At 40.3% G+C, this 71,365-nt stretch overlaps 8 protein-coding genes across 8 annotated transcripts; 2 read left to right on the forward strand and 6 right to left on the reverse strand.

The window, feature by feature from the left end:
- Positions 1–13,232: 13,232 nt before the first annotated feature.
- On the reverse strand, positions 13,233–14,051 carry MELLADRAFT_96094 (uncharacterized protein; the record flags this gene model as incomplete). Its single annotated transcript, XM_007418477.1, has 2 exons — positions 13,233–13,416; positions 13,468–14,051. 2 exons carry the CDS (start codon positions 14,049–14,051, stop codon positions 13,233–13,235), a joined length of 768 nt encoding a protein of 255 aa, XP_007418539.1.
- Positions 14,052–25,881: 11,830 nt separating this feature from the next.
- On the reverse strand, positions 25,882–26,855 carry MELLADRAFT_96095 (uncharacterized protein; the record flags this gene model as incomplete). The annotated part of the gene is made up of 3 exons (XM_007418478.1): positions 25,882–26,222; positions 26,291–26,338; positions 26,384–26,855. 3 exons carry the CDS (start codon positions 26,853–26,855, stop codon positions 25,882–25,884), a joined length of 861 nt encoding a protein of 286 aa, XP_007418540.1.
- A 7,882-nt stretch (positions 26,856–34,737) lies between these two features.
- On the reverse strand, positions 34,738–36,896 carry MELLADRAFT_79736 (uncharacterized protein; the record flags this gene model as incomplete). The annotated part of the gene is made up of 7 exons (XM_007418472.1): positions 34,738–35,254; positions 35,326–35,671; positions 35,758–35,854; positions 35,971–36,030; positions 36,102–36,247; positions 36,313–36,392; positions 36,490–36,896. The coding sequence occupies 7 exons, from the start codon at positions 36,894–36,896 to the stop codon at positions 35,131–35,133; spliced, it is 1,260 nt and encodes a 419-aa protein (XP_007418534.1).
- Positions 36,897–37,914: 1,018 nt separating this feature from the next.
- Positions 37,915–38,368, forward strand: MELLADRAFT_96097 (uncharacterized protein; the record flags this gene model as incomplete). The annotated part of the gene is made up of 2 exons (XM_007418479.1): positions 37,915–38,161; positions 38,256–38,368. The coding sequence occupies 2 exons, from the start codon at positions 37,915–37,917 to the stop codon at positions 38,366–38,368; spliced, it is 360 nt and encodes a 119-aa protein (XP_007418541.1).
- Positions 38,369–50,010: 11,642 nt separating this feature from the next.
- MELLADRAFT_113748 (uncharacterized protein) lies at positions 50,011–50,632 on the reverse strand (the record flags this gene model as incomplete). Its single annotated transcript, XM_007418490.1, has 2 exons — positions 50,011–50,207; positions 50,407–50,632. The coding sequence occupies 2 exons, from the start codon at positions 50,630–50,632 to the stop codon at positions 50,011–50,013; spliced, it is 423 nt and encodes a 140-aa protein (XP_007418552.1).
- Positions 50,633–50,948: 316 nt separating this feature from the next.
- Positions 50,949–52,219, forward strand: MELLADRAFT_124015 (uncharacterized protein; the record flags this gene model as incomplete). Its single annotated transcript, XM_007418484.1, has 6 exons — positions 50,949–50,988; positions 51,103–51,461; positions 51,528–51,618; positions 51,679–51,710; positions 51,791–51,830; positions 51,910–52,219. The coding sequence occupies 5 exons, from the start codon at positions 51,140–51,142 to the stop codon at positions 51,920–51,922; spliced, it is 498 nt and encodes a 165-aa protein (XP_007418546.1).
- A 775-nt stretch (positions 52,220–52,994) lies between these two features.
- On the reverse strand, positions 52,995–53,885 carry MELLADRAFT_113750 (Hypothetical protein; the record flags this gene model as incomplete). Its single annotated transcript, XM_007418489.1, has 4 exons — positions 52,995–53,050; positions 53,110–53,149; positions 53,210–53,446; positions 53,526–53,885. The coding sequence occupies 4 exons, from the start codon at positions 53,883–53,885 to the stop codon at positions 52,995–52,997; spliced, it is 693 nt and encodes a 230-aa protein (XP_007418551.1).
- A 1,642-nt stretch (positions 53,886–55,527) lies between these two features.
- MELLADRAFT_69496 (uncharacterized protein) lies at positions 55,528–58,005 on the reverse strand (the record flags this gene model as incomplete). Its single annotated transcript, XM_007418468.1, has 10 exons — positions 55,528–55,861; positions 55,924–56,114; positions 56,230–56,308; positions 56,376–56,405; positions 56,489–56,526; positions 56,551–56,646; positions 56,725–57,257; positions 57,314–57,804; positions 57,855–57,877; positions 58,000–58,005. 10 exons carry the CDS (start codon positions 58,003–58,005, stop codon positions 55,528–55,530), a joined length of 1,821 nt encoding a protein of 606 aa, XP_007418530.1.
- Positions 58,006–71,365: the final 13,360 nt, after the last annotated feature.

Genomic DNA, 71,365 nt, shown 5'->3' on the forward strand with positions numbered 1-71,365 from the left:
TTCAGTTATCAATTGGGAATAACACTATAGCAGTGTTGATAGTAATACAAAGTGTGCTTTTGAAGTTAAAATTACGTGTGAAGTTATATTTCTCTGGTGCCTTATCAGTACTCAATACAACAGAGCTCTTTCTGATTGTGTTGTTTTAGAAGAGCAGTCCTTAGACAACTTCTACTAGTCATTTTATTAGTAGATTATCCTCTTCCAGCTCTGTATAACCCTTGTTGGGTTATAAGTTCTACATATTGGTGACTCTGCCCGGGCTTGACAAATTAAAATCAACTTATAATTAAATCAATTTCTCTTTTAATCATTATCAACAAGCAAATTATATTATATTACATCAAGATTCAATAAAAATTATTCACGTGGTTATCAACAGAAGATCTTTAAAATTAAAATTATTCAAATCAATCATAAACATTATCTTTCATTCTCATTTAAAAATATATCAAAATTAGTTCTTATTTAAAGAATTTATTATATAAAGAAGCTATGTCTTCAGTTATTCAAATGCATAATCAAGATGTGGCGGATGATGGAGATGAGGAATTAGAATTACCACCAACATCTCATTATAAAAGAACTCCACAAATTTCTGGAAGCAGAGTTTATGTTCCAGATGTTTCTACTTCTATTAACATATTACCACCACCACCACCTCCAGGACCTTCCTCTGGATCAACTATTCATGGAAAACAACGTGAAGAACCACCTGCTTCTGAGGATCCAATTCCACCTTCAGCCTTTACTGGATTCAGGGAACAGGAACCATTATTACCCTCTGATCATGAGGAAGACGTGGATTGGCAACAACAATTCTATAATCAACAACAATATTATTTACAAAGAGAAAAAGAAGTGGCAGACATTATTACTAATAATAGAATTAAGGAAGAAAGAGAGAAGAAGGAGAAGGAAAAAGAAGTGGTAAAAGTCGTGAAAAAGAGTAAAGGCAAGAAGGTTATTAAGAAAATTATTAAAGAAGATGATGGAGGAGATTATTCAAGTTCTTCAAGTTCTTCAGATGATGATTCAACTAGTAATGGAGATGTTAGTAGTGAAGAAAGGAATGAGGAGGCTAGAAGTCATATTAAACCACGTAGAATTGATAATACTGATTCAAGTATTAGATTTGAAGTTGGAAGGAATGTTAAGAAGTTTATCATTAATTATCATAGTCAAGCTGAAGCAAATGGCGCCTCAGAACTTGATATGGTTAGACAAGTTACTAGCTTTGTTGTTGGAGAAGAATTGAAGGAGGAAATACGTGAAATGGATGGTTGGGGTACTGGTGAATGGAGTTGGAAGAAAGTTAAGGAACAATTAATTGAAAGGTATCAAACTACCACGGAGCAACCAAGATATTCAATTGATCATTTAAGAACTTTGTCAGAAAGAACTGCTATGACTGGTGGTGTTACAAATAAAGCTGAATATCAAACATTTAGAATTAATTTTGACAAAATTCATCAATATTTAACAAGACATGATTATATTGATTCAAATGATGAAGAAGTTGCACGCCATTTCTATGATGCTTTCTCTGATGAACTTCAAAAGAAATTCAAGAAAAGAATGATTAGAAAGAAGTTAATGAAGAAGGTGGATAGTGGAAGATATAGGTTACCTAATTTAAATAAATTAAAGAAGGTTGTGGATCATTATATTGAAGAAGAAGCTTTATTAATCTTTGAGGATATTGGAGAAGAGAAGTTTGCAATTAAGAATGAAATTGCTGGTGTTAGAAGTGAAGTAATTCAAAAGGATACTAGTAATAAAGTTGCTAAAATAGGAGGAATGCAAGCAAAAGCCACGCAGCAAATGGAGGTTTTATGTAGTGACTTGGGAAATTTACATATAAATCACGTGCAGGCTCCATTATTATTACCACCTGTAAATGCATTGCATCCTTATCTTCCTGTTTCAAATTCTTTACAAACTCAAATCCATCAACAAGCTGAACCTTTTAGAGCTCAACATCAACAAAATCCGTCAAATTATCAAAGAGTTAATCAACCTTATAATAATAATAACAATTTTAATAATCAGCCGCGTAATTTTCCAGCTCAGAATTATAAAGGACAACAGCCCAATTACAGCAGGCCTTATAATAATAATAATGTTAATAGACCTTATAATCCTCAAAATCCAAATACAAATAATCAAAATACTTATCAACCTCCACCACCTCCAAATGGAAATCAAGGAAGTACTGTCTTTTGCGTGTATTGTAATACTGAAGGACATACTGTAGGAAGATGTAGATGGGTAATTCAAGATAAGCAAGCTGGATTATTGCAAGATAGGATGGATGGTTTCTTCTTACCTTCAGGAAATGTAAGGATGTTTAAGCAAGGAGAAGATGGAATCAGGCAGCAAGTTATTAGATATTCTGAACAGCAAGCCAATGATGCTACACGTCAAAATATACAACAACAGCGTGTAACAACTCCTGCTGTACATGTTAATACACCTGTAGTACCACCTGTAACTCCTACAGCTATTATTACTAAAAATGACAGGAAAGATAAAATTCAAGAGCTTAAAACAAGTTGTGGTATTCTTGAAGGGAATTGGAGGATGCCTGAAATATTAAGAAGTAATGGGAATGAATTATTGGGAGGAGGTGGAACTAAAATATATGATATTACAGCAAATAGACGTAGTGGAAAGACTGTAACTCAAGCTGAACCTAAGAAGAAGAAGAAGGTTACTATTAATGAAGAAGCTGAGGATATTGATGATGGTATGGATTTAGATATAGAAAATAATATTGAAGAAGCTGGTATAAATGAAATGGAGGAAAGCTTAAGAAGAATTCATGCTGATGATGATAATAGAAACATTAAGGAAGGTTCAAATAAAACAATTAGACCTTCTTATATAATGCCAGGACACGGGGAACAGAAGAATAAATTGGAAAGGCCAGTCTTTGCAGACAATCCAAGAGTTGTAACAGACGTGGTTCAGAAATTAATGAAGAGTGTTATTGATATTCAAGTTAAGGAATTATGCGCCATTTCTCCTGTGGTATCTGAAGAAGTTAAGAAGTGGGTTTCAAAGAGAAGATTAAATATGAATCAAGAAACAATGGCTTCAGCAGTTAATAGTACAGTTTTATCTGACTTTGAATTTGATTCTGAAAGTAATTCATCTCTGGAAGTTAATTTACCTCAGTCTCCTTTATATTCCACGCCTTTGGGATATGTTACTATTACAATTGGTAAAATTAAATTGAAAGCATTGGTTGATTCAGGATCTCAAATTAGTATAATTCCTCAGAAGTTTATGCAATTGTTACCTGTTCAAACTATGGTTAATATTAAAGGAGCAGTAAGAGGAATTGGCGGACAGAAGACTGTTTTATGTGGGATTGCTGAGAAAGTGAAAGTTAGAATTGGTAGAAATATTGAAGGCTTGGTTCAATTCTACGTAACTGAGGAGAGTCAAACTCCAATAATATTGGGAAGATCTTTCTTATTTGATTATGCTGTTCAATTGGATTTCAAGAAAGATTTAGGGGAAATGATGACATTAAAAGATAATAGAGGAGTATGGATGAAGGTGAGGTTATGTGAACCTGATAAAGGAAATTGGGAAAGGGAATTAAATGTAGAAATTGAAGAAAGGCAAGGTTATGCAGCACGTGATTTATGTTTAGGAATTGATTATGATATAGTTGAAGATGAAGATGATGAAGAAGAAGTATTTGGGTTGCAATTTGAGAAGGAAAGTGTGGATTATGATTTAATAAATGAATTAAGCTTAATTATGTGCTTGGAAGATCAAGAAACATTTGGGAGAGGGCGTGAACTCAAGGATTTAAGGAGTTATAGTACCAAATATAAGACTGTAGATAAGAAGGTTAAACCTGTAAATGCGCCAATGCCACAGTATTTAAATCTTCCTTTACAAAGACCACCTTTATCAAGGGATCCTTATATTACTCCTTTAATTAAAAATCCTCCAGTCTTCAAAGAAACTGAGAAAGCCACGGTGGAAAGGCTTAAGCAATGCAACTTTGGTCCTGCAGAATGGTTAAGTGAGGAGGAATGGAAATTATTCTTATTAATATTGGTATTAAGGGAAGCAGCAATAGCTTATTGTGAAGAAGAAAGAGGATTATTGAAGCATTCATATGGACAACCTTATGCAATACCCGTGGTGGAACATGAGCCTTGGCAAATTAGACCTATTCCTATACCTGTAGCAATAAGGAATGATTTCATTGAATTAGTTAGACAAAGAATAAGAACAGGTCTTTATGAACAATCCACATCAAGTTATACTAGTCCTGTATTCTGTGTACTTAAAGGTGATGGAAAATTAAGGGTAGTACATGATTTACAAGTATTAAATAGAGTAACAATTAAGGACTCTGGGGTACCACCTGCTCCTGAAGATTTCGTGGAATCCTTTGCTGGAAGAGCTTGTTATGGACTTGGTGATATAATGGGAGGTTATGATGAAAGGGAATTAGCAGCATTTTCACGTCCTTTAACAACTTTTGAAACCCCTTTGGGAAGATTACAATTAACTAGATTACCTCAAGGAGCAACTAATTCAGTAGCTGTATATCAAGCTCAGATGATGTGGATATTGCAAGATGAAATTCCTCAACACGTGGGAATTTTTATTGATGATGGTGGTATTAAAGGACCTGAATCAGATTATAATAATGAAGTATTAAAAGAAAATAATGGTATAAGAAAATTTATTTGGGAATATGCCGTGGTTTTAGAAAGAATGTTGTTCAGGATTGAAGAAGCAGGACTTACTGTGTCTGGAAAGAAGTTTGCTGTGTGTGTACCTGCTTTGGAAATTGTTGGACATATTGTAAGCAAGAAAGGAAGGAGTATATCAATTAAAAAGAAGAATAAGATTCAAAGTTGGCCAACTCCAACAAATAAAACTCAAGTATTAGGATTTTTGGGCACGTGTATATATGTAAGAATGTTTATTCCTAATTTTGGTCATTTGGCAGCACCTTTAAGAAGGCTTACAAGATTAAAAGTGGAGTTTATATGGAGTCAAGAGTGTGAGGATGCTTTTAATTTATTGAAGAAGATTGTTGGGGAAGATATAATATTATCAGCTTTGGATTATAATGAAGAAGCAAGTCCAATTATTCTAGCCGTGGATTCAAGTCATATAGCAGCTGGAGGAGTATTAATGCAAGCGGATGGAAATGGGGAAGTCAGGCCAGTATTCTATGAATCAGAAGTATTTACTGAGGTGGAATCAAGGTATTCTCAACCCAAATTAGAGCTATGTGGCGTGGCAAAGATTCTTAAAAAGTTCAGAACAAAGTTATGGGGTCAACATTTTGAATTACAAGTGGATGCAAAGGCTTTAATTCAGATGATTAACACGCCAAGTTTACCTAATGCTGCTATGACAAGATGGGTAGCTTTCATTCAATTATTTTCATTTGATTTAGTTCATAAACATGCTAAAAGCTTTGGAATGCCAGATGGATTATCAAGAAGAATGCGTGGAAGTGATTCAGATTCAGCTGAGAGTTTTAATGAGGAGGATAAAGATATTAAAGTATATGAAAGTTTTAAATTGCAGAATGAGGATTTAACATCAGAAAAAGAGGAGGAAGAGAGTGGAACAATTTGGGCGCAAGAAGGTGTTTGGAAGTATTTACAAGAGTATTTAACAACTTTAAAAAGACCTGAAGGATGCTTGGATGATGAGTTTCAAAGGCTTAAGAATGGAGCTCCTTCTTATTACGTGGAAAATGAAAGATTGAAGAAAAGAGGAGTACCTTATGGAAGATTGGTTGTTTCAAATTTAGAAGGACAAAGGTTTATTTTAGAGAAATTACATGAGGAATTAGGACATAGAGGAATTGAGGAGACTTATAAAAGATGTTTGGTAAGATTCTGGTGGCCTGAAATGAAGGAATTTGTTAGAGATTGGGTATTGACGTGTGAAATATGTCAGAAGAAAAGTTCAAAGAAAGAAAAAGAAATGGGAAGGGCAACTGGTGAAAGTACTTTATTTGGAAGAGTGAGCTTGGATGCAATTCATATTAAGGCGGGTAATTATAATTATGCTATAATAGCTAGAGATGATTTAACTGGATGGGTAGAAGCTGCACCTTTAAAGAAGTTAACAGCACCTGCAGTGGCCAAATTTATTACTAAAGAATGGTTAATGAGATATGGTTCTGTTAAATGTTTTACTGTGGATGGAGGTTCTGAATTTAAAGGGGTATTTAGAGATGCAATTGCTATGTCAGGATCAAAGTTAGGGGAATCCACGGCATATTGGCCACAGTCAGAAGGAATGGTTGAAAGAGGTCATAAGGATATTAAAGGAGCTTTGGTAAAATTAAGTGATGAGACTGGGACTTCTTGGGAAACATTTCTACCTCAAGTATTATTTGCAGACAGGATTTCCACGAAAAGAACCACTGGATTATCTCCTTATGAGATGTTATTTAATCAACTAGCAATTTTACCCGTGGATTTGGAAGCTGGGACATTTTTAGGTATTGATTGGGATATTATTTACACTGGAGAAGATTTATTAAAAGCAAGAATGGAACAATTATTGGGAAGAGAAGAATTAATTAAGAAGGCTTATGAAAAGATGATGAAGGCAAGAGTAGATGGAATTATATATTGGGACAAGAAAAATGCGCATAGATTAAGAAATCCATTAGAGAAGGGAACTTTGGTATTAACTTATAACAAAAGTTTAGAATTTCAATGGGGAAAATTATTTAAAAATAGATGGAATGGGCCTTATAAGGTAGTTGAACAACATATGGGAGGTGCTTATATTCTAGAAGAGTTAGATGGAACTCAATTATCGCGAAAATATGCTGCTGAACATGTTAAAAGATTTTATCCTAGGGGTGTGGCAATATTAGCAGAAGAAGAGGAGGTGGGCATTGAAGAGGAAGAGGCGCAATTATAAGTATAAATTACCACTAATAATATTATTAATTTCAAAAGATAAAAATATATATAAAAGATTAAAAGAATTAAAAGACCAGAATAAAAATATAAGATAAGATTTAAAAAAAAAAAAAAAATAATAAGGATATGTTTCACTAGTTATCAGTATAATAATTATATTAAAATTTTAAAAGAAGATTAAAAATGTACAAGTTAAAAGATATAAAAAAAAAAATTAAGGAGAAGAAGGGAAAAGGCGTGGATCAAGCCAGCTTGGAAGTTCATAAATAGTAGGAGTATATTCAGAATAATTATAATCAGTATAAGGAGAATTTACAGCGGGAATTACAGGAGGACTATTATTAACATAATTAATTAGAGGAGGTTCAGTATTAGGAGGATTGGTAGAAGGAGTACTGTAGGGGGATAAAATAGCAGCATTTGCACGCTCAGCATGATTAAGGAATGGAATAAAAGTTGCTACAGTCAAACACTCATCTTCACCCCTTCTTGAAACATACTCAGCTATAGAATGTGCACGCAACAAATGATAATGATTATTAATTATGTTTGGAACTTCAAAGCCTGCTTCTTTAAATTGTCTGATTGTATCATCCAGGATCCTCCAAGAATGCCAATTCTGATAAGTTATATAATCAGTTTTCCACGCCAGGTTATGTTCATATAATCTTTCAAAAAATGGATCAGATGTAGTAAAGTTGGTTTCAATTGATGAAGTAATAGAGGGATTAGGGGAATCAGGTGCTGAAGGCGTGTTATTTCAATTAATATTATAAGGGTTAAGGAAATTTATTCTGATAGGAGTATTAGGCGTGTTTGGTGGAGGGTAATTGTTGGCAGGAGAATTAGGTACAGGTGAATTATTGGATGAAGGCGCTGAGGGGTAGGCTATTAAAATTAAATAAAGAAAAGACATTAAAAATTAGTAAAAGAATTAAATAAAAACATTGAAACTTATTATAAAGAAAAGAAGAAAGAAATAGAAGAAAGAAATTGGACTTACAGCATATTATTCCTAGACTATGGCATCTTTGGCAAGCAGGATTGATTTGATAGTGGCAGGAGGAGTTTACCATCCGGCATTGGACACAAGGTGAAGCTACAGAAGGTGAAACAGTGTTGACCATATTGGAAATAAAGGAAAATTCGAGAATTTAGTGATTTGGAGTGTTTAATTGAATTGTTTAATTGATAAACTGGGGGCAGTTTGGAAGAAGAGGAGGATGTGGTGATCAATTTATGGGATCAATTATAAAATTCACAATTACCAGTTTACCAGTTTATTAGCAGGATTCAGCAGGAAAGAAAATTCGAAATGGAGGTTTTTGATCAATTGAAGCTCTTGTAGGCTTATGTATTGGTCATTAGGTCAACATTACATCATTTTATTTCACATTATATATTAAGATCATTATAGTTTACTTACAAATTTATTACAAAAAGAAAGAAAGAAAAACATAAGAAAAATTCAAAATTATAGGTATAAAGGTTGGAAAATGGTTTTTAGGTTAGTAAAAATAAAGTTATGGGTATTATGAGGTTAGAATATGAAAGAACAACATTATATGATACTATGACAATTTTAATCTTCAAGGTTGATAAGTAGAAACAGAAGTTATTAGGAAAAAAGCACTTTTTCAAAGTTGGTAAACAAGAGGTACACGTGTAGTTTGGTTGTGTAATAGTGGTAGTGATGGAATTTAAGGTTGCCAAGATGATTTTCCGGGATTTTTAAGGCTATAGATGATGATGTAATATTACATGAGCAAGAAAGGCTTAGTAGTAGCTGTGAAAAGTGAAGAAAATGGGTGAAATTCGTGGAAAATGGAGGTTTTCAGCTAATTACATATGTCAAATGACGTCAGAATAGGTTGGTAGATGGCTCATTCAACGCAGAAGAGTGGATTACATAATGTACAAACTTTAAATCATTAGTAACGGAGGTGTGTGTAAAAAGTTATAAGGCAAATAAAGAATTGGTGTGAATCTCGAATTTACAGTCACAAGTCATATGTAACACTAAAAACCTTAACTTCACAACTCAATATCTTACTCATCACTCATCAGAAGTAGGTCATGTAGGTGTCAGAAATGATCAGTAACACGTGGGCTACAAGATGCACTTTAGTAATCAAAAATTGGAGCACATCTGAAAAAATTCGTAATCTCAAAAATTGGTTTTCAGCTAGTTTACAAGGAAAAAATCACCTGTATTCATCATAAGAAGTGCTGTACATCATATTATTGCGTCATTGATCACTTTTAGCTGTGAAAATTACATCATTTATTAGTAACAAAACCATTACATTGCGTCATCATAGGGTTTTAGGGAATTTTGGGCGGATTTGATTGGTTTTGAGGCTGTTGACCATTGTAAAAGTTCTAGTACATTGTTATATATACTTTGAGAGGGTTTTGGGACTGTTGTTCCCCTTTTTTTCTTCATCATTTACGCCATTATTATTTTGTTTATCATCATAAACTTATTTTAATAGTACCTGTTCACTTAAATACGCCCTTTATTACAGTTATAAAGAGAAATTTACTTTAGTTTTATAGTCATAAAGACTTATTGGGAATAATATCAATCAGATATTGCTTATTTCTTTAGTTATCAATTGGGAATAACACTATAGCAGTGTTGATGGTAATACAAAGTGTGCTTTTGAAGTTAAAATTACGTGTGAAGTTATATTTCTCTGGTGCCTTATCAGTACTCAATACAACAGAGCTCTTTCTGATTGTGTTGTTTTAGAAGAGCAGTCCTTAGACAACTTCTACTAGTCATTTTATTAGTAGATTATCCTCTTCCAGCTCTGTATAACCCTTGTTGGGTTATAAGTTCTACAGCGCTTAGTGTTCATTTCACATAGCAATTTTGTAGTGTTGTAATGTATGAAACTACAAGTACTTAGTTTGTCCTATTCAAACCTAAAGTATCCGTTCTATGAACACTTTGGGTTTCTTGGGGGGGGGCTGCCCAGGGAGGGCAGAGGGAGGTAGGACCACCGAGAACTGGAGATGGGAGTGCGCTTCCCCTTGACTCAGGTCGTAGTCCTGAGCCTGCAAACTCCCATCTACGGCGATCTGTGTCAAGGTTGGATCCCCCCCAAGGTGCAAAGGTCTTACTGTTGATACCCACGTCTGCGATATTTCCATCCAAAAGACACGTTAAGGTAAATGTATTCCTTTTTAAACTATGACAATCTGAGTTCTTCGAGCAACCGCACTGTATTTAAGACTTCCGCATCACTATACTCTCTAAGATAAAGTTTATATGCCTTTGATTTCCACCGTCCGACAGCCACTATCTTTTCCAACGGGTAATCTAAATTCCATCTTAATGACGCTCCGCCCACCCTAAAGGAGTGTCCCGTTAAACACGTCCTCATTTGACTTTCCCATACATCCGCAAATATTCTCTGGCATCTTGCCTTCGTCAACGTTATCCTCCCATCACCTCAAGGATATGATTTAATGCTGGCAGTGATCAGTTGCTTTGGTAGCTTCAATCAGCCTCTTCACGGCATTCACCGGGTCGAGGAGGGAGTGTTGATTCTGGCAATGAATACGTTGAATTTCGCCGATCGCGGAAGTCTTCGCTTCTTTGATTTTGATTTGTAAGAAGTCCATCTTTTCGTCCCATACTAAATCTTTCACCCTGACCTGATTCGTACTCTTTGCTGGTTTCAACAATTCTCCCAGGCGAGCCATTCCCCAGAAGGCAACCAAAGCCACCGTGTATGCTACCTGGTTCTCTAGGCTTCCATCCGATAAAGATTCTAAAAGTCCAAATAAGTGGTTGATCATCACCGGATTCTTTTTCTCTTTTGGTTTTTCTCGCAGTTCCAGTCTCTGAGCTGCTTTTAAAATCGCCTCGACTTGATCTGTCGCCGAATGAGGATATTCGCGGTCGTGAAAAAGGTGCCAGGCCTTGATTCCAGAGAGGTAAGTCCGAATCGTTGTAGATTTGATTGGAGGAGCATCTGGGTTGATTGGTTCTGTTGACGGCTTTGGCCCAGCCCAAACGACGAATTGGTATAGAACCTCTCAATCAATCGGGAGTAAAAGTGATCGAGGGATGTTCTTCTCTTTCGCAAAGGTGACCAGCTTCGAAACTCCCGCGTTATAGTGCCTAATGGTCGCCTCCAACCAACTCCCACCTATCATGTAAGTCTTTACGGGGTCGTTTGACACTGAGTCAATGCCATCATGGCCCTTAAGGAATTCCATTATCGTTAGGATTGACGCTGATTATGACGAAGTGGAACCTGGGTTAGACCGATGTCTCTTTAGTACCGGATTTTCATCCACGGTTTTTCTCAACTTCTTAAAAAGGCAACTCAAGGATTCCGGCTCGGGAATGGCTTTGGCACTGTGGCAACTCAAACAGAAGAAGTAGGAAGATTTTATTTCACAGACACTGCTTGACTACTAGCCGCAAATCCTCCGGCACAACAATCACAACACGATCATCTATATCCCAATTATCTAAACCTCTAGAGAGTAAGTCTGCCATGTTATCCCCAGTTGCCACCCGCTCAGCTACGATATCACATTGAAGTTCCGACAACAACTTTTGCACCATTTTCCACTCCTCATTCACAGCTCGATCACCAGACTTATGTTTATCAACCGCTGACTGTGATGTGGTATTGTCTGTAAGTACAATGAACGACTTTCCCCCTACCTCTCTCAATTTACTCAGTACTAACAATCCCAACCATATGGCTACAGTTTCAGCCCATGCGATATTTCGCTTACCTCGGTCAGTGGTTATTACGTTCCATCCTTTCACCAATCTGAACTCCGCCCAGTTCTTTCCTATAAGGATTCCTATGCCCAACATCGACGCATCTCCTACCCACCCTACATCAATAGGGTCGGAGTCAGGAATTATCCGTCTAGGTCTGAAGGATTTCAGTGTGGCCTGCCACTCCAACAGGTCCTCTCGAACGTCTCCTGGTACCTTTTGTTTTGCAGATGCCACCTTCCATTCTGCTTCCCAGCGGTGCAAACTCGGCATATAACACCGCATGTTAGGAACTATGTAAGTAGTGTGAACTGACCTCCCAATTAATTTCTCCGCCTGTTTCAAATTAAATGAGGCTCCCAGGACTAGAAACTTGTCTACTTGTTGACTCCTTTCGGTGAACTTGTCTTCAGGTAATCGAACTGTTCTATCTGCAACATTCCAAATGAAACCGATATATCTCTGCTCTTCTGCAAACTCATGGACTTTTTCTGCGTTTGAGGATACCCCCATCTCCGCACTTAAAAGACGATATCCTGAATAGAGATGTTGCTGTCCTTTTCCTTCACGAGTAGATTATGATCTACCCACCGAAAGGCGGCTACCGACTTGAAGTGTTCAACTATGATTTTTCTCCATAGATCTGCAGGTCTGCCAAACACACCACACCCTGCGACGCCTCCGAACTGGATCCTTGTGTCAAGCCACATTCTATTCCTTAGGTCCATTATCAAGAGGAACCGCCATTGTGAGGGGTGAATCGCGATCTGACTATACGCCTTCTCCCAATCGAAGATTGCCACCAAGTACTTTCCCGAGTGAGTTTTGAAGAAAAGTGCTACTACCCTGAAATCATCCCAGCTAGTCTCAAACTCCTTCTTATCTACAAAGCTATTAACGGATGGTGTTTCTTCATCATTTTGCGGGAAGGACAGATCATTAATTATTTGAAACGATCCATCGCCATTGATGACGCTGCCCATTGGGCTGGACCTGAAAAACCCGAGTTTCTCGAAAACTTCCATGTGAGTGAAGGAGCCGAAGATCCTGTTCGCTCTTCTTTCTTTCGCCAGAGTGTTCTCAATCTTCTCTGATGCCTGTGACACTGAATCATGATTTGGAGGTGTAAACCACCGTCTATTCCCGAGTGTGTGATCCGGAATACCCTGGTGAAAACCATTCCGACACCCTTCCAATACCTCTTCTGCGTCACCTTTTATCCCGTATAAATCGATCAACAGCTTCCATTTCTCCAAGTTCAGGTTGCAGACTGCTGATTCTCTCGGCCACCTGGGGTCGTACCTTCTGCCCGAATTCGAGTAAGGTAGCAACCCCACTGCACCTGACCTCTCAATTGATTTGTCTAAAATCAGTCTGGGACCAGCTCCAGGCAGTCTCCTATCACGAGTCCACACACTACTCAAGGGTAAGAGGGGGGCAGTTATGTCAGAATACGTGGCCAAATAATCACATCATCTTATTTCCAACGGATCACAGCAGAAAACATTTAATGGAACCAAAAACAAGTTTCTAGAAGATAGTCAAATTACTGCGACTGCACCGTATATCATGGTGATGTGGACTCTTAGCCGGTACAAATCAAGAAACATGAAGATAAACTTCAGGGCGGGTACACACGCCTTGCGTACAATGTACGGTTTTCCGATCAAGTCGTTGGGCGGACTACACACGCCGATGCGTACCAGGTACGTCTTTTGAATTTTCCTGACCACATTCAAAGAAAGGAACACCTAAACAATTACTCCAAGGGCTTACTTTGCCTTCCCATTTCCTCCAAATTTAGGCCCTGTAGGCACACGCTCATCACTTCTGCGATCTTCGCGTCGATCTTCTCTCCATGAACCGCTGCCTTCGGCTCTGCGGTTGTCATAACTATCCTGTCCACGACGGCCCCTAGGAGAAAGATCACGACCTCCACCATAACCACCACCTCTACCGCGACCGCGAGTCAAACAACTTCCATACCCGTGATCGTCAAAGTTGGTAAAGTTCACCGCACCCGGACCCTCATACACCACCTGGTTTGCGAAACCCCAGGATCTAGCATTTGGTTTGCCAAAGGTTGAACTCATAGAGTGGTCATTTCGGCTGGGTCCAAAAGAGGGGGTGTTCTGTCGCAGTCTCTCACCAGAAATCGGATTGATGTGCGATTTGATTTGACCATCAGCATAAGGGTTGCAGTCGGCGAAACATGGGTCAAAGTCTCCAAGTTGCTCCGAGTCTAAACGAGCATCTCGCTCCAACTCTTCATTGCGGTCTCCAGGATTCGCGAGTTTCCCATCTGAGTTCCTCAAGGTGAGTACCGTAGTTCTGACGGCCATGTCATATCGGAAGGCCATTGGCCAGCATCGTCGCTGTAGGAACCCTTGCTGAAAAGATGAGTTTTAGCAAGCTGTAACTGAGTAGGGAGCCAAAGAAATAAAGACAACAACCACACACACAAAAGAAGTATATGAGGTGTGCAAATAAACTTTGGATAGAGTTAACTAGCCTACTCTAATTAATACTGAGCCTTTAAAAGAGCCAAAAGACCAGAAGAAAGAGAGGAATATAATACTTTAAGGAGTACTACAGAAATGAGAAAAGGGTAAAAGATGAGTATAGAGTTTATTGAGATTTAAATAAGGGATAAAGGGATGGTAAGGTGCTTAAATGAATAAGACTTGTAAATAAAATGGTGTGTACTGAACACAGAGGGAAAAAAAGGCTACACTACAATTACTACTTCAGACTATGATTCCCCAAAGCAAAGTAAAGTTTAAATATAACTCTGTGAAAAGACTAATCCTAAAGGAACTACCACAGACTACCCCCTTGAATACAACTTGCAACCAAATCAACAGACAGACTACCCTCTACTAAGAACTAGACTAATGAAAGATAAAACCTGACAAAGCTATAAGCTAACTACCATCCACAAAGTAAACGTCCAACAACTTATTGGCCAATGTGCTGTAGCCTTATACTTTTCTAAGCCTTTCAAAACCTAGGTTAATATGTTAGAATTCTAGATGAAGTGTTCAATGAAGCAAACTAAGCATATGATAGAATAATAGAACTCAATGAATTATCTAGACCAAAGGATATACCACACACTTTCAATCAGAGGGTGAAAATATAGAATATTAGACTCATGGAGAGAGCAAAGAAAAAGTCTCCTTATATCAACTTAATATAAGGGGCAAAAAGTGATCACAGAAATAAAAAAAGAGTATAGGCCAGTTGGTACTGCCAATGAGCTATAAACTGATAGGAACTTTCCTGGATAAATTTCTGGATCACTTTCAAATCCTCCCTGTCAACCACCTGCCTTATATACACACAGCCAGACACAATTGAATAAAGAGAAATTGAGATCATAAAAAAAGATATGAGAGAACAAACACAGGCCACAAATATGTACACACACAACTTCCAAACTCTGCCAAGACCAACACCAGAACCGCTCCGATACGCTATGGATTTCAACCCATTTTGGTATCGGAGCGGAGTAACCGCTATGAGATCACCGATAATTGACCGATATTTTTATTTAAAAAAATATCACAAGGTATCGGAGCGGAAGGTATTTTACCGCTCCAATACCGCTATATATCGCTGCTATAAGGGCTAAAAGGCATATTGAAGTGCCCTCAGACCCTTCCCATATCGGAGCGGTCAGACCGCTAATGGTTTTCTCGCCTTGGGATGGCGGAGCGGAGCCACCGCTACGTATAGTGGTCAATATAGCGGTGTAAAAACCGCTCCAATACCGCTCCGATACCGCTATATGTTGCGGAGCGGTTCTGGTATTGCCAAGACCATTTCCCACCAACATAGATAAACTTTGTACATATGAAATATGTAATCCTCCTTGCTGCACCAAATAAATAATTGAATTGAGAGAGATTGAGTGAAAGAGAAAAAAAGAAACTAAGCCTCCACCCTGATTGTACCAATTACATAACTGAATTGAAACTGAGATTGAGTAAAAAAAGAAAATAGAAAAAGAAACTAAGAGAAAAAAATCACACATCCATCTTTTACATAACTTCCCACACATGTAGATTCTCACACTCCTCCCTTCTCACATCTTTGATATTTCAATTGTTGTTTAATGGTTTTGATATTGAGATATTTGATTTGAATGGTTTCAATTAGTCATTTGATATTGTTTGTTATTTGTAATGAATTGAATATTTGATCATTAGTTAATGTACATTAGTATTTTGATATTGTTTGAATTCTTCAATTGATCATGTGTAATTTAGATATTTAGTAACTAGTTAATTGAAGTCATCAGAGCCTGGCGTTATATCCCCAGAACTTTTCAAAGGGGAGCTCGGAAACTCGATGCATGATTTGCCTGCGAGATCTGAATTGGTGCTTCGGACCGCAAGCTTTCAGACATTTAGATTCGGAGTTCAACGGTGTTTATCAGATCATGTGTCAAAGTGTCGGAGTGACATTTTGGTTATCCCAAAAGGGCGATGTCGTCAGCTTTGGCAATCCAGGGACGCCGTCCAGTGGATCGTGTGATTGACTGACCGTTTGTTAGAGGGAAATAGCGGAGAGACGCCTGGCGCACGCAAATACGGCCGCGAGAAATTCTCGAGCATAAGGCCCGACATCACCTCTTATCGCTTTGTTCTTCTTTCATGGCGCTGCGCTTGTCCTCCGGATTGCTGGACTTGCAATGTCCCCAGGTTATGCCAGGGGGGCCTTGCTCAACAAGCCCGTTTCCTCCAATTTCTTCGTGAATTTACTAAGTTCCCGTTGATTTTCTACGTATTGGCTCAGATTGGCTCTTTATCCCTACGCGACCTCATTTTTGCCAATTTGTTTTTATTCTGACCTTGGCAATTTTCATTCATTGTTATTTTTCATTGTTTGATATTTCGCTTAGCACTTATGATCATCTTGCTTCAATTACATTGAAAAATTGATGAATCATTGGTTCAAAACGACTTGCCTTTCTCTCTTCTCTTCTATTCCTGATTCATTTTACATACTATGATTGCGCTCTTTGTGAAAAACATGAAACTAGTCTTCTTTTATACTCTTAAATTTCTTGCGTTGGATAGATCGATTTGTTGCAAAAAGATTCAAAGTAATTTCATCAAAGGTGTCAATTTGTTGGTCAGTCAAACTGATTTACTTTTTTAAACTCGTGATTATGGTTTACTGATGTGTCTGCTTCTGGTTTTTGTTATGCAGGACGATATGAGAGTTGTATGAATCTTTAAAAAAGAAAGCCGATCAAGTAGCTCAATCAGCCAAGTCAAATCGTTTCTAGAGTTCTTGTAAAACTTTGCTTTTGAGCAATAGTGCGCTTGTCACCGCTTCAGCAGATGAAACTCCATCCTCGGTGAGTTTTGATTCTAGTTCTCCTGCTTGAAACCCTCGATATCTAAACATTGAGTTCGATCTTGCAGGGGTTCTCTTATCTTCAACTTTTCGTGTGGAACTATACCTTTCTTTGCTCCAATCAAAGGAACTATGTGTTATGTGAAAGATCAGATTTGAATCGATAATAAAACACTTAATTTTCAAGAGAAGTTTATATGAAAAAGTGTAGCCACACTGCTCAGCATCCCTATGAGATTTGTGCTGACGCTGATGTATTTCCCCCTGTAAAGCAGCGATGGGGTCAGCTCTTGTGCTCACCAACTCACATCTTCTTTTCACTTATTCCGTCACAACAGGATTCTAGGATTCTAGGTCCCGCGACGTTTTTCGGCCACTTTGGCTTGCGATTAAATTTACATAATCAGTTCATGGTATGATTCACTTAACTTGTTTCATCCAGCAGACATCCCGCTTCTTATCCCAGTTTTTCTTTTTCCTTAACTTTCAAAGTTTCTTATCCATAATCAGTCTCACGTTGTAAATCAGTTTCCACCATCTTTCTCTCAATCGCGCCTGGTTTATCCAGCGTTCCAACGCGGCCAGTGGCAATCCCGGGACCTCGGCACAGGCTAAGTGTTACTTCTTTGTCTCAGTGTCTCCTCGGTTTAGATTCTGCTCGTTTTGTCATTTCTCTGGTGTGTAATTCAAAGTTTGGATTGAATTCTTGCTCATTTCATTTGCGCGCTGATGCGCGGATTCACTTTCTGCGCGGCAATGCGTAGAGAGAACAATCCGCGCGAACGAGCCTCATTATCGAGGCCAAGGGTTTCCCAAACCCTTGGTCTTCCTAGACCGAGGGAAACCCGAGGCCGAGGGAAGACCTGTTATTGATCCTTAAACCCTTGGGAGAACCCCTTTTAGATCTCTAAATTAAGATATTCCAATTCCCTTTTGAATAGTTCTGGGGATATAACGGCGTGCGTCATCAGACAATTGATAATTTGACATATGATGGTTTGAATTGATTGTACACTTGATATGTAATTTGAGATTGATGTGTAATAACTCAATTTGATATGTAATTACACAATTTGATATGTAGTTGATTGATGATTTTGTTACTGTGTGAGTTCATCATTTGTAATTGAATATGTAGTGATGAGAACTTTCAAAGATTGATCATTTGATCTCTTAATTGATTTGGTTTCTAGTCATTAGTAACTGTGAGATGTGAGTAAATTTCAATTTGATGACTAATAGACCTTGATTGATTGCACCATGGTATGTTTTTTAGTTTTGATAGTTGATTACCAATTCATTTGTTAGATGTCTTTAGTGATTTTAATTACCTAGTTGTCTGATGACTAATGATTTCTAATTGTTTGATGACTAATTTGTTATTTCAATTCTTTGAAAATTGTCAATTGATTGATTGATTGATTTCTTATTTGATTAAGAAGTTGAGAAGAGGATGAGCTGTTGATTAGTAACAAGCCTGGCTCGCAGCGCCGCGCAGCGCAGCAAAGACTAACCTGAGCTGCGTAACTTCAATTTTTTGGGGGGAGGGGTGGTAACTTGAATGGAAGCGGGGGCAACAATCTACCAAGTTATGGTAGCGGGAAGTGGAGCTTTTAACCGCAGCGTTTCGCAGCGTATCAAGCCAAAAAAAAACGTAAAATCAAATTTCGATAAAAAATAAAGAAAAACATTGAACATCTAGTTCTTAATGGAAAAGACCGTCATGAAAGTGGAAATAAGACTTATTCATTAAAGATTGTAAAGAAAGTAAAAAAAGGTAAGCAAGAAAAAGAAAAAGAGACACACACAAAGATGGACTAGTTGGTAAAGACTGTAAAGAACATTAAAAATAGGAAGTAATTCGAGAGCAGTGTTAGAGAGAAAGGAGGAATAATCTTAAGTGTGAAAGTGAGATTTCCTGGTTTTCTTTTGAACCATCTTCTTAGCATAATCGATCACCTTGCCAACTTGAGCAAAATTGCCGGCCAAAGGGACATCTTCAATCATCCACAACTGGCTGCTTACTGTCATCTCAATCATGCGCGGTAGCAAGCCTCCTCGTTCAGCTGTGCAAACCTGGCCAGCCACCGAGAACAATCTTTCAGGGGCAGCAGACGCTGCAGGCGTGGCGAGGTAGTCCTGAGCTAGTTTGGATAAGACCGGGTATTTACTCGCATGGGACTGCAAGACCAAAACATTCGTCAGTGAGATGAAAAACTAACAGTGAGATGAAAAACTAACAGTGAGATGAAAAACTAAAGTATTAAGTTAGTATTACCTTCCACCAATCCAAAACGTATTGAGGGTTGTTGAGCTTAGACGAGAAAGGGTCAATTCCTTGAAGATATCGCTCGATGTCGGTTAGGTCACTTGATGTGACTACATCATCGTAAAAAGGCAAGAAGTCGTGTCCAAATTCTTCATGATCAGTTTGCGTTGGCGATTCGGATCAGGGACGAGCTGTAGCTGGTTGAAGGTCAAGTTCAAGTCAAGATTCTTCAAGTTTATCATTGTATATATCTTTCAAAAGTTCTTCAGCCCGATTGTTGCCTTTGGCACCCATGCCAAATGAGTGAGTGAAGAATTTAACTCGAAGGCCGGGATGGAAGACAGCGGCAAGAATGAGAGTGTCGCACTCCAGTGCTTCATTTAAATACTTGATGATCTTGTCTATCATCACATCTACCATGGGGTAGAGGTGATCGTTTTGGTGCATCTTCTTCAATTGGGCCTCCATGGACGCCTTGAGTTGAATATACTTTAGCAGCACCAAACAAACCGTGGGTTTATCTCCCTCCATCTCGCGGGTTAAGAACTTGAATGGCTATAAACGATTTTGATGTAAATGTAAGTTAGATCGAATGTAACAAAGTCAAATTGAAGAAGAAATGAAACTTACTGTGAGGATGTCCAAAACGTCTCTCATTGCTTGCCAGTCCGCCACAGAGAACACCACTTCGTCAAATTGGCTTTGGGTATGACCATCCGTCTTTGCCCGTCGTCTCTTTGAGTGAACCTCGGCCAAGTCATTTCTCATGACTCTATCAATGAGCTGAAAGATGAATCAATGACAATTAGCAGTTATTTAAAAAGAAGTGAAAATAAAAAAGGACTTACATCTCGTGCGGCCCACATCCGCTCCCAACGTTCCGCACGTATACCCCACCTAATACCATGCCCCAACAAGAGGGCCTTGAGGTTGGGTAGCCTGTCTATTTTACGTTGTTCATGTGCCCTTTCTCGGCGTCGATTGAAGTCAGCCCGGTGGCCGCTGGATCGTGTCAGCTTTTTGTTGACAGTATCCATCTAACGTAATGCAATCAAGACAAAAAGAAGGCATTTAGAATGAAATTCATAACAGAATGTCAAAATCGAAATATAATGAAAGTTGAGAGACGTGAAATGAGACTTACATCATCAGTTAGCTGTTTCATGTACGTATCACCAAGAAGATAAGCAGCCTTTCGATTTTTGTAAGTCTGAGGTTCATCTTGCTGTTCCTTATCGTCGTCTTCACTTTGATCAGAGTTTGAGTCCGAATTGTTTGAGTCACTACTGTGATTTGATTCAAGATCATCGTTGTCGATCTCATTGCCATCTGGATCAGTCTGAAGGTCGGGGACATCCACAAGCTGCTCTTCCTCTTCAATAACTGCCATAACCCCAATGGCGGGAAACCTACCTAATTGGTCATGTCAAACACGTCTGGGTTTTAATCCAAGTGCGTCCAGACCAGCCTTGACAATGAGGCCCATTTTGTGGCAGAAGCATCGTATCGTCATCGTTTTCGGATTCCAAGCAAGCCGGTGACCTGAGTGAAAACCTTCTTCCTCCAGCTGTCGATGCATTTCACGTGCCATGGTGAAATTGTTGCTTCCAGAGTCGGAGACACTGGCAAGCATGTAAAAGGAGAGGTGATGTCAGGATCAGAAATAGAAAGGAAATATAAAAAACGAAGAAAGACTTATCCTTTTATATAGATCATTCTTTTTCAATATTGCCACCATAGGCTCGGCGAGTAAAACTCCCTTATGATGCCATGCAACGACCTTCAATGACAAATGATGGACTACATATGTCCAGTCCTCCTTAACATACGAAACCGAAGCACCGATGAACGCGTGAAGATTGCCCTTCACGGTCCAGACGTCCTGAATCAAGCAAAACTTGCTTGATAATTCCTAGAAAGTACAAACGAAAGAGAAAGCAGAATGGAAAAAAAATGAGAAAGTCACAACAATGAGAAAAACAAAAAGGAAAGATACATACTTTCAGCTCTTGATCAATAACTAGATCACGAAGTGAGAGATAGAGTCTCTTCGCCTCTTCAGCGGACCATTTTCTACCAAAGACGCGGGCATCAGGCCTTAACCAGTACAATATCGACTTGAGGATCGGATCTTCGATTTGAATAAAGGGTAAGGCATGCGCTACTTGCCATACTGCAAGGCACTGGTTGAGGGTTTTGTTGTTGAAGGCCGGTGCTGTGTTTACAAACGAAGCGAGTGAAGATTGATGATTATCTTTGAGAGCTTGAGCACGTAGTTCGGAAACTGATGGAGGCAGCTTGGCTCCGGCCGCAATTGCCTGTCGACGGCGAGGACAACCGGCTCCTGATTTACCAGACTGGTTGTGCCCATCGCGGTGAGCCTTCAGATTGGATTGAGAGCTCGCGCTCACTCGAACGACCTTGCTGCACCATCAACAAACGTATGAGAGAGGTGGTCCATCCAGAGGCTAATGATAACAATATATATTGATGAGTATAAGAAGTATAAGATAAAGATAAAATTGACTTACATCTTTTTTTTCTTTACAATGAAAGCCTGGCTCAAACAACGTGAACGGACAATCAAAATCTTCGTCAACGGGTATGTTCCTCTTTCTCTTTCGGATCCGAGTTTTTTCTTCATCAGAATCCTGTGCCAAGTCGACCACAGGAGGTCCCGAGGGGTCCTATATGAGTTCAGACATTAGTAAGTCCTCTTTAGATATACATTACTGCAATTGAAGATTTTCACTTACCTCGACACTTTCTTGGCTTAGCAAGGTACCGGAACGGACCTGGTTCGACCCAAATAAGTTATTCAATGGGTGTTCTATTCCGATTGAGTCATGGCCTCGGCTGATGGAGGTACTCGTGAGCTAGTGTGAAGTGGGAAATTTAAATGTTAAAAGATATGTTTTAACATGTGAAATCAGAGATAGATGAACGAAATAAGAAAACTTACTGTGGATGATTGACGTGTGACTGTCTTTGATCGGCCACGAGCTGGTTCACGTATCAATTCGTTGCCTGGTAAGGAGGCTGATCTTTCTCGGCGTCGGTGGACGTGCGCGTCTCTGACGTCCCTGATCGATCTGAATGAATTCCAGTCTTCAAGAGCTCGTCGAGAGTCCGAACTGGGGGTGATCATACCGGGAGCTTTTTTGGCTGGTGTGATGATTCGAGATGATCTTTGAGTTGGAACTGAAGCAGTTGGAGGAGCCGATGTATCATCGGTTTCGTATCCAGAGGCCAGGAAGGAATCTACAGTGGTTTGCTTGGTCAACATATTAGTCTATTTATGAGAATAAACAAAAAAAATCGAAATGTAAAATTGATCAGTGATGGTTGAATGTAAAGTTAAGAGAACAAATGTGATGGTGAACCACTAGTTTGGACTGTAGTTGATCGTGATCAATGCTTACCTTTATAACCCAAAACGAGGACTCGTTTTGCAAGAAGAACCATATGATAGCCTTTTTCCATAACAACAGCCACTTGATTTCATTTGGTGAGGTTTGGAGGTCTGAGCGTTGAAAGAAACATGGCACTAATGAAGTCGTGTTGATTGATCTGGAAAGGGCGGCCATTGATTGAGATCTATTGAGATGAATTGGTGGTGTGGTGGCAGATAGCGTGGGGTGTGTTGAGTTAACTGAATGGTGGCTGTCCACCCGGCCCCAGTAGCCGGGTGCGTAGTTGATAAAAATTTGGCCCCGGAATTCATGCGAAAGACGCTGCGCCCGGGTTTCCGGCTACCCGGGCAGTTGAGCGGGTGCGCCGAGCGCAGCGTACCGCCGCGCTGCGCGCTTTTGGTTACGCTGCGAGCCAGGCTTGTTAGTAATCTAGTTAATTAATAATTTTATCAATCTTAATTTGAATGTTTGAATGCTTTCTAATGATCAATGCTCTCATTTGACTAATTTAAACTAATTTAATTAAGCTTCATTTAATATCTCAAACATCTTTAATTAAACACTTTTGAATTCTAAATTTCATTACACCACTCATTTCCTTTGTATGTTCTTGTTTTTCAATTCGATTCCAACCTTCCTTTTCATAATCCTTCCAACTAAACACTTCAGTAAGTACCTTTTATCCTCCTCTGTATAATTCTTCTGTTTGTTTTGCTAATTTGATTTTCAATTTATCTTAATTTTTAGATTTCTTTCTTGCTTTTCTTGATAACTCTAAACCTTCTTTAATTTCTACTCTGACTTTTACATTAATTGCTGTTCCATTTCATTTCATTTTAATTTTAATTTTAATTTCATTCAATTTTTTTTTTGATTCAATTTGATTCTCAATTCTTTTAATGTATAAACTACTAAACTTGTGACTGTAATTTGTTGATTTGGTTTGATTTGGTTGGTAACTTGCTACATTGATTAATAATTAGTTTAATAAAACTTTGAGCCTTGATTTTGGGCACAGACTTCAATAACATAATGTAATAACTTCTTTCCAATTAAACCTTTGCAGATTGAGATTTGCTCACCACATTGCTCTCTCATGATGGCGAAAACGTTCTCCTTATGAACTTTGAATCCGTCCGCCAGGTCACCATGTTCATAGTAGTATAGATACTGCACGAAAAGATCAAAGGCGGTAACCCACTCGCCAAAAGACATCTTCCATTCAACGGGGACGTCTAAACCGACGTACTTGTCGTCTTTATCCTTTGAGGTACGCGGTCGAGAGGTGGTTTTGAGCAAATCCTGCTTCAACCAGTTGACATTGAAAATTGACAATGGCACATAACCTTCTACAGACTTAAGTTTGTCGTCCCAGTGTTTTGACAAACTCACTAAACCGGTGTAGAACTTAAAGCTCAACAAGAGCTTTACAGAGCTTAAAGAGGGATAATCTACTAATATAACTAACTAGTAGAAGTTGCCTAATACTGCCTCTTTGAAAGAATCAACACGGGGTTTTGCTGAATTCTTTGGGATAAGGCACCAGAGAAATATGTCTCAATACTTAATTCAAGTATTATTCCCGTGATTTTTAGAAATAAAGAAATCTCAACACTATTGTAGTGTTATTCCAATCTGAGCACAACAAAAACACAACTTTAATTACTAGCAAAAGCAACAATCAGTTTGATTGTTATTCCAATGTAGACTTGTAGTCTTATCACACATAAAGAAATCTCTCCTTTGATGTAAAGGGGCAATTTAGTGAACTTAGTACTGCTAAAGTAATTTAATGATGATTAAAAACACTCTAACAAAAGTATAAGATGAGTAAAAAGGGGAACAAAGGCCCGTAAAATCCTTAAAAACAGTATATAACCTTCCAATACCCTTCAACAATGGTCAACAACCTCCAAAAAACCTCAAAAACTGTCAAAATCAACAGAATTTCCTCCAATGTAATCATGTGATGTCATGGATATTATTATTTGTAATGATTTACGGCGTGAATTTAATCAATTGATGTGAATAAATGATGAACAGATCTTCTTATGATGAATACAGATGATTTTTTCCTAATATTCATAGCTGAAATCCATTTTTGGAATTACGAATGTTTTGTAAAGTTGTTCAACTTTGGATTACTATAGCTCATTTGATAGCCCTCGTAATTCTGATCATTTATCACCCCCATATCACCTATTTCTGATGTGTGATGAATAAGTTATTGAGTTGTAAAGATTGCAAAAATAAAGTTTTGTCATGTAAATGTCACATGTAACCTCCAAATTTGAAATTCATTCCAGTTTCTTTGTTGCCTTATAAATTTTTCACTACTCCTCCGCTACTAATGATTTAAAGGTTGTACATTATGAAACCAATGATTCCGCGTCGAATGAACTATCACACACCTAATTCTGACAAGTTTTACCATATGTAATCAGCTGAAAACCTCCAATTTTGATGAATTTTGACTATTTTCACGTCTGATAATGATTTTCCTTCTATCAAAAGATCATTCCACAGCACTCCAATCAATCACACAGCATTAAAGTCACTCTGAAAAACTCTTGGCGCAATCAATCCATCAATGACATCACTACACAGGAATCAATACCATAGTACCCTTCTTCGAAATTTCCCTTTTCTTGAATAACTTCACACCTCCCTTATCAATCCTCATGATTAAAGTTGTTGCTGACTAATGTTATCCTTCTCTTTCACAATAAAACCTTCCTGAACCAATATCTCTTCTAATAATAAGCTAAAAACCACTTTCCAAGCTTTCATACCCATATTTTCAAATTTTTCTCCAACTTTCTTAATATTCTTCTTCTTCTTTCATTCTTTTCATAACAGTTTCCATTCCTAAAGATCCAAACTAAATGTTCTTCTTCCTCAAATCTCTTCTTACTAATTCTCTTAATTTAATTTTCACTCTTATACTATTTTTATTGATCTTTTCAAATTTTTCTTTACTCTTAAATGTTCATATCAATTGCTTATGTAAATATATGATTTGAAAGATAATGAAATGAAGATAATGAATCAACTGTGATAACCTTGATGACTAATAACTTCAATAATAGTATTGCCTTTGACCAAAAACTCGAATTTTCACATAATTTTTAAATTTTTTGCTTAAGTAGAGATCTTGCTCACCACACCGGTCCTTTCTATACCTTTCTTGCTGACTTCCGGTTTGGATTTGGCAGCCGCCTTTGCCGTATCAGGTTCCTTAGAAGACGGTACAACAACGTCGTCCTTGTCTTTGGTCAAATCGAAACAGAGAGTGCGTTTGGGGGTAGGAGTCGCAGAGTTTCCGGTAGGCTGTCCCAAGGCAGCTGTAAGACCTTTCGCAGTAGCAGGGTCCGAATGCTTGACAACTGAATATCCATTGGTCATTAACCACGAATGAAAGCCTCTAGGTGGGCTGGTTCCGACAGAGCAAACTGTGCTTCTGCACGGAGGGGATTTTGGAGCTGATCGCGACAAAACAAAGGAACCCAACAACTCAGTTCCGTACAACCGCATAAGAACATCTCCTTACAGGCATCACTTTCATGTGGCAACACGTGTTCGTGGCAGTCTTTGCGTCCTGCGGCATCACTCAAAGGTGGATAATCATATAATCAACGCTTACCATTTGCATTAATGCTAACGTTATCCATGGCTATTAAACTCGCAGGGTTCGAACCTGGAGGGTGGATGATGGAGGTACTTGAGGACTCATTATTTTCTACGTTTCCACGTTCTCCTTGGTTGGTTTCTGCTAAACCTCCTTCTTGTCCCACTCCCAAAGCCGATGACGGAGTGCCCCCGGTATTCGTGGTTCCTTCTCTACGAGGTGCCGTGAGAGTGACTGCTGGAGTCGCGTCGTTTGAAGATCCATTTTGGTTTGAAGGTCTAGATGATCCCCTGGCGTTCCGACGGCCTCTTCCCCTTTGACTGTTCACCCCGTTGGTCGACGTGTTTTGGTCGGTGTACGATGGCGGGTTGACTGTTTGCTCAGAATCTAGAGGGGGGACTGAGCCTCCTCTCAATCTCTCGCTTGTCCTTCTCATCATTGCCTCAAATCTTTTGGTGTTAGAAGTGTTGGTGTTGTTAGAAGACATTATGAGGTTGTGACCCAATTGTAGATGAGGAATTTCAAAAAGAAGAGTTTAAGCAATATAGCTTAAAGTGAGATATGAGAGAGAGAGAGTTTCCAGATCTGAGTGTGGGATATTCGGCTATGGGGAAGTTGACGCGTGGGGAAGGGGAAGAAGTGAAGGATTTTCACTTTACTTCCGCAAAACTTCAAGCTCGTGTCGGGAGAAACCCACCCTCAACATAGGGCTACTTTCTCCCGCACCCCATAGTCCGACCCCGTCACTCGTCGTGGAAACAGACGGTACCGTCGTGCCTTTGGGTACCGTCAACCGGTAGATGAAAAGGACATCAGCAGACTGTTATTATAAGGTGTTATAAGGAATAAGGGAAAAAACGAGAGAACATAAAGATGAAAAAGTTAAACTGAAAAAGGAAAAATGAAATGAAGGGATAAACCTTCCACCAATCAAGTGGGGGTTGATCTTTTTTGATTGGAAATTGGCCTGACAAGTAGTTGTCAAGTTCCGAATGGGAGGGCTTGTCCGGAATGTCATTCAACCCTCCAAAGACATCGTACTCATCGGGCTCCACAGATACGACAGGCTCATCAGGTGACGGTGTTGGCTTGCGAGCCAAAGACTTTTCTACAAGATCATTGAAGGCTACCTCGATCAAAGCTTGAGAAGCAGCATTGTATTTGGGATAATGAAGTGAAAAAAACCTTTGACGGAATCGGGGATTGAGGACAGTAGCCAAGACAATGTGTTATGAATGTCATCTATGTGATTGCTGATATGATTACATCATAGTTGTTTCTGCTAATAAATCTCATGTAACATTATCCTTATAAACATATTAGCATTATTTATATTTATACTGTTAGTTTGATTGTTAGTTGGATTGGTTTGTCTTCTTCTTTACCTTTCCAATATTGTCTAACTCTTTCTATCAGAACGTGAATCCAGCTTATCAGGTTATGAGCCCATCTCACTGATTCAATAAGTAAATCACCTCTGAAAACCGTATCAAACAAAAACTCTAAAAACCGTTTGATATAGTCCAGAAAGCCTTAAGGAAAGGTCCGTCTGCATACAGACAATAAACTAAGTCAATCAGAATATCTCCGAAACCTTAAAGATTAAAATCAACAACAAATCTTCGGTTTGAATCTTCTGTTTACCACACATTCACAAATCTTCATCGTTTTACCATCTTATTCATGGCTAATCCTACGTCAACCACTGGAGATAAACTGTCTCCGTCTCTCTCTCCGATCTCATCTTGACCAAAATGTTCTAGGTCAGAATTGAACACTCGTGAATCTTTAACTCGAGAAACTCGAGAATCTAATGTTTGAGAAACGAAACCGTATACAATTTCTCACTCTCACGAGAAGTTGGATGCTACCGGTGTTGAGCCATTGAAAGCTCCTGGAACGAATTTGAATTATCACCAATGGCAATTCGTGATGGGTACAATCATAAGAGATTCTCAATATGGTTATGTACAAAGAGAAGTGCAACCATCTCCGCTTCCAGCATCTGAGGAACACGATCGATGCAAAGTTTTGTCTCTTATATTGAGATATGTCGATTCTTTGAACTATGAATTCTTGTCTCCATTCAAAGATGATCCGAGAAAACAGTGGATTGCATTAAGGGATGCTCATCAAGATGCATTGTCCGGATCGGTTATGTACTGGCTTAAAAAGCTTGTAACCGCCAAGATGGGCGACAATTCAATCACTGAACATCTTGAGATCATGTCGGCTGATTACCAAAGATTCAAAACTCTAGTGACACCTACCAGACCTTTGACTGCCGATATGATCTTTGCTACAGCTGTTAGCTTATCTCTGACTGCTGATTGGCAACCCATCCTGGCGCCACTGTTGCAAAGAGATGCAGTTTCCTCTACAACTATTCTCAAAGTTCTTAGGGAGGAGGTACTCGACGATCGATTTCAACTGAAGATATTGAAATTGTGGCGGCTATGAAAGATGAGAGTTTGAAAGAAATTGTTTGTACTCATTGTGGTAAATCAAAACATTTGATTGATGATTGTCGCATTTTAAAATCTAAGCTACAAAAGTATAAGATTTCAAAAGAGGAAAAATCAAACGATGATTCAGCTAAGTCAAAGCCGAGCAAGAATCAAATCAAGAGATTGAAAGCTGCAAAAGCTAAAGCAGCATCGACTTCTAGAGTTTCTTCAGATTTGGATGTCTCTATCGATATAAATTCAGAAATTTTGGCAGCGGCAACTGTCAATGCATCTTCAGCTAAAAGCAATGGATGGCTCGTTGATTCCGGAACGTCACAACTGATGACACCATTCTCTAATGTTGTTTCAAAGCAAAAACCTGACGACACGACTATTAGTCTTGCGAATGGCTCCGTAGTTAAATCCATATCAAAAGGATTTGTTTCACTGCCATTTTCTGACTTTCCCGACGTAAAATCACTTTACGTTCCATCTCTCTCTGAACCTCTTTTATCTGTATCAAAATTGGCCGATAAAGACATTTCTACAGTTTTCACCTCATCTAAAGTATCATTCGTCAAGGACTGTCAAATTTTAGGAAAGGTGGTTGGTACCGGTGTTTGACAAGGAAACTTGTACTATCTCAATCATGAGGTATGTCAATCAAGTTCCCCTGATTGTTCTTCGAAAGCTTTGGTTTCTGACGTAGAACTATGGCATCTTAGATTTAATCACCCTGGTTATGCTTTGCTTAAAAAGAAACTTTCTATTTTAAATATTAAAGTGGATGAAAGCGAGCTAAGAAAATTACATAGCTGTAAAATTTGTATCCAAGGGAAAATGAGACACCGGAATATGTCTAGTAGGGCTGGTTGGAGATCTAATAAACCTCTCAGTGTCATTCATTCTGATCTTTCATCATACTCAGTTGTATCTCAAAAAGGATTTAAGTATTTTGTAACGTTTATTGATGATTACACAAGATTTACAAAAATTTACTTGATGAAATCAAAAGACGAAGTATTATCAAAATTTAAATTATTCTATAATGAGATGAGTACAAAGGTTGAGTGTGTCATTGCTAAGTTGAGATCCGATAATGGAACTGAATATATAAACAAAGGTTTTTCATCATTCTGTTCTGAGAAAGGTATCACTCAAACAACTGGTCCTCCTGGTTCACCACAACTAAACGGAGTGGCTGAAAGATGCAATAGGACTGTGAAGGAGAAAGTAAGATGCTGCTTGATTGAGTCAAAGCTGCCGGATAGTTTTTGGGGGGATGCTTTGGAATACGCCATCGAGACGTTGAACAACATGCCGACAAGAACGAACGAGAAATTTCAATCGCCAATTTTGCTACTGGGTATTCATGAACGTCAAGAACATACATACCATTCATTTGGTTGCAAAGTATGGTTTCATGTCATAAAACTAAAGTCGACACTCTGACCTCGAGCGTGTGAAGCTATTTTTCTTTCATATTTAAATAACAATGAAGGAGGGATAGTATGGGATACAGAAAAGAAGGTTGCTTTAAAAGCTACTTCTTTAGTATTCCTTGATAAAGTTTTCCCTGGATTAAAATCTAACAATTCCAGTGAACTTTCTGGTCAAAAGGGAGGAAACTTACTTCCGTGGCCAACTTTGGATAACAATCATTCAGTTACTCCAATACCAACATCAACTTCTGATTCAACACCTGAACAAGGATCAACTCGACCTGTCAGATCACGACGTCAACCAATTTGCTATGGTGAATATGGTAGAGCGGCGTATGTTGAAAACGAGAAGGACCCTGCATCTTACAAGAAGGCTAAAAAGTCTGTTAACTGGGATATTTGGAAGTTAGCAGCTGAAGCTGAGATGCAGTCACTGGTAGGAAAAGAAACATGGAAATTAGTTCCTCAACCTGCCAGAAGAAAAATCATTAGATGCAAATGGATATGTCTGTTGACAAGTTGAAAGCTAGACTTGTGGCCTTAGGATTTTCGCAAATCAAAGGTATCGATTTTTCAGGAGTTTTCTCTCCAACTTCTCGTCAAGAGTCAATCAGATTATTTCTAACTCTTATGGCGAAAAATGGATGGAAGGGTGTTTCAGTAGATATCAAGACAGCTTTTTTAAATGGTGATCTTGATGAAGAGATCTATATGGAACAAGCTGAGGGGTTTGTGGATGAAGAGAATCCTGATTGGGTGTATAGAATTTTGAGATCACTTTATGGGTTAAAGCAATCTCCAAGGCAATGGAATATTAAATTACATGAATATCTCATTTCTATTGGTTTTACTCGTTCTGCACATGATCCGTCAATTTATTTTAAATTAAATGAAGATGGAGAAATTAAATCTATGTCAGTAACTCATGTGGATGATATTGCAGTTACTGGCACGGATGAAGAAATCAATGACTTTTGAGTTTTAATAAAGAAACGCTTCGAAGTCTCTTCTGATAAACCTCTATCACATTTCTTATCATTGAACATTTCAAAAGTCAAAGATCATAAAGTCAGTATAGAACAAACACATTACATATCAACACTTCAAAAAGAATTTATGAAGTACAATGTAAAGTTGTCAAATTCACAAAATGATGACATGTTCAAAACTCTAGTACCATCAAGTGAAGACGATTTGAAAACATTGATCATGACATCTATTGCATTTTCTCGACTGGGATAAGTAGAGGTGGTCTCTACTCAAAGCTGTTGCAGATTGGCAATGACTCGTTTATACTCCATTAGGAGTATACAACCTGTAGGTCCACTGCCCTCAACTTGGGCTGTGGCTTCAACAAAGGTCTACAAACGCAATCAATCAGTAACGATACTTGGTTATGTAAGCCAGAGAAACACTTACCTTTAAAACCTTGTTGACCAACTCTACAGCGTGCCATTCAGAGGGTGAGATGGTCACACCCTTAAAGAAACATGCCTTTCAATTGGCTGCGATCATTGAATTGATCACCTGTGATAAACCAAGAGTGAGTACAAACAAAAGATGATATGAGACAAGAGAACAGATGCTTACCTCGTGAGCCTCGCAAGCTATCTTGTGGCTTTTGTAATGTGAATTCCATCAAGTCTTGCATGGATGTTTCAGCATGCGACTGGTATATCCCATACGGGCAGCACGTGTCTTGAAATCATTACGACGAGCCGCGCTTCTGGCAATCTGGCCAGACACTGCGTCTACCTAAGAGATTAAACAGCATCAAGACATGAAATGAAACACAATATCAGCCAACAAAAAAAATACAAGAGATGAAAGAATGAGATGAAAGACAGGACTTACCTTTTCAAGGGCCACTGCAACCAAGTAATCCGTCTCACAGGCATCACCTGAACCATCCTCCTCATCTTCATCTTCTTCTTCTACACCATCAGGGTTGTCTGGTAACCCAACCTCATTTTCCTCATCTGACTCAGAATTGTACTCGACATCCTCCTCACCATTGTTGACCTCGATACCCGGAACAGGGAGAGGAACCCCATAAGGAGTTGTTGGCTTCTTCAAACTTACCTTTTGACCAAGAGCCTTAAGGCCGTGTCCAACAACAAGATTGAGTTTATGTGCAAAGCATCGAATATGGTGAGTCGAGGGATCCCATGAAACAGGTTCTTTAGCGTTTGAGAACATCATCTGAATTTCTGATGCCATGGGCCCATTATTACCCCTGTTGTCGGTTGTCTGGGCTAGCATGTGAGGATGATAAAAATACAAAATCAATCAAAAGAGAAAACCAGAAAGGAAAACATGGAAACATAAAGCAAGTGATGATGAGATGAAAAACTTATCTTTTGATGAAGGCCATGTTTGATCAAGAACTTCCCGATCAGTCGTGCCAGAAGAAGTCCAAAATGACACCAAGCGACGAGCTTCAAGGTGAGATGTGTCAATTGATATTCCCAGTTATCATTGATGTAGTTGGCTGTTGCTCCAACAAAGGCGTATTGATTCCCTTTGGTTGTCCATACGTCATGGACTAGACAAAACTTACCTTGGTTGTTCTGTATAGATCAAAAAACATATCAGTTTAAGATCATCAATAAAGAGAGTGAAGATACAAGTTTCTTACCTTCAATTTGTTGATTGCCTTATCGTGCAAGGCTGCAAAAAGATCAACTGATTTTTTGGCAGCCCATGTTGATGATCGAACTTTAGCACCTCAATTGACCGTGTAAAAGGCGGATCGAAGAGCAACGTCTTCAAAACGTGCCCATGGGAGGGCGTGCCGGATGATCCAGATGACCAAAAGTAAATTCAAGAGATCGACAGAGAATGTTGGTCCAGAAAGATAGGAATCAAGAGTGGTCTTGGCAAGTTTTTGCTCCTTGTCCAACTGTTCGAGATAGCTGAGAGGAAGTTCCACACCTGCGGCTATGGCTCAATCTCGGTCCTTGCATACTGGACGTTGCTCGCTACCATCACGGTGGCCCCAAAGGCCATAATACGAGGTTGGCTGTTTTTTATAAGTGTTAAGACACCAGCGACATTGGTATGTGAGGCCCTATATGGAAAAAGATGAAATGAAAAATGGAAGAAGTCAAATTCAAATGTCAGCCATCATAATAGAAAAGTAAAAGAGAATATACAATGTGTAAAACTTAAAGGATGGACAATGTGAGGGTTGGGTGCTCCCTTGAGTACTCAATGCTCACTAATGGGGCTAGTAGAGTATTATGATTTATGTAAATCCTATTATATTGCAAATATAAAGTATTTACAAAGGGTTTAGACTAGAAACAGAGAGAGAAGGGGAAGGGTAAAAATGAGACACTCCTTGTAGAAATTGAAGGATGGATCCTAGTCCTTCCTTTAATCTTCAGGTTGACAGATTAAAGAGTGATTTAAGGTTTACTAGACCAGTTGTTCTATGGTCACTAACCCTGAGTTGTTCTTATGGTCACCAACCTTGGGTTATTCTATGGTCACCAACCTGGGTTGTTATATGGTCACCAACCTTGGGTTGTTATATGGTCACCAACCTATGATAGTTCTACTTGGAGAAAGTAGAGGACCCTGGGAAAGTTGAAGGATATTACTTACTTTTAATCAGGGAACAGATTAAAGTAGTGAAGTTATCACTAGTCTTATATTTATAAGACTCTTGATAATTACTTCAGTAGAACTGTTAATTGTTCTTAAAAGTATTGTGTAATAAAAGCTTGGGGGAAATCTCTCAAGGCTGAGAGAGGAGGGGTTTATATACTCTCCTCTCCAAACCTAACTGTAGTGAGATTTGTTTACCTCCCTACTTTGGTTTAGGGTTTGATTATTATTATTATTTGGGATTATTACTAATAATACTTAATTACATATACATGTTATGTGTAATATGTAATATAAGCTTTTTAACTCTTGACACTGAGTTATGAGGTGTAATTGATATTTGCTTACATATTACATATCATTTCAAATGTATATGTATATGTAATTAAGATGTATATATGATTTATTACAAGTTACATATGTTTTGTAAGCTTTATGTACATGTAATTAGTTGTCTGAAGGTGGTTATATATATTACAAGTTAGTCTTTGGGTACATACATATGTCCCACTGGGAAACCCTGTACCCGGTCGATTTGCTGCGCTATATAGCGGAGCAATACCTCCAGGGCCGGGTTGCGCAGCAATTGCTCCGCTATGACAAACCTCGGCCCTGGAGTGCGGTGCGCAGGCTCCGCTATGAATGGCGGAGTGCGTGGCGCACCAAAAAAACGCTACGAAACCGCTCCGCATCCGCTATCTATTGCGGAGCGGTTCGGGTATTGACCTATGGTCATTCATGAGATCATCATCTCTACTAGTTACTAACTAGTCTATTCCCTCGGACTTATTGCCATCTTGTGATTGGACACAGCTTGACATGAGAAAGAACTTGGAATGTGAGGAAAACGTATGTTGCCAAGAGATATAATTGAAAGTTAGAAGTTACATTGCTTGAATAAAATCCAGTAGTTTTGTAAGAATAAGATATATATACTTTCAAAATCACTACGCTTTGAACAAAAAAGTTAGACGAAACAATAACTTAATCCTTTGAAGAATGAGAAAAAAATTCCATGAGTAGAAAACAAAAAAAAGCAAGGAATCCAAGACATCAAGTGTAAACAGAAAATCCAAATATATAAGTCAGGTATGGGAGAAGATCCCTTGAGTTTGAGTCACTTTTATCTGCATGTTCCGCTTGATGATATATATATGAAAGTTACTAACACACGAAGTCATTAATATAGTTTGATCTGAAATATTGTAGATGGCTAGAAGCCTCAGAAAACCATAAAAACGAAACTCAAGAAATTGGTTGTTCATTCACTTGCGTCATCATCGTCGTTTTCGTCAAGTGTTGATTCAGTGATAGCTAACATAATCTCTCCGGCAACATCTACAACGCTATCTGATCCTTTGTCGGTTCTGAACCTTTTTGAAAACCTGGTTTTTAAACACTCAATTTCAGTCAGTCATGTGAAGGAAACATAGCAAGAAACATGAACACCACACACCTCCAAGGATGCATTTCTTCAAACGAGGCTCCTGTCCAACGTTCTGGAGCATTTCCACCCAAGAATGAGAATTTTGTCTTCTCTACTTCACTTAAGTACTCTAATCGCTCAGTATTTGATTTGATTTTCTCCTCGGACAAACCATAAAAACTCTCTGAAGTGTATGGATCTCGTTTGGCTATAGTAGGGTCATGATATAATTCTGACAGAAGTTGTAAAGCAGCCACGAAATTCGGTCGAACTCTTGGAGGGACTTTAGGTGAAGCTGCTAATTGGGCATCAATCCATGGGTAGTAATTCGCTTTTACGATCTTGGGATTCGCATCGTAAGCCGAAAGCGGCGTGCCTGATATGCACAAAAATGATTAGACAGCTGAATCGTATGCTCCTCTTCGCGTCAGGTGATGGGACTCAGACTTTAAAAGGGCTAACCTGTCAATACTGTAAATTTACTTCCAGGACCTGCATTGGTAAGCTCATTGAATCGTGCTCGAGCTCTCGTTACATCATATATATTCTCAAAGTCACCCTTATAACATCGTCAAAAAAATTCTTAGTTCATTGTCATTTTGCGCTAGAATGTCGCAATGCATAGAAGCCAAAAAACATGATCACGAGGAAATTCTTATAAGAGAAAATGCTCACATGAAGAGCTAATATCGGCGCTCGAATCAATTTATAGAGACTCTGCGGGGGCGGCTCACGCTGGTGAAGGTTTCAAAAAGGATTGATTAGTATAAATGATCATTTGGATGAAATGAAGTGATATCACGCACCTCAGTATAAGCGATACAACTCCCCAATGATTTTACTGCTTTACAAGGTGGGTAACGCCTGATCATAGTTCCAGCCCAGCTATCCAAGACATCTAGATCTTGATGTGCCTTAGGTCCGTAAAGCCACCATTGGGTGGCTAAGACAGCTGTTTGAAGCAAACTCTTGCGAAGTCAGAGATAAATATTACATCTAACTAGCCAAGAGGCTTACATGATTCCCAGTCTTCTGGAAACTCGGGATTGACCCATGCCCATAACATCGTATAAAAAGCAGTCTGAATGAAACCTTGCCTATTCGAAAAACATAGTGATCGGGTAAGCCTCATGAAAATATGTAAGATGTTTCACAAAACGCTCAAATCATAAAAATGTAGAGACCATGACTTACTCGGTTTCAGGTGGCATGGCGCACATACAAATCGATGATACCAGTTCAGGAAATAACCCAGCAAACCTCATCGATATTTCAGTACTCAGACTATCACCCGCCAAGATATGAACCGGACCGATCATAAGTTTATCGAGTGCAATCGCCAAATCGGTGGCGAGAGTCCAGATGTCACAAGAAGGAGAAACTTTTGAAATCGTACGACCATGACAACGAAAATCGATTAAGAGGATATTGAAACGTTCGAGTAAATCACCTTTACCTTCAATATAAGGTGAAGCAAAGGTTAGATCGAGAAAGACTGGATGAAGGCTAAGTAACCAAGGTTTTTCTGAAGGGTTCTGAGATATAGTTTTTCTTAATTCGTAGTATAGGTCGACTCCTGGCGTTACTGTCACATATGGCATCCTGTCCTTATCCTGTCTAAGGAAAAAAATGATAACTGGGCTTTTGAATGTAAACAGATAAGTTATGTAATTTAGATCCACAGAATAAAGAAAGATGAGGCTAAACAGTTCACTTAAATAAGGATAAGTTGATTAACATATATCATATATGTAGTAAGAGATAAGAAAGAAAAAAAGAAAGTTATTTATAAAGAAGAAGGAAATAAAATGTGGGAGAGTTTTGAAGAACCAAGCTTCAATCGATCGATTGAAGTCTTTCCCACAATTTGGTATTAGACATACTGAACGATTGGTAAACTGTATTGTATAAACCGCTTAGAATGCCGAAATACATATTTAAAAATTATGGTAGTTTACCGGAGGAGGCACGACAGAGGCAGAGGCCGCTACTTCCGGGATAACACATCCTACATGTGCCTCGCCAATAACGAAACCATCTGTATCATGACATAGTCATAACCAAGGGTTTTTCCCAAATTCGACCAGGCTGGTCAAATGCGTAAGTGAAATAGTCATTACCCATCTAAGGGTTCACCGTGAACTAGTTAGAAACAACATACCTTGGTTACAGACCAAGATGATAGTGATGTTATTAAAGAGGCCACGGATGAGATCAAGAAATTACTTTCCCTCATCCGTTTTTCCTCCCGTTATCTTTGTTATCCAACTTCAGTTATCGAAAAATCAGCTTTAAGCAATATCATAAGTTTCAGCTCTAAAATTGCCTGTCGACAATTTAAGAAATAAGTGATATAGATTTATCGAAAACTTTTACTTAAAAAGAAAGAGAGTGTTGTCATTGTTTGTGTGTATAGTGTTCAAAGAAGCGTATCCATTCCCGTCGGTTATCATCAATAACCTTTTTTCTCTTGTTCAAATTTTTTGTCCTCATCTCCTTTTTCGTCGAATATTTCCCCTATCTGTCATCACCGTTCTACCGCTCCCTTAGCTTGTGAATTTCCATTTTTAACAACCAAAAGAAAACTTACGAAAATCAAATCGATCGAACAATCCAAAAATGTCAACTGAAGCTATCTCAGCAGCCACTGCTAGAATCAGCAGCCTAACTCCATCGGCAGAAACATCCGCAAACTCTCAAACAGAAGGAAACAACGGAAACAAAAACCTTGACCAAACGGCCAACAATGCACCCAGCGATGCATCAAAAGCCAATGGAAATCCTGCCCTAAATGACAACACAGAATCATCAGGGACGAAGTACAATAAGCAAAGTTTGATTTCTAGTTACCTCAACAGAGGCCAAGGTAAGCAATGTTTTGCTTTCCCACCTAGTAAATTCAATCATCACGCTAACAATACAAATAAAACTTGTTCTGAAAACTTTTTCCAAAAATTTAGACAAAGATCCAAAAGCACCAAAGGATCAAATGGCAGAAGCGTCAAAGAACAAGGAAAAAGAAAAAGAAACCAGTAAGCAACACTCTAGCTTACAAAGTCATCACTCAGTATGAGAATTGGATTGCCAGCTCCATATTGACAAACTAAAATTACCCATCAGTCCCCGAGGACACAAATGCAAACGACAAAAATGCATCAAAGAAGAAAACAAACGGAGAAATTCCGGAAAGCAATCGTAAGCTACAAATAACGATTCACAACGATCATGAGCCTTGGGTACAGAAAATCTCACTGATATAATTCCTAAAATTACCCCCCCATACATGGGAAACAGCTCCCTTACCCAACAAAGATGCTATGAGAGACGCGATATTGCGTATGGACAAGGAATACTGCGAGTTCTTCGGAGCAACCACGGTCTTACCGAAAATACACAAGATCTCAGCTCAAATGAATGAAGAGCAAAGGAAAAAGAAACTTCATGAGCTACAAACCAGGTTAGCGGAACTCGAAGAATTAGAAAAGAAATCCAAACAAATCATCGACTTAACCTTCAGCGAAGACACTCCAATGCCCGATTTTAATGACCATACAATCATCATCCCCCCGAGAGTGATTGTGTCAGAAGGAGGTTTAAAGTTCGACTCAGGGAAAGCACCGGATGCAAATTCTTTCGGCCTACCTTTATTTTTCCATAAAAATATGCAGTTGTTACAAGGCTCCTTACCATTAACCATCTTCAATAAAGACTGGCAACAAGCCGCATCGGATAATCATACGGACTACAAAAAATCCAATAAAGAAATCGAAAGATATTGAGGTCACCCATTCCCAGGTGAATGGTCCCAGTCACGCTTCGAATGGGGAGAAAACTTTGACAATCTTGTCGAAACTTGCAGAAAGGTCTACAAATACAACGCATTCGCAAACAATTTAGAAATTCATCGAAGAAAAGTTATCAAGATTTTCAAAGACCAACGCTCTTGGGTCGTGGCCTTCCGCTACGATCTAACTATACGGAAGGCTACCTTCGCAATCAGAAACCCTAACGATAGTGTCCCAAATCCCTCCATAGAACCAGTCGGACTTGTCGAAGAAATCTACTGTTCAGCAAGAGCACAAGGTGACCTCAACCTAGACGACAACCCGTACAGAAAAGGTGGTCTGAAAGCCGGAAGGAACCCATATTCCGACATCAATACGAACTCACCGGGACCCCAAGCCAACAACGCAACCGCTACGCTACAAACAGGAAATTCGACTATTTTGGGTGCGGTGCGCAATTGCCGCTCTAAAGCACTACACACTTAACCGCTCTTTTTTAAAACAATTCTCACTCGGGGGTTCGTAGTGGTTAAACCACTACGAACAGCGCTATATAGCGGCGCACCGCACTAAGCCGCTATATAGTGGCGCACATCGCTATATAGCGGCGCACAGCGCGTCAGAGGACTTAAAAAATGTGTTTACGGCTTCAAAGAAATCAAAAAAAGAGAAATAGTAGTAGGAAATATTTGATTCATGAAAGAAACAAAGTTAGAAGCTAGTATAAAAGAAATAAGAAAGAACCGAGGCATTTTTGTATCTGTTGATAGAAGATAGATAAAAGAAAAAGAAAACACAAGACATTAGCCCTTTTTTTCAACCGAGCTATCCTTTTTTTTAACCAAGCTATCCATATAAAATTGAAGAGCTTGTGCAGCCTCCTCAAAATCTCCACCCGGGACAAACCCCTCCTTCAACCAAGCTTGCGAACCCACAAGACGCTCCATCGTCTTTGGAAGCATATTTCCACGTGATGGAGTACAGATATCGGCTGCGGCGGAAAAGGTGCGCTCACATGCACATGACGTGGCCAAGATCAAAAGGTAATCTCGTGCCAGTTGTGCAAGGATCGGAAACTGGTGTTCATGTTTCTATGAAATAAAGTTAGTCGTGAGCAAGGTAGAGTAGATAAAAAAGGAAAAGAAAAAGAATATATACAAGTGGGACAAACCTTCCACCAAGCAAGAGGTGTTTGATCCTTGAAGATTGGGTATTTGCCTTGCAAATACGTCTCAAGTTCAGTGGTAGATGATGTGTCAGTCACATTGTTAGACGATCCAAAGATATCGAATGTGTCAGGATCCTTGTCAGGTTTCCCATCATCAGGAGATGTGGATGGCTCTTGATTTTCAGTTTCTTGCAAGGCACAATCGAAAGCCGTTTCAATTGCCGAGTTGGCAGCGAGCTCGAAATCAGGATAATGTACAGAGAAGAATTTCCCGCGGAATCGAGGGTTAAGGACAGTGGCGAGAAGAATACTGTCGGTGTTCAAAGCTTCTTCCTGGTACTTGGCCAGCCATATCTTCATCTCGTTGATCGCGGCAACAACGCTTTGAAATTCGGAGGCATCGGATGCATGGCTGTCCAGCTCAGTGATTACACGTTTGTATTCCTGCAAGAGGATACATCCAGTTGGTCCATTGCCTTCGACACGGGCAGTGGCATCAACAAAGGTCTACATGAATAACAATTATATTAGTATATCAATTGCTGAGAAAACCAACAGAGAGAAACCCACCTTAAGAACCTTGTTGACCAGTTCCACTGCATGCCATTCGGCAGGGGAGATGGTGACTCCCTTAAAAAAACACGCTTTATGATCCGCAGCAAGCATAGAGTTGATTACCTAGACAGGACAAAACAATGACAGTTAACGTATAAACTTTGATTTATAAAAGATTTGTGTTTGCGATTTTCTTGACCGACCTCCTGTGCCTCGCAAGCCACCTTGCGACTCTCGTAGTGACTGTTCCACCGAGTTTTGCAAGGTCGTTTGAGCATACGGCCTTGGTAACCCAACCGAGTCGAACGTGTCTTGAAGTCGCTTCGTCGGGCTGCACTGCTGGTGATCTGCCCACTCACTGTATCAACCTAGACAGTCAGAAAGGTTGTACATAGAAAGGCTGATTAGCAAGTATAAAGAAGAGATGAAAGAACGAGAAAGAGAGACAGAGAGAGGTAAAAATCAAGAACTCACCTTGGCAAGGGCAAGAGCAACCACGTCGTCCTTTTCACATACTTCACCATGAATCTGCATTTCCTGGTTAGTATCGTCCTCATCTACTCCATCTGGTTTCTCAGGTAGATTCTCGTCGTTGTCTTCATCTGATTCGGCGTTATGGATATCCACCTCATCTTCGCCATCATTTGCCTCCAGAGCTGGGATAGGAAGACTGTGACCGTGAGGGATGCCAGGCTTTGCAACACTTACCTTCTGGCCAAGTACTTTGAGCCCATGTCCAACCGTGAGGTTGAGCTTATGGGCGTAGCACTTAACGTGTTGCGAAGAGGCACTCCAGAAGGTTGGATCAGCAGCTCCCGCAAACATCGACTGCATCTCAGCAGCCATCGGTCCGTTGTTACCGCCACTGTCGGTAACCTGAGCTAGCATGTAAGAAATAAAGAAAAGATAATGATGATCATCAGGACATACAATTGTGGAAAAGGAATATAAGAAAAAAAAGAACATATCTTTTTATGAAGCCCGTGACGAATCAGAAATTTCCCAATAGGTTTTGCTAGAAGGGCCCCAAAATGATGCCAAGCCACTAACTTCAGGGTAAGGTGTGTCGATCGGTAATTCCAGTCGTCGTCAATATAATTCGCGGTGGCTCCAATGAAAGCGTAACGGTTGCCCTTGGTAGTCCATACATCGTGTACCAAACAAAACTTGCCCTTATTTACCTATGTCGATTTCAATGAGAAATTTTATATCAGATACAGATACCAAACAAGATTGAGGTGGGATAGAACTGAGAAAAGTTTATAAAGGTACAGATACTTACTTTAACCGTGTTAATAGCCTGGTCGTGCAAACCAGAATATAGGATAACCGATTTCTGTGCTGCCCAGGTTCTTGATCGAATCGTAGCACCGCGATTGACGGTGTGAAAACCTGCTCAAAGAGCAGGATCCTCAAAGCGTGCCCATGGAAGAGCATGGCGAACCAGCCACAAGACCAGGATCATATTGACCAGGTCGGCTGAGAACTTTGGGCCAGCGAAGTAAGATTTTAAACTTGCCTTCTTGTCCTTCTTTTCGGCTTCGAGCTGCTCATCATAAGACGGCGGTAGAACGACTCCTGCGGCAATTGCTTTGTGACGCATCTTGCACACAGGACGATTCTCTTTGCCGTCACGATGACCCCACAATCCGTAATACGACGTTTTTCCAGCAGAATAGGTATTGAGACAGTATTGGCACTTGTACTTGAGGCCCTATGAATTATAAATGTGAAGGAAATGTGTATGTTAGCCATGTTGTAAAACAAAAAGGAATTGAAAATATTACAAAAAACGAGATACATACTTGAGGAGGAAAAAAATAGGACACCACTATTTCTAGCCCCCTATCCGATATCCGGCGCCCCCCTCGGGTAAACCCGGGGGGCGTCGAAGGATTTGTAGCCCCTATTTCCGAAAAAGGGCTACGACAAGGGCGCTATCTCAAACTTTTTCAACTTCTCACTCTCTGACTATCAGATCAATTTTTCCTTTTTTTTATTTTTTTGTGTGTGACAATTTTGAATGGGCATATTTATGCATTTATTTATTGGTGGCATAAGTGGATAGCATAGCATACACCATACACGAGAGGAGAGATAAAACGACATAGTCGTTGAACAAGAAACAAAGCAAAAGACAAAAAACACTACAGCTCTCTGATCTTGTCCCGATTGACCCACATATCCATCTGATTCTGATGATGTGAAATCCATTTAGGTATTTGGCTGGTCACAAGAGTATCTGAGAGTAAATTGATACTATCCGTAAATCGTATTAGTGGGGGGGTGATTACAGGGAGGTTTCAAAGCGGAAGAAGACAAGGCGGAGTGGAGAAATTAAAGTAAGAAACAAAAGGGGATGAGAGCAAAGGGAACGGGAGGCAAAGAGAAAGGAGATAGGTCATGGTGGTTGGGCTAGCCCTTCTTCATGTTCTTTTTCTGCCCGTGATTGTCCCAAAGGGGCGCTAAAACAATCAAATATGATCCAAAAGAGGGCATCATTGAGTGAGTGAGGGCATCATCGTGGGATGACGCCCAAGACAGGAGCCCCCCGAGGTCCGGCTACTGCCATAAGTGCTCGGGTTCTGTCGGGCCCCTCGGGTAATGCCCCAAAAAGTGCGGGCTACGGGTATCTCTTGGGGGGGCGAGAAATAGTGGGATCCAAAAAATATGTTTTAAGATACTTCACATCTTCACTCCTAGCTTTCATATAGCCAAGATCGCCGCTGGTCCCCACAATCTCAACTTCCGAATCTTGATCCAAGTCAGCACCGGTTGGGACCTCATAGACCTAAATGATACGATGAACAGAAATGGATAAAGTTATTGTGGGAAGGCAATTTAGATTAATAGGAAGGCAATTTAGATTAATAGGAAGGCAATTTAGATTAATAAAAAGTATCAGCAAAGATTGAATGAACAATGCCTTGATACCGTAGAGTCATAGACGAAAACAACCAAGACTACGGTTCGGTCCCACATTTGGAAATTCGATCCTGTTATCTCGGAATGCTACCATCTATGAAACTGCAGATATTGAGACAATATCCACCCCACTTTGGATTGTGAAAGATAAAAAGGAGGAGAAGTTGGAGAGATGTCATAGAGAAAGGCAACTTACATCCTTTCTGACTCGCTTGGCCAATGGGGAGGCTGCTTCTGATGGAGTGGCAGATGATGATCTAGCCCGTTTGCTGGCCGAAGATCGATTCTAGGAGACAAATATAGTTTGATTGTAAGTTCGACTGTTTGTTTTGATTGCTGAACATGAACTTACTTTTCCTTTTGAAGCCGGTTTGACCTGTGGAGCACTGTTCTTTTTGCTGGTCGGAAGTGGAGGTCGGGGTGATGCAGTTCGATGGATGAGGGGTCCGGGAGATCCATCGCCAGTGCTCGATGATACAGATAAAGACGTTCGCAAATCTTTTGGAGGTACAATGAAACCGGGTTGGAGGCGAGAAGGGCTGGGAGGTCAAAGACTTCTACCGGATGACCTACCTGGGACCTGGAGTGTACCTTGAGTCGAGCTTTGTGAGTTGTTTTTGGAGGCAGGCATACTGATGAAAGGGATTGCAAAGGATGTTATTAACAAAAAGTTCGATTTTGTCTTGAGTTTCGATGAGAGAGAATCCTACAACGCACCTTATACATCTGAAATACAAACCACATTCCGGCCAGTGGCGAGAAATTGTCCAGGGGGTGGTGTCCAGGACATCGTCAATTGTTCGAAGGGATGTCCATGCGCTAGTTGCCATTTCGAGCTATATCGTTCATGTACGGTGGAAGTTTGGAGAATGTGGTCAAAGGGTTCACCTGGGCCTGTGTACAGGTGGGTATGGCTCCGCTATATAGCGGAGCAGGGCCAAGACCGACCCGTTGCGGAGCGGTCCATTCCGCTCAGGGCTTTCCTGGCTCAGAACGCGGTGCGCAGGCTCCGCCCAAGATAGCGGTGGTTTGAGCGCATGCCCAAACCGCACCGCTTGCGCACCGCGCGCGCTCTTTCGAGGGGAGCGGTTGCGGTGTTGCCCAAGCTAGCTCTGTAGCAGGTCCTTCACGATCAAATTACGAAAGATCACAAGGAAAAGGTTTAAGTCCTTACGGTAACTACAAGGGAAAGAACTTTAATCCTAACTACAAGAGACCAGACGGAAGTAAGTCAGAAGGATACAGAGGAAAAGGAAAAGAAAGAGAAAAGAAAATGTAGGTTTAGATCCCATAAACAGACATACATCCTTTGTTCTCTCAACCTAAAGTCCTGTTTTAGGTCGTAAAAACTTTTTTCCTCTATCATCCACTCTGTAGAAAACCACCACATGTAGAAAGACCTTGTTTGAAGACAGAAAAGCCATGATACTCACAAAAAAGCCATGATACTCATTCCTTTGTTTCTGCTTTTTTCAATTTTTGTTGGGACTTTTGCATCTTCCTTTTTGTTTTTTGAAATACCACACCCCTCCAGGTCGTTTGAACACAAAAGCACAGAGCCACAATACTCAAGTGGAGACTCAGACAACTCTTCAGTAATGACAATGAGTGAAACCGAATCCCGTTCATCAACTCAAAGCGACAAAATAAGGTGGTTATCGGAAGATCTATGGCCAACATCAGTAACCTGCGAAATGAACATACCAGAGTGGGAAAAAGCTCTCCACTCGGCAGGCATCCTAGATGAGTATAAAGATGTCATTGAAGGTTTCACCAACGGTTTTGACCAAGGCATCCCTCATCACTTTTTCGTCAATAGCAAGTGGTACACGCCGCCAAACCATTCGTCTGCGGAGCTAGCAGAAGAAAAGATCAGGAAGAGCACGGAGAAGGAGATTGCTCTCGGAAGAGTCTTCGGCCCTTTCACACATGAAGAAGTCCACAACAGGTGTGGTTTTTTCCGGACTAACCCTATGGGTGCTGTTGTGAATGGTGATGGTTCCATATGCCCAATCAATGACTTATCGTTTCCAAGAAACAATCAAGATATCCCATCCGTCAACTCATTCGTAGACGCAGACGACTTCATTACCACGTGGGACGACTTCGCGAAGGTCTCCCTATTTTTTAGAAGGATTACGGTTCCCTTTCTATGCGCCATTTTCGACTGGGAAAAGGCTTATCGCCAGATCCCAACAATGCTTTACCAAAGACAGTACATGATGATCTTAGGCCCTGATGGACGCATCTATTACGACACCAGGATAGGTTTTGGTGGAGTAGGAGGATGTGGCTCTTTTGGCCGAGCAGCAGATGGCTGGAAGTTAATCATGAAGCATGAATTTCAACTAATGGAAATATTCAGATGGGTTGATGATGCCCTTTTCATCAAAGCACTAGATTCAACTTTAGTAATGGAAGATGTAGTAAAAAGAAGCATTCAACTCGGGGTAATAACGAATGAGGAGAAGATCTCAGACTTCAAAGACGAACAAAAGTTCATCGGGTTTATCTGGAATGGAATCAACAAGACAGTTAGACTTCCCAAACACAAATTGGAACAACGCAGACTGCAGATCGACGAAGCCCTGTCTGAAATGAAGAGATTCTCTTTCAACGAAGTCGAAGTCCTGGTAGGACGTCTCACACATGTCTCCCTGATCCTTCCCCAACTTAAGTGCTGTCTTACATCCCTCTACCGCTGGATGAAGAGCTGGGTTCATAGGTTCGCAACTCGCCTATTACCAGAAGATGCTAGGAAAGACTTGGAAGAGTGGAGATGGATCCTTTCAATTTTCCAGAAAACGAGACTCATACCATTCTCCGAGCCGATTGATATGGGCTAGGTAGGAGACGCCTCGCCGACCTATGGAGTCGGAGTTCTTATAGGTAAGGAATGGTTCCAGCTGAAACTCAAACCGGGATGGGAGTCGTCAGGAGAAACAAAGAGGGGCATAGCATGGCTGGAAACGGTGGCCATCCAAATTGGGTTATGGCATATTCTCACTACAAGAAGTTTAGAAGGAAAATCACTAATCGTCTGGACAGACAACACTACAAGTGAAAACGCTATTATGAACAGAAAATCAAGAGATATAGAAGTGAACACCGAATGGAAGAAAATTCAAAAACTTCTGATTGACTTTCAAATAGATCTGGTTGCTAAGAGAGTGGTCTCCAAGAAAAATGACGCAGACGGGATCTCAAGAGGGGAAGGTAAAGAAGATCATAACAAACTCGAAAAAGATAGAGTCGTAACCTCTATACCAACTGACTTGATAAATTGTTTTACACAAAACGACAAGATTGATGATGGATCAGATGACCCAATTCTACGTCGTTGATTTCCAGGTTTATTCAGAAAGAAGAACCTAAAGTGAATTGCTACTTCGTTTACGTTTTAACCCTTGCCTTACTGCTGTCAAGAGTGATATGCTCAGATTAACTAGAGTGCTTGTATTATGAACCCGTGTTTTGTCTATCATCTCTTCATCTTGTGACATGTTTCATGTTCAGACGAGGGAATTTGAAATTGAAACGAGATTACAAAAGACGATCAATCACTGAGACGTGATTACTCAATTTATAAAGATGTAACAAGGTGGCACAAACATAAGTGAACCTAAGGAACTTGCCACATTTGCCTATGAATGAACCTGAAACTTGCCGTGATTCGTCCCACCCCGGTAAGTAAAGAGATAACCAAGAGATGTTTCGAAAGAGACAACCTTTTTTACAAAAAAGTGCCTACCAAGTTTTTCGTTATTGACCCAGGCACACATTGACACGCATAACTCTACCATCAAATTCTAAGTAATATGACAAGAAGTGAAAAAGAACTTAATCAGATAAAAATCTTTCTAAGTAGAGGCGATGGTATAAGGTCTTACGATAAACGCCAACGACATTTACTTAACGGTTGGAAATGGAATACAATTGTCAGTTACAATGGGGCAGTCAAAAAGTTCTTGAAATTTATAAAGAAAGAAGACGGTACAAATTTTCTCCTACCGGCATCAGAAGATAATATATATGACTTCTGCGTATGGGCTGGTCGGAACCAGGACGGCCCAACAATAGAAGATATCATGTCGGTTACTCTTGCGAAATACCTTTACGGTTTGAGAGCGTGGCACCGATATCACAATCAGAAATTCCCAAACGTAGAAGAAGAGACGATCAAATTAATGTTGACAGCATCTAAGAAGTTAGACGTCGAATTACCGAAGACCGAAGAGAAAAAGCCAGTCCACCTAGATCATTTATTACATCTGGCAATAGAACTATCTAAAGGAGGAGCTAGAGAATTGGCGGTATTAGATACAGCAATATGCGCGTTCTGGAGTCTAGCGCGAATGGGTGAGATGACTTCAGACAAAAATGAAATGACGGAAGTAATTAAAAGAAAGGACGTAGAATTTTTTGGCGACACAATTGAAGAATGTTTTATTTACCTCAGAGGCGCAAAAACAGCCAAGGCAGGGGAGATTCAAATATTACAACTGAAGAAGCTAAATCACATACTGTGCCCAATCGCAGCTGTAAGGAGAAGAATCGCACAGACTAGCGAAGACGGAGACCCATTATTTAGCTACCTGGAAGACGGTACAAGGAAGTTACTATCTAAAGCAACGATAACGTCAATCTGCCAGAAATCATGGAGAGAAGGTGGATTCTCAGGTTTATCAGGACACTCTTTCAGAGTGGGCGGAGCTTCATTGAGATGCGCATTAGGAGTACCAATTAAGGATATATGTGACATTGGGAGATGGAAGTCAGATTCGTATAAACTTTATATTAAAAGCTATTCGGAATTGGACTTGTCAAAAGCTAACAACTTGTTAAAGGAACTTAACAAACACACTTTGAAATAAGAACATTATGAAAGTTTATGAGCGAATTCACAAGCCTAGAAGGTTTGGGGTTTCGATTTTATAGGCTCAGGCTTCCAGACTTGAGAGTGGGTGTATAAAACCTCAACCAGAGATTGGTTGATCTGAATCACCATCTTTGGAATATCTCGAGTGTGTTCTTGAGAACCCAGAGTCTTTTACCTTGTAAGTAGTTTGACATTAACTTTTCCAAAGAATTCCAACAACTGCATAAAGGAAGACTCGGCCTAGTATCTTATTAATCCATAAATAAGGATTATCGAGATACAAGGGGGTTTTCGTACAAAACCCATACACTGGTAGTCTTGGACATAACGTCGGGACTACCTAGATTTGATAATAATTTATTCTTATAAAAGTTATTAGAATATCTTGTTATCATCTCGAACGTGTAACATACTCGTTGTGATTATAAAGATACGGAGTGGACAATACATACAAAAGAAACAGCGGAATCCAGATGAAAAAAAATGGTTTGAGGGTTTGTATTGGTACAATTCAAGTGGACACATAGCTTTTCCAATCATCACATGGCTTGAATGATTCCTATCATGAAACGCTGCAATCATTTAATGTCAAAATTAATTACAAACTTTGTGTTAGTGTTTAGAAAATTTCAAAGTCAAGAGAAAAAGTTAGTTGTCAATCATGAAGAACTTCAAATTTCCTTCTCAGAATGACTTTAATCAAGAACATTGCCAGTGAGACTTCATGTGAATTTTGGGCGGGTTATTTGGCCATATTTACCGTCAAACCAGAAAAGCTTGTCACAAATTCCCCGCCAAATTGCTCGAGTTTTGCGGGCAAAATCGGTCAAGCTTTTCCGATTTGACTGTACTGTCGTTCTCGAAAAGCTTGTCCGAGTTTTCCCGCAAAACTCGAGCAATTTGGCGGGAAAACTTGGACAAGCTTTTCGAGAACGAAGTATGTGTCTGTTTCTTTTTCTTTCCTTCTCACTTCGTCAGTTGAAACTTGAAAGACCGCTGTTGTCAAGATGAGATAACATGCACGCAGTCACCTTCTGTCAGAGCATTGCGGATACTGAAGCATAGAATGCAATCTTACTAGTAGATTGAGAACCAAGAAGAATTTGCCAATCACTCACGGGGTTGCTATCAATTAATGACAGTACCTTGAAATTTAAAAAGAGCATTCAGGAGCGTATAAGGTCGCGACTCGCGAGCTCAGCAAATCTCGCATGGGAAGCATAATAGAAGTTTAAAGGTAGAGACAGTCATACTCTTGAGAATAAAGTTTAACCAACTTATGACAGATCTTCATCAAAATGCCCCTACGATGGCCTTATTTTGGCGATTTGTTTAGAATTCAATCACAGATTTTTCCATGATTATCAGCCTTTCTAGGGCTTTCTCAGGCAAATTCACTGTTGCTAAAAATCTGAACGATAGACAGCACCTGGCGGGAGATAGGGTACCACCCTCGTAGTCCATAGTAGTTGAGCTTGTGTTTGAGCGGCATTGTAGCTGGGTGCTCGACTTCCGGGCAAGAGCCACTGGTCCGGTGTATAGACATGATGATGTAGCAAGCCTCTGTCTACCTCCCAATTATCGTTCACTTTTGCCAAGCCTATCGGCATAGTCTACATGCACCTTCTCGCCCAGTTGTGTGTGCTGAGGGAGGTCCTTGCCCTCTTATCACAAAGATAACCACTTTGGTAGAGGCTGCCCATAGCGTATGGGAGTCGGACACCAACAGGGAATGACTTTTTATCTGTTCAGAGGTCGATATGATCAAGAGTAGCTATGCGCGCGTTGCAATTCCGCACCTTTCCGAGCCACCTGAGCTTGTGCCAATAGGAGCGTTTCATCGAATGGATTAACTGAGTGGGATTCCTCGAGGTGTGTCATGCAGATGGTTGTTCGGTCTTCCAATTCCATTTCAGCGACCCGATTGGCGATTATCCAAGGTTCTTCCCTATGGTGGCCATCAGATGAATATATGTCGCAAAAGTCTATGTTCTGTGCCCTCGCCCCTACTATAGCTGGTGCCATATTAGCCTTTCTTTGGGCTAGGAGATTGCGCCATCAGGCTATATTCGGGATCAATATGCTTGACTATTCGTTTGAAATATCGCCTCGTTTCATCAAGGATGTCCGGAGAGTTATGAAATATTGATCGTACCAGCTCCTGAACTCATTTTGTCGTAACATGTGAAGTAAAGCTATGCACCATCTCCTCAAGTTGCCGTTGACAGAGGTCGCCGTAATTTCCCGCCCCAGACTGGAGTATGTGCAACTTTAATTTTCGATGGCTTTCTGATATCCATCTCCTGATAATCCAAGCATGTCGATTGCAGTATCCTCAATCACTGGACTTTCAGCTTCTAGCTGAGATATACATAAGGCAGGTTAGTCCTTGCCTCACTCGCCCATCAACCCACGCATCAACTTGACTAGAATATACCACCAAATTCTTCCAGATCCTCGTTCTGCTACTGATTCACTGTCCGAATTCGCAAAAGTCTCTTACATCCCATCAGTCTGAAATTGTATCTCTTGATGCATCATACCTTCCTAAGGCTCTTGACTGTCTGTCTGGGCTTACATGCTGTGACCGGCGCGCCTGGTACAAAAGAAGTCGAGACTGCAAATCCTACAAGTCCATACGCACTTCGCGGAAGTCTGAAGATGCCGGGGGAGGGTGATCAATTCGTTAACCAAGGCGGAGCGATGGGCGATATCCAAATCATATACAACGTGGAGTCTGCCCGTTCTGGTCGAGCAGATTTGACGGCACCGCCCTTCGGTCTCGCAATTGACGTTATCTTGGTTCCTAGACGAGAAAAAGGATTCAAACCAGGTCCATATGAGGTGGTGGTGAGTAAATTTCGCGCACTCCGCGTGAACGCTACGAAACAAATCCTAAAGAATGGTCACGTAAACACAGCTGGCACGAGGCTTACGATCGTTGAATGGCGAAGGGAACCCTCATATCCAAACCAATTTCGTACCTCCAGTCTCCACCTGTGGAGACTATCGTGAGTACTCCCAAAAACAATTGCAGATGTATAATTCTTAACTGATAACTGCTTTGACAGGCATGGAAATCCACGAAAATCAGATCTACGGCGTAAGCTTCTCTTAGTCTGTTACGACTCGCAGGTCTTGATTGTTTGAAGCTTTTTCTCGCGTTAATTTTGATTTGTCTAGAATTCTGTGGTCAAGATGCTAGCTGGGGCTCCAGGTGTCTGTAAGTCGCGTTTCTTTCTTAGTTCTATACTCGTAATATTCCCTCAATATTTGACCTTTTGATCTCGCTTTGTGACCAGCTGTTGCTTGTAGCCCATTGGATTACTATTGATGATCTTGGATGGACTAAGCGGGACATTGGACTCTAGGTTTATCTGGAAGATAAAAACATTATTTGTGCAAGAATACCTCCCAAAGGACATTCCCGAATTTTCATGACTTCTCAATCTACTTTATTAATATATGTATTGCTTCTATAATTCTGTCGAAGAGATTCAAGAGCTACTAGTAACATACTTGCTCTATGAGGTTCTTGCTCTCAACAATTGCAGCGTCCGTAAACCAATTTCTTCATTCAGCGTTGTGTACATGAAGATATATACACCATCCAAAAATCTGAAATGCGTATCTTGCTTGATATCAGTCAGCATGCCGCTTGCTAAAAAAGCGAAAGCAACAAACAAAAGGCTCGATGAAACGAGACGATGAGTCAGTTTCATTCCAATGCCTATCCAATCTTCAGCTCTCTGGGACATGTATGATTAATCCCAAGATGGATGTTGAAAGTTGGCAACTACATGCTTATATATCTGGAAATCATTAACCTGCCCGATCAAATCAAGAGCCTCGAGCCAAGGAAAACCATACAAAATTATATGCAAGACTTTGCGATGCCCAAGCCATCTCAATGGACCAAGTCCAACTTGGATACACCATAACTCAAAGTATCGTTGTTTCCTGCTTGGTTATGAATCTCAGAAACAGTGTCATAAAGTACATTTCAGTGTGGCGCCAAAAGTCAAATCTCGTTACATCAAGTGATCATTTCTTCGATTTACAAGTAGGGTGCACAAGGTTTCTTTGTTGCACTCTGAGCCAGGTTTATGGCTTGGTTATGACGCTGCATAGTTCTTCACTATACCTTAATAAATCCATTGTTGAGAAGGGATCTCTTAGTCATTTACACCTCAGGTTATCAATATCAGTCTGATCTTGACAAATGATTTCAACAGCCGGATTAAGAATTAAGGTTATGTGTGATTTTGACTCAGGATCGACACTACGATAGCAGAATACATAGATGAATAAAAGAAGTAGATATATTTGAAGGAAAGCTTGGGTGATATAATCTGGGTGACCCTTGAACAGTAATCAAGGCTGAGTCTTAAGCCGTTCCATTGACTACAATTGTTGTTCTGATTGAACCAGCGCACTTGAAAGCTGTGAGGTCAATTTGTCAGCTTTGTGTGAATGAGAGATGAGACGGAAAATTTACTGACTGATGAGCGGAGCCGCTGATTGGAAATGTATCACAATATCCTATTTCTCAAAGAAATAAATTTCAATTAGTTATGATCAAAGAGTTTATATCTCATATACCTTGGGATATTTGAATGAGACAAAGGGACAACACTCGCCTGGTACAATTGCCTCTCTGAGACTACCATGTCTAGAGTATAAGTGGCGCCAGTCAGTCAAATGTAAAACTTCAAATTCTTCATTGGAATTGAGCTCTGTGTACTCACAATAATCACCACAGGCACCCACAGGTGGGACAAAACTCGCCCGAATAGGTTGATCACTTCCACTGTCGTGAGGTCGCATTCCAGAGGCCAACTAAAGAGATGATTTCAAAGATATGGTCATCAATCCTGGACTTGTGCCAATATAAGAATTTGGAAAACAAGTGACCTACAGAAGTAACTGAGGGATCGCTAATGTTGAAAACTTTCGGAGGATCCCCTTTGCCTGATCTTGGTACAAGGTGAAGATCAATGGTGCATGTTCGAGCCCCATATTCATTTGATCCATCCGAAACTCCAATGTAAATCACTTCTACCGCTCCGACATTGCTGACATGGTTTTGATAGACTGAACCCCCGCCTGGCTTGATCAACCTTCCAGAAGGACCGGCAGTACGTGGAGAAAATTGAGCTTCTTCAACGGTCGAATTTCGTTGCAACGATTCTTCCATGACCCCGTTCATCTTCGATAAACCAGAAGCGTCAAGGAATGCTAGGAGCGGTAAAAGGATGATTCCATAGCGAATGAACATTTTGCACGGGAGTACGTATCTGTAACAAAGTAAAAGGATGATAGAGACTGTGCGCAGGTATCAAAATCGAGCCGCGACTTGGGTTGGTAGATGATGTGAGGGTAGCAACGAGTATGTATGCAATTGCAAGTAGATACAAACCGGTAGAGGGGGATAGATGATGAAGCACTGGGGATTCAAATGTCGAAGGGGAGGTATGTAGAGGTAATTCATAGGTGCTTGATAAAACAACGGACAAGAGCAGAAATGAGACAAAGTGAAAACAAACCGTGAAAACAACTCGAATATCAGAAACGCTGATTGGGGGTGATGAAAATCACTGGCAGCATGTCAAGAAGAGATCGAGGCGGTTGGGAATTTCTGTGGATACGGCGTGATTATCGGTCCATCCAAGTCTCCTTGAATGCACCATGTCACTCTTGGTCATCATACACCCAGAGTATATAGAGATTTGACGGGTCCCTATCTTCCGAAAGCCTCAGTTGTGTCTTCATCACTCACCTGGGGTTTATTGATAAACCCGATTGCACTGGAAATCCGGAGAAAATCAGCGTCAGAGATTGGCTGCGATCGCAATCGTAAGAGCCAGCAGCGCTAAAGTGAAATTTAAAGCCACCGCTATTGAAGCGCGCAAGCAAACCCCCTAGGAATCATTATAAAATCAAATATTGAAATGAAGCTGATGATCGCGCTCGCAATGAGTTCCTGGTACCTAGTGCAAACGAAGGCTGTCCATCTTCTTGAGTTATTGGCATATATCCCAAGAGAGTGCAATCAGTGATTGCTCAGCGAACTAGTGCAAGTGGGTTCTAGTTGAGAGATCCAATGTGAAGGGCTGACACATATTGTCAATATCAAAGTATCAGATGTTACCAGACTGTATTGAAAGCGAGCGAGCTGCGAATTGTCGACACGTATGTGGTCCCTCAGCTTCTAATTTGACAGAGCCCTGTGAGAATCACTCGCTGGGGATCAAGCAATGGCTCAAGAGCTCCAGTCTCGAGGCGCCCTACCGGCTTCAAGAAGGTATACTCAGATGCAATGGAAAATAAGTTACTATAATAATTTTTGGAGCAATCGAAGCCCTATCGCGCGTAGTCAGTGAACAGCTCATCAGTGTATCCATTTTTGGATATTTAAAGTAGAGGGTCAGCTACGCTGTAGGTATGCAGAAGGTCAGTAGCATCACCGTTTTTCTGTCATCAACGTTAGTCCACGCTGTAAAGCGCTAGGCGGAGGAGAGATGTCAGACATTCAACTATTCAAGTCAGTAGTTATTGGATCAATTCTTGCTTGCCCTTGGCCTTGAAGTACCGGCGGTCAGCAGCTTCAGCCTTGAACATGTATGCTTTTTGAAAGCTTACTCGTTATAAATCCATCAGTGACCTCAAAAGAAAATATGGTAGTGCATGGATGGAGGGAAACGTCGCATCACCAACAAGAAAAGCAGTGGTTAGGTAGTTATACACAACATTCACATTATTCGCACCCAGTTATCAAGGTTAGTAATAGCAAAAGAGAAGGCGATCAATTGGATGCCCTCGTTCTCAGAATATTGTTTTTCTTCAGCCTCAATCGAATCGACATTGAATTTTTTTGATGGCAGCTGCTCTGTTCAGGTGACTGTCCTACCCTGTACAAATCATTGAGCAAAATATCCGGCGTAACTGCTTTGTGGCACAAAAGCGGGCGCCGAAGCCGCTAAGCTGCTGTCGGGGGTTGCAGCTGGTGCCTGCATGTTTTGATGATACGCTTGTTGCATGTGTTGAGGCGGTTGGTGGGGTTGAGATTGAGAGTATTGGTGAGGCGTGTGCTGAGGATGATGGTGCGGGTTGCCATGTTGATGATGAGGATTGTGATGAGCATGATGACCGTGGTGTTGGTTTTGGCCGTGATGATGTCCAGCATTGAATCCGTAACTGTTTCGTTGGCCATAGCCCGCATTGTGATGTTGCTGGGGCGGCTGAGGAGGATGCCTGTATGATACGCGACGGAGTGAGCAAGTCAATGGACAGGGTATTTGCATATGGAGACGAACCAGTTTGATGCTATCCTCCATGGGGGAACGCTCGCAGAAGGCGGTCCAGGTGTATCATTTCCATTATCCATGGATGAAGTTGGGCCATTCCAATTGGGTTGGTGTTTGGGTGTTTCTGACTTCTCGCCAGAGCCGTCTTCTCCTGAAGCACCTTTCGAAGTCTCGCCCAACTCTGCCATGAGAGACGCGTACTATAAGGGGAAAGGTCCAGGTAACAAGATATGGTGACAGACGTTGTGAAGGGATCATCAGAGGTATGAAAGGAGGGAGTGAACCAGCGCAATATAAATAAGGCGAAGTGCGCACCTCAGAATCAAAAGCTTGCGCCACGCCTCCATTAGGGCCGGCTTGACCACCATTGAATCCACGTCGTTGAGTACAATCCCTAAATGATACAGACAGGAAATTGAAGAAGTTAGCGGAGAACATCAAGCGATCACAGTGACACAAACCTCGCCATGTGACCCGCGCCTCCACAGATTCTGCAAATGATGCCAGCCGAGAAGTTGCGTTGCTCAGGACAATCGTATTTGCGATGGCCTGGATTGCCGCAATTTTGACATACCTACCCAGTATAGATGCCTCAGGAATGAGCTTCATAACCTAAGATATTATAGAGTTACGGACCTGGTTCTCAAAATCCCTAAAGGTTCCATTTAATTGGGCAAGTTCCCGTAATTGGTTCAATTTTTGTTCGTTTTGACTTTCGGGCACGGAGCAAGCCTGTAAAAAGTGACGAGTACGCATGAGATACATCACCGCATCCGATGACAGGAGTGAGAGCCAGAGACTTGAACCTACAGTTTCGATGACCTTGTTTATTAGTTTCACGCATTTATCAACTTTGTCTTGTGTATCAGCCGTGACCAAACAATGCATCTCATCGTCATCATCACCCGCAAATTCTTCCTTACGACCTTTGCCCTCTTTAACACTTCCCCTTCCCCTGATACTAATCTTAGCCCCACTTTCGCCTTCCATCTTCTTCAAACTATTACCTCGAGGTCCAACCAGTAAACCGAAGAACTTGATTTCTGGAAATTCTTTGATAGGGATATATACTTTTTCTGAAGGTCTACCTGATCTGTTCCCACCAAACTTCTTTTGAGCTTCAAAGTCTGCAGGTGGTCGATAAGAGGGATCGATTTTGATAAGGCGCTCTATCAATTTTGTCCGCTCGTCTTCCAGTTTGCGCCTGTAACGAAATTCACGAGTGTTTGTTCTACGACCCTGACCATCGTACGTGGGTGGAGGCGACGGAGATCGTTCTCTCTCCGGAGGTACTACATCACCGCTACGCAATTTTACATTGACCTGCTCCAATCGCAAAGTGGCTAAGTGTTTGGAGGTCAGCTCAAAGTATTGCGGCGGGAAGAGAGTTATGGCTTACCCGCGTATCGATCCAGATCGGCAGCATCTACTGTTCCATTAATCGCGACTGGGAGTCCAGCCACACTGACTTTCTCGGTCTCGGCACCCCATCGGCTCTTTCGTTTGCGCTCGGCAGGTGGGGGTTCGGGGGCATTGGTGGCAGGCGGTGGTGGTGGCAGTGGCGGCTCGTCATCACGATTGGACAATGGTGCTGCAGTATATGAAGTGGGTGCACCTAGACCACCAAAAGCGCCGGAGTCTCTCGAATCGGAACTACCGCCCCATCTGCGTTGAGCACCCAGGGGTGCATCGTTAGTGCCAGTGACTTTATTGCCATTGCGCCACATGTCTGGGTAGCGTGAATATTGTACGAGGTGGATGGACGCGCTAGACGAAAGTTTAATCGAAGACAATGAGGACTTGACGAAAATCAGGAGAATCGACAGAGGTGGTTTGTTTAAATTCAGTCGAAAGGTCTTGAGGCAAATGGTACGATCGATGAAAACGCACCTGGGGGTTAGGGTAAAAGACCCGAGAACACTTTCGAAATTCGAACACACCGATTCACATCTGTTACACCAGGCTGTTACAGGTAGTACAGGTCATACAGTAGCAGGTGTCACACTACTATCACGAGCAGGTGTTCAAGTGTTGAAAGCGGGTCTACCTACAAGACTCAAGTTCAAGTGGATCAATCTTACATACATACATCCTCTTCATGCACCTGATCAAGGCCTCTGCAAAAGCAGAATCAGACAAAGAGCTTTCCAAGTTGACAGATACCTACACCCCCAGGTTCTGTTGAAGCTTGATGAGGGGAATTTTTTTAAAGCTTATTTTGCATTGTAAAGTGGGTGATCAAAAAGCTAGAGTTTTTATGTTTTATTTTTTAATCTTTTGGATTTCTGCAATCATCACACCTACACAAACCCTTTTGACTGTCACCTCCTGTGATCTTGCTATCAAACCACTGGCATATGATCTCAAAAAGTGTATCATTTAGATGCATCTGGTTCAGGTAAAGGTCATGGAAATTGCAAAGAACAGAGCCTCCCAACCAATATGGGAGGGTCTATGATTGCAGATTTCAAGGATTATGGCTCAGTGTTAGGGAACAAGTCAACAGGGTAACCCCAAAGCTTAACCAACTGTAATCATTGGCATCTAATGAAAGATATGAAATGGCCACAAAGCTTGGCTACTGACCAGCTTACTATCAATCCAACTATAATATTAGAAAATCCACCATTCAATGTCCCTGGAAGAACCTGGGATATAACTCTGTAGTTGATGAGGTCAAGGCATCCTGGAATTATCAGAATGTTCAAGACCTGCTAAATTTTGCAAGGCCCATGAAAAATGTACTCTAGATGCCTGGAGATTGGTAATCTGGACTGATGAATTGACTTCCAAAGCCCACCCCGTCCTCAGCGAGCTGCACTTCTCTAGTGCCCTATTGAAAACTGGGAATAGATAGGACTCTTATATGTCTATCTATAGGTCACTCCCCCCAGGGTGACCTATCAGCGTAGGTCTATGGGGGCAGTGGCACAGCCCGGCCTCTGAGTTTAGTTCATGTGAACCAAACTCTGCCCGGGTTGGTTTCCAAGAACTAACCTCAATCTCCGCCAAGGTTGGTTTACTAGAACCAACCTCAACTTGGCTAGCGGATTGCTGGATTGAGACCCAGGACTCCTACCACTAGTTGTCAAGACGGGTGCTTGGCACCTAGCCTCTTAGGGCTTACCCCCAACGCAGAGCGTGCATCTTGCTTTTCCGCGGCCCAGCATAATGTTTGGATTTCTTGTACAGATATCTCTCACTGTACGTACTGAATTGCATACAAGTCCTCCACATCTAAAGTTTGTGTTGTAGAGCTGCCTCTTGTCGTAAAAACACCCATTAATCTTGTCTCTGATGCTTATTCACCCTTTTGTCTAGAGCTTCTAACATTACTATTGCCTCATTTCTCCCCTCTTCCGTGAAGGCCTTGAAGTACCTCAAATAGGTGAGTGACCTCCATCTCCCTTGTTTGGCAATGATGTTTACTGGTGTTCCCAGATTCTTTGGCAGTTTTTGCTGTCCATAGGTGTAGCTTCACCAAACAAAGACCTTTCCTTTCACCAAATTCAACACAGCTCCTCAAGATTGCACTGTCCTGCTTCTTCCCCCTTAATAGCTTGTCTAGCCATGTCATGCCCCAAAAGGCCACCACCGCGACTGATCCAGTAAGTACCAATTTGCCTGACTTTCTGTAGGGCACTTTGAAAAGCATGAACAGTTGTTTGATTGTGACGGGTTTTTTTTGAGTTATTAGGTCTCTTTCCTCCTCATTTTGGCAAGTTGCGTTCAGGAGTAAAGTGACAACTTCCTTATCAGCTGTTGGTCGCAATTTATGTCACACTATGTGCTGTGCTTGTATTCTGTCCAGGTATCTTTTAATTGTCACCAATGCAATCACCCTATTAGGTCTGTCCTCCTTTCCTAGCTTTGAGTCGCCTTCCCATCACTCGCCTCTGCCACTTTCATCAAGTTGGAGTTGGAGTTGTTGTCTTTTTTGATAAATAGAGTGTTGTTGACCCAAAAGAACCCTGTGTTGAACTTGAATCTTGACAACATCACTAGTTTCCAAGCATTGTAGAACTTAAAACCCAACAAGGGTTATACAAAGCTGGAAGAGGATAATCTACTAGATAAAAATGACTAGTAGAAGTTGTCTAAGGACTGCTCTTCTAAAACAAGTCAATCAGAAAGAGAAACTGTTGACTTGAGTACTGATAAGGCACCAGAGAAATATAACTGATTTGATAAGAGAAAAGCACCTGATTTAATTAATCTCAACACAATTTTAGTGGTATTCCAGTTGAGTCAAAATGTAGAAAAATAATCTCAATATCTTTTTGATATTATTCCAGAATGACAGTGTCATATAAAGCACATAAAACAAATTTCTCCTCTGATGAAGGGCTGGTTTGAGTGACCTAGTACTGCTATAATAAATTTATGATGATAAATAAAATTAAAGCTCTGTAAGAGATGAAGAAGAAAGGAAAAATAATTTCTCACAAAGCACACAAGTTTATATTAAAGATCAATGAGTGGTCAACAGCTCTTAAAAACCCTCTTTACCATCTCAAATACCAAAAGATGACTAAAATGTTGGTAAACAGCTATGATCTAATGATTCAATCCCTCTCTCCACTCCTAAATTTAGCCATCAGTAGCTCATTAACCCATTATGATCATTACTATGGTGTAATGTGATCTTCTATTCATCATCTGATAAGATTTATTACTAATTTGACCAGTAAAACATGACTAATCTCTATTCTTATGATCAAATGCTGTGTATATGCTGTGATATGAATGTTCTAGAATGAATATTGATTTGATCTTGTGATGATTCAGCATTTCAATGATGTACAGTCAATCCAAAAATGCTTGTCCATCTGGTTTTATTTTATTTTATTTTCAGAGCAATACAGGTCATTTTATAAGCATAATCACATAAGTCGTATGCTTATCTGGAATTGTGAGTCAGACCAACCACAGCGCTTGATGGGATTGATCAATCGAACCAATCCTCAGCGCCATCATCTCATCCTCACTCGTCTTTCCAGTTTGATTCAATCATTCATTTTCCATCATCTCATTCAAAGGACTTAACACAAGTTTTGAAACCAATCTCTAGGCTTTGAATTCAATCTCATTGCCTCAATATAGACCTCTCGGCTTCAATTCAGACATTTTGGCTTTGATTCAGACATCTCGGCTTTGGTTCAAGTCCTTCCTACTTTGATTCCAACCTCTTTGATTTGGTTCACACAATTTGACTTTGCTTTGAGTGATTCAAGGTCTTCAAAACTCCTTTTTTCAACTGAATAGATCCTTCAAATCCATGTTGTAAGCTTTGAATTCAACCTTGAAGACTTGGGTGTTTGCTGATTGACTCAATAGTTCCATCTTGATTCATCCTCCTCAGCTCTGAATCTGTTCATGATTGTATCAATTGTCTCAATTCTCATTTTGCTCTTATTTTGTCTCTCCCTGTTACCAGTGTGATAGACTCTTTGAAGCACATCCTATCCCATTGGTGCTCTAATCGTATTACAAATGCATCAATATCATGTTCCAAAGTAAGGAGAATGTGTGCCATATAGTGGTTCACAGACGGGCTGAGGTCAAACAATTCTGAGACCGAGTCACAGATGGAACACCCTCCATAGTGAAGTCAGCAAGCACGCCAGCGACTACAAGGTGCGAGCTCAGTTCAGGCTGCAAACGAGAGATCAACCTGTCTATCTAACAAGACATAAAGTACTCCTAGGCAAGGGAGCGAGTTCATAGACTAAATTGATCAAAAGACTTGAGCCCAAGAGCAAACGATTATGTTATTGATCATGATCATTTGGATGGCACATAAAATCTTCTTATAGGTATACAAATAGGTTAAGAGACTTGTTTCTTTCCGAGGCACAAGCACAACAAAACATGTAAGCACATAGCACTCTTGGCAACCTTATATATTACTAATACCACTGTTACATATGTAAAACTACCTGTCAACCGTTGTTTACCAACTTCAACTTTTTCCCATTTCCTTAATAACTTCTGTTTTATCTTATAAACCATCATGATTGAAGTTGTTACTGACCAAAATAATGCTCCTCTTCCTTATTCTGATCTTACCAAACCCATAAACCTAATATTAATACCCTAAAACCATTTCCAACCTGTATACCTCTATTTTCGAGTTTTTCTTATGTTTTTTTCTTTCTTTTCTTTGTGTAATCTATTTGTTCATAGTTTATACTTATCTTGATAATTTTGTTCATATAAATGATAAAATGATGTAAATATTGAACTATATGTACTATAATTGATGTAATTCAAAATTTGATTTGTTTGATTTTTTTTGATTGGTCTCAAAGATTGATTACCACAGTGTCTGCAGCTTGTCCAAAGGTTCCGCAACCTGCCGCACCTCCAAAGTTCACACGTGTGTCAAGTAAGATGTTCCAGTCCAAATCCATCACCATTAGATATGGCAACTGAGGTTGTTTTGTTGGGGTCTGGCAATAAGCCTTAGCCCAGTTTAAAATGCCCAACCACAGTGTAAGTTTACTACTCACTGGCAGGCCAGTGAGTTCCATTCACCTCAATCCAATATCAATTCAATGTCAGTTCAATATCAGTTTGAACTCCAATCATGTTTGAGTGGGGGATATGCATGGGCTGCATAATCACTTGAACCTTCCAGACATTCTGACACCTTCATGTGTGGACATGCAACCAAACTTTATTCCAGTTCATTCTGGAAGGTTGTTTGTCTGCTACTCTAGGCCAAACATTGAGATTGGATTGAGATTGGATTGAGCTGGATGTACTCACTGGCCTGCCAGTGAGTAGTAAAATGACACTGTGAACAACAATACTCCTTTACTTTGTAGCATGAATCTCACAACTCTCTTGAAGCCGTCCCACAGTGTCTTCAAATTGTGCGTATCTACCAGTGCTTTTACCAAGTTGATGTACACTCCCTCCTTGTGAATCAGAGGTCATTTATGGGTTGCACCAACCCATTGCAATTTACCATGGCTCCTAGAGGATTTGTCCTGAAGAAACCCAACCACCAGAAAACCTCTTCTTCTGGGAAGGGACCAAAAATTATCCCTGCTTGAATCTCCTGAGCTAAGTTTTCTCTGACCTCTTGTTCAGCTTCTTTTACTGACTTGTGGTTGTTTGGGCAGAGATATTGCCTTCTGTGGATTGGTCTCTCCAGTATGCCTTGGTCAAAACCATCTGTGAACCTGGCTAAGACAAATGTGTATGACTCCATCAGGCCCGCATCTTGTAGCTCTCTCCTCCACACTCCTAAATTGTAGGATACACCCAAAGGCCATCTTTTTTCATTGGGCCATATCTCAAGGGATTTCAGGTGATGTTCCTCATTCTGTGGTCTGGACTGCGCCTCCATCTGAGCAATGGGACACATGATGTAGGCTTGAGCACTTAACAGGACCCTGGTATGCTCCTATAAAGGCTAGTCACACATAAATGTGACTTTTGAGCTCCACAGAGATGAGCCCCTGCCAAACCACTAAGTCTTTCCCTGGCTTCACCCATAGCTCTATGACTGGTTTTATCCTAAAGAGTGGCAATCTGTGGCAATAAAGCAAAGGCAGAAGCTGGCAGGTCTCTATAATCCCATGTGTAGTATCTCCGCGGGAGCTCAAAAGTCACAATTCTGTGTGACTACCCCTTATAGGAGCATACTGGGGCCCTGACTTAACCTGTTTCAGGGAAAAGTTTGTGTGATGGTAGCAAAAACAAATCAAAAAGGGGGGTTTTTCAGGAACAAAAAAAACACAAGTCAGGTTCTGAGCTTTTGCACAATGTCTTATTTTTGTAGACAAAAACCTGTCCATGGGTATGGAGCACCACTTCATTTGTTGCACTTGTCCCCACCACTACAACACTAGTTCATGGACTACTACAGTCGCCTCTGAAATAACCCATACACCCAATAACCCATGCTCTAGCTTAACCCATGGGTTTTTGGGTCCATATTTTTATGGGCAGGGGAAATGGATCAAAAACCCATGACTCTACGATTTCCCTTAACCCATACTTTTTTTTTTGAGAACCAGAGACAAAAAACCCATACTTCACCCCAAGAAAAAAGAAATTAATACTGCACAGGTACTGCACAGGAGACTCCTGAGACACACCTACAAAGCTTTTCATAGCCATTTGACTCCATCCATTCCACACAAATCATCAAAGCTCAACACACTTCATCACAGATTCAACTATTCTACCAAAAAACATGCTTCCTAATGACCTATCAACTTTTTATGTCTCAAATATTGAAGAAGGATATGCTAGATTGAAAACTGAGAATAAATCAGAAATTGAATATTGTTCATAAAAAGAACATGATGTCTTTGTCCAGACTCTTAAATCCTACCAATGAGCATGTGAGTGGCCTTGAGACCTAGACTCCAGAGGAGATTTTTGAAGCTATTGAACAATGAAACCACGACACAGATATTCCGGCTCCAGAGCACTCTGAAGTTGAGGTGCCTGCTCAGCCAGTGTATTCTGCTTTACTCAAATCTGCAGAAGTTGTCACAGATTACCTCAGACACAATGATTCTGGCAAAGCTAAAGCTTGTGGGGGGGCTCTCCGTCAAGCCCTGCGGGCCTTTAGTGCAGCACACTCCAAATCACTAGTACAGCCCACCATTTTGTCTTTCCTCTTTCAATCCTCTTGGATACATATGCAATGAAAGCGCTCAGCAATCTCACCTCAACTTTCTGAAACAATTCTCTGCAATAACCCATTGATTTGCCTGTATGGGTTATTGCAGAGAATCTTGCTAGCCCATACTCTATAAAAACCCATACCTTTTGGGGTCCATAAAAAGGTATGGGTTATCTCAGAGATGATGTAACAATACTCACTGGTATCTTGCTTAGAAGCTTTGGAGGGCTGGCACTAATTTTGGACCCTGGCATAGACTGCGCTTGAGCACACACACCAGACAAAGATGATGAGGATAATGCACAGACGTACTGCCTGCTGTCTTTGGCAACAAAATAACATGCTGAGAAGGGGATTCGAACCCCTGCAGGTTGCCCTACTGGGAGGTACACATGACACATGCAAGGTGATGAAGACTTGAATCCAGCTCCTTAGACCGCTCGGACATCTCAGCATTGATTGTTTGGGTATTGTAGGCGTTATTGAACAACCACAGGCTAACAATAACACATGTAATATTATATTATTGTATAAATCCATAAGCACATCTCAAGGCTCAGTGTCAAGAGCCACATAAACCCATGTACATAATGTATTGAATACGTAACAAACCTAACCCAAGCGTCAACCACAAGTGAGACAATAATCACACACCAGCCACAAGTTGACGCTTGACCTGTCAATATATAAACCCCCCTTATTCCCTTGATTCATCCCCCATCTTTTGACACAGCACAACATTAGAATCACATTATACTTGAAATCCTATTAAGGGTATCCTTGAGTACGTGATTAGTTGTGTAAGTCTAAAGACCAAACTTGAGCATTACGGGTTCTATTGCTGAGCACCCCGGTATTTATTTCTACAAGCCTTGGGCCATCATACCCTCTAGAAACATAAAGCAGCAAAGCTTTCTCCCTTACATGCAATCTAAAGTAGCCTTCAGGATCTTTGGCTCGCCAAAGTGTAATGCCTGCCCCTTGAAGTCTCACATGGTTAGAGCATACTAGCTCTTCACTTCCCTTAATCTTCTTCTTCCTTCCTTAAATCCTCTCCTTAGAGCTCAACTAGTTGCAGTCTTCACTTTGGTGTACCACATGAAGGCCACGCTTTACCTTTATCACCACATTCTTAGTGAAGAGTACACCTAACAGATGCGCACTCCTCGCAGGTATGATTATCTTTTTTCTACTTTTTGAACTTGTTTTTGAAAAACTTGCCAGTTGAAGAACTCCTTTAAAGAACCCAGGAGCCCTAACTTGGTTCAAAAGCCCAGGGGGACTTGGTGGAGCTGAGGTGTAAGCCCTGAGTGGTAAGAGCCAATGTGCAATGTACAGGGAGAATTGCAGACAATTCTCAAGTGATCGTTCACAGCTACATGACATGTCTTCATGTAGTACACCACCATCATTCATCCCAGTGACATGTGTGAAGGGCCTACAAGAACAGTGCAATACAGACCACATGAGGGACTTATAGCTGTGTGACATGTACATTTCTGTTGGTAGTGCACTGTGCCAATGATTGAGTGAGGCACAAATTAGCTTCAGATCCCAAGCCGTAAGAGTGAAATTACATATATACCTGCAGTGTGCCAATGGTTGAGTGAGGCACAAGTTAGCTTCAGATCCCAAGTTGTAAGAGTGACAAGGGATTCAGCTCCTCCACCATTGGCACAAGTCAAAGACGGACTACAAACATGTCACATAGGTGTATCCTAGTGAAAGACACACAAAACTTCACACAAACACAAAAAAACAATAGAAACAATCTCAACAATTTCAGTATGTACTCAAATACATGTAATTGGTACAACCAATACAGGGCACATACAGGATGATGAGTCCTGCATGCAACAGGTGCACCAGATCCAGACATGTATTCAGGACCACACAACCTGTATGCTGTAATAACCCTTATAGCGGGTCATGCTGATACTGAGACAGACCCCATTTGCCTAGATATCTGTGCTCTTGTTGTAGTAGCCTTTTTCCACACACTGAAATCCAGTTAATAAACCTTAGGAACATCATCTCTAGTTTATCCCTTGTTACGCCTTCAGGTCATAACATATGCACTGCATGACCTTGATTTCCCCGGGGGGATTCAAAGAGTGTGCAGTAGTATACATTCACAACAAACAGCTGAAACATTTATCAGAATGACTGTTTTGTTGGTTTGAACAACCCAGGATGCGTGATGGTACATATAAGGCAGATTCTATGCTGGGACCAAGTTTGGTACAGTGATATGCCCCCCAAAAGAATGATTTTGAAACCATGCATCAATCAAGCATTTGATCCATCATCTTGCCCTTCCTCAAGAATTTGCCAGAAGCACATGGTCTTGACTCTCATATTGATGGAGAAAAATGTGCCAGCACTATGCTCAAATATTAAAATTTTTGCATGACCAAAGATACATTGTCATGTTAATGTGGCCATCTCCATCACCGGATCTCAACCCAATTGGAAATATCTGGTTAAGCATTAAACACACAGTCTCAGCTGTGGATATAACCACAGCACTGAAGAACATGCTTACCATTGTAGCTGATGCATGTAAGGCTTTCCCTCCTGAGAATCTCAAGCATTCAGTATCATCAATGCTTGGTGGTATCAAAGTTTTTCTTGGAGTCAAGCAGAAATCAACACCCTTTCTGAATAAGGTCATATGTCTTTTGGATGACAATGTATGTTAATTTCCTCATATCTCTTGAAAAACAAGGTTCTTAAGATCCTTTTCATCTACTTACATCAGAAAACCCCTTTGTATTAATATTCCTTTTTATAATCACATCTTCTAATAAAATCTTGTTTTTTGTTTTATTTTTGGAAGAGTTGTACCTTTTATTATTGATCTAGGTCCTAAACCTTGTGATCCCATCTGGAAATCATTTGGAAAAAGTATGAAAAATAAGGCAGAATTGAGGTACATAGGTCATTCTATTGTCATGAGAAACTTCATCTTGGTGAAAAACAAACTTGCAAGAGTCAAATTGTTAAGCTTCATATTCAAATCAAATGATTTTATACACAGCAAAAAATGTCTGGGCTCAAGAGGGTAGATTTGTTTTGCTATTGGAGCTTGTGATTGCTGTGAATATCACAATATATCCATTTGGAGACCTTTGAGACTGGATAAGTATTTTGTCCTCAAGTGAGTTACTGAGTGTACAACCCTATGGATCTATCAGATTATGTTGGGGTGATACAGTCATCTCTGACATAACCCATACCCAAAGAATGTGGCCCAAAAGTGTGGGTTTTGCTAGAGTATAGGTTATCTCAATCTCTTTCAAAAGCCATGTTTATATATTTACTGATAAAATATGGGTTATGACAAAGATTGTATGAAACCAAAACAAACTTGTTAGGAAACCTCAAAAAACATATCAGAAAGAGTCTGCTTGTCAGGGTGGCTACAATAATTATACGAGAAAAGGTCTATTTCTTACCTTGTATTAATCCTGACAAGATAATCCTCTGGTTACGTGGATTATAGTTACTCGTGATACCTAAACACAAACAGCAATTTGATTGTAAGTATATTGTAATTACTAATATAGTTTCCTTTTAGGAATTCACGGGCCTACTGTGGTTAACAGTAAAAGATGGTCAATCTTTAGACCCGTGTTCAATCTCTGTAGCTAGAAAGCTAAGAGTAGCCTGCTATATAAAATAGACAGGGATCTCGTCCAACTTTGCGTTGCGAGAAATGAGGTATTGACTAAGTATAATATCACTTACTCAAGATCAAGTAAGAGACAAGGGTTCCTAACTGATGATAGTACGTTGGATGGTAATATGAAAGTGCTGGTGTCAAATTCTAGTAATATCTAAGAATGAGAAAGCAAGACGATGATATCAGGATCCAATAGTTCTATATATCAGGATAGAAAAGGAGATTAAATATGTTGATTGTTACTGTAGATAATTTCAAGAGAGCGCTAGGGAACTGTTTCTTAAGAAGTAGAACATATAAAGAAAAAAGTAAGGCTTTTCGTATATGCTGGACTTCGAAGTATAAGAACACTAACGGTTACTTGTAAATTATTGTTGGTAAAAATTCGATGGCCTCCTTTTTGTTCGCTTAGAAGGAGGGCCTTTTATAACTTTCTATGCTCCTGGTTCATCTTGTCATCTATGACTCGGAGCTCTTACTTCCTTCCTTGATACATAGATTTTATGTAAAATTATATACCGAGGATTAGATCAATCCTTATTTTGTAAGTGATCCCTTTACGTATACTCATATGATTTGTAATCACTTTGCATGTTGAAAGTTTACTTGGTCGGCTTTTCTAGTAATATTCAATATCGTGTTAGGATTCTTCTTGTGTGTCTATTAGAATTAGTCTTGGCTCTCTTTCTTTTGTCCATACAAAAATATTAGTTCGTAAGTATAGTATTCATTCTGTTTATTTTATGTAAGGCTTCTTACTAATATTTCGACTCGCCTGTGATTCAGGTACAATGTCCTGTTTGATTCACGTGGTTAGAGTCTTCTTCTTGAGTTCGTGTCAATTCTTGTAGACCTTTGAAACTAGGTCATTAAGTTGTATGTTGTCATTATTTATTTCTTTTCATGTAAATTTTATATTTCATCATTAGATCTTTGAAACTAGATCCTTAAGGTGTGTTCGTAAGGTATTCATTATTGTGTTTTGTATAGATACATTTCATAAGGAAAAAATAAAGACTTTCTATTTATGAAGTTCTTTTGGTGTTTTTCGTGGATGAAAACACTCGAGGACTGACACTGCTGCTTTGCAGCCTCAACACATAGCAATCGGAAGTGTCTAAGAGAGGCTTGGATGGCCCTTTCATACCCCTGCACTTCTTGTGCATTGTCACTTTCAAAGTAATATAGCATGATATCTGAGGCTTTGAGGAATTCTTCATTGGTAGGTTGTGGTGGTGGAGGTATATTTTGTACTATAGATTCTTTTTCATTTGCTTCTTGTTGCATTCTTGAAACCTTCCCCAATATTGGCCACACTGTATTTGGACAAGTTTGCAGGAAGCATAATGTAATTGAGTTTGTGGTGTGTGGTGTGTGAAAGTTAAATAAGGTTGAATAAGGTCACCATCAATAGAGTTTGCCTGTAAATCTTCATGTTTAGAGTTTTTCAAGCCTCCCTTGGTCATTTTTTTTCTAAATGACCCCAGAATTATGGGTTATGAGCTCTGGTTTCCCTCAAAAACCTTGTGGGTTATGGGGTACTACAAAGTTATGGGTTATGTACCCACTTTCTCTGCAATTTTTCTGCAGATGGCCAAATTTGTATGGGTTTTGATGGAGTATGTTAATACATAAAGTGTATCACAAGATACTCGACACTTACTCTTCAGGCCTTCGGCACTCAGTCAAGATACTCATTCACTGAGTCTTTTCTTTTTGTGCTCATTTGTAAGAACTCAGCAATTGCATCCTCAGTACTGAAGCATCTTGTATATAATGTATCTAGTCTCTGTTTATATTTATTTCTATCTTTGTCATCAAGAAATTAATATCATCATAAGATCCATCTTATACGCTTCAGACTCTTCAGAGCATTCCATTCGTGACACTTTCATCTTCACATTTCTTCTCACTCAAGTGACAGCTCTGGATCAGCTGTTCTCGCTTGTGTCACACGACACTTTACATCTATAGAGTATGGCTTACATCACAGATGGGTTATGTCAGAGATTACTGTATTAGTAATATTTCATACATATTATTTTAATCAAGCTTGAAACACACAGTATAGTTGACCAGGGTGTTTGAATGTGTTAAAATGATTCACTTGAAAATAAATGCAGTAAGGTGTTTTTGGAGGAAAATGACCTTTCAATGAAGATCACTTGTCATCATTTGTGTCAAGATCATTTCTGGTATCACCAGATCATCTATTTGGATGTTCATCTTGTCTTCTCATTTTTTTGTCTGTGTGGTGGATATCTGAGACCTATACATGTCAGACGTCAAGGAAGAGGGGCACATAGCAAATGCAGTGGTACACCATAACATTTTCATCATAATAACCTTGTTGGTCATTCAGTTCTGGACATCATAACCTCTTCCAAATTTGGCCAATTGTCAAAGTAGAGGAGCTCTTGTGCGAGGAGTGTTACTATCCTTGTGCTCCAGCTATGGGTTAGTTTGTACTCATGATTAAAGTCATTTGTTTTGTTAAATCCAAACACAGATATTACTTTTGCTAAAAAGGAAGCCTGGGTTGAAATAAAATAAAAACAAATGTAGCCCAGAATTTCGCCGCAGTCACTGCGGTGGGTGTGGAAGCTGAGCATCTGCAGTCCAGATGATCCTCTTGGGTGGGTTACTACTGTCCACATATTCACAAATCCATCCTACCTAATCTTTTTCAGCACTCTTGAAATATGAAATCAAAGCACCAGCACGTCAACCCAATCTTTCTTGATTATTCTTCCCCATCCAATCCATTGGTCAATGAAGGTGTCAATGTTGATTCCCCGGAATCTGATACTGCTCAGGTGATGTTTTCAAGCTATTCACCTATTGTGTATATTATCCAATATACTCACCTTTGTCTATTCCACATCTTACAGAGCCCTCAACCAAGTATCAACAATGAACAAGACAATCAAGACGACACCGAATATACCTTCAACTTTGACTGTGAATTTTGGGTTCCTTGCAAGACGGTCAAGTCAGGGTTTTCACAGATCTCTTGCTCTGACTGTGTGGTTCCTTGGAGGGCGGATCAATTTGATTTGGAGAAACTCAAAGCAAAGTGTGCTGAATTTGCCAAGGACGATAAGCAGTCACTGAAAGAT

This window comes from Melampsora larici-populina, assembly GCF_000204055.1.
Source record: "Melampsora larici-populina 98AG31 unplaced genomic scaffold MELLAscaffold_93, whole genome shotgun sequence".
NCBI lineage: Eukaryota > Fungi > Basidiomycota > Pucciniomycetes > Pucciniales > Melampsoraceae > Melampsora > Melampsora laricis-populina.